Source organism: Acinonyx jubatus, chromosome B4 (assembly GCF_027475565.1).
Source record: "Acinonyx jubatus isolate Ajub_Pintada_27869175 chromosome B4, VMU_Ajub_asm_v1.0, whole genome shotgun sequence".
Taxonomy (NCBI): domain Eukaryota; kingdom Metazoa; phylum Chordata; class Mammalia; order Carnivora; family Felidae; genus Acinonyx; species Acinonyx jubatus.
The window spans coordinates 77600292-77669337 of record NC_069387.1 but is presented as its reverse complement, the minus strand read 5'-3'; the positions used below and the strand labels follow the sequence as shown (position 1 = coordinate 77669337).

The window sequence follows — 69046 nt, the reverse complement described above, 5'->3', positions numbered from 1 at the left end:
TACCATACACACAGGGGCGCTCATGCCATAAGTATATAGCCTGATGGGTTTTCACAAACTGGGCGCCCTGATCGCAAAAAAGCAGGGCAGCCCCAAAGTCCCCAGTGGGGGCTTTTAAAATGCCTGTTGCTCAACTCTCAAGCCAAGAGAGGGAGGCAGAGAGGAGCGTGGAGAGGACAGAGTCTGGGCCTTCAGATCGCCGCCTCTCCCGCTTGCAGGCTCTGGGCCTCCCAATTTTGCCAGAGGAGCTTTACTGCCTTTTGGACCCAGGCCCCGTCCCTGATGCCTCTGCCACCATTTTGTCACTGTCCCTCTTCCGTCAGCACCCGGCCTGCTGGGCCCCTGCGGGGCCCCCTGCCAGAGCCTACTCCTTTTCCTTGTCCACCTCAGGTACCAGAGGGTGTCTATGCTCAAATCAGCCCCCTGGCCAGTTTTGCTTCTCTTCCTCATGCCTGGGCGGTGGGGGGGGGGGGGGGGGCGGTCTGTGAGAGGGCATGGCTTCTGGGATGACATCCCCCAGCCCTCTGCCCTGGCCTGACTGATCAGAGCTGCAGAACAGGAATAAGGCATGGATCACACGAAGCCCACCCCGAAGTCTCGGAAGTGCAAACACAAGGGGTGTGTGTGCGCGGAGCCCTGCGCCCCCAGAACCAGCTGTCTCAGGGCACAGCTGGCATGACTGTTTGGGACGATTATAAACACCCAGCGGTCTGCGCACATCTGTGTGACAGGCCACGCGCAGGGCACTGTTTTCGACCGTGTATATTTCCCGAAGGCTGCCTGAAACTCTGTGTCTGTGATGGGGCTCTGGGTGACTGGCAGTGCCGGGGCCCTGGCTGTGATGGGCTGGGAGCAGACGACTGAGTGGTCGCGTGTGCGCGGCTGCATGTCCTGGGGCCATGAGACAGAGCGCTGGTTGTGTGTGTGCTTGAAAGCCCGCAAGTATGGACAGATGCCCGCGGGCTAGGGGACAGTGTGATGGAGCTGTGGCTCTGGGTGTGTTTGCTCACTGCAGTCGGGAAGTCACTGGTTGCTGGGGGACCCAGGATTGGTAGAGGGTCAGTCAGGGGCACCTGATCATCTTCAGGTCAGTCTGAAGGAGAAGGGAGCAGGGCGTTGTGGTGGGGACTCTGGAAGGGTTGTCCCTTTCCCCTAGGGTCTTGCCAGCAGGCCCTTCCTTGTAGCCACCCCCCCACCCCCCACCGGCTCTGGGGATCAGGCGCTGTGCCGACTGCCTGCAGAAATGGGCTAGGTGGAGCCCAGGCTGGGGCCCAGATGCTGAGGTGGCAGGCCTAGGAGGAGGAGGTGGGGCCAGCGACATGCCAGAGCGGCAGCCGGGAGCTAGGGCGCCCTGCCCTGTGCTGAGCTGGCAGCTGGCGCTGGGAGCGGGCGGGGCCCCACCCGTGCAGGCCAGGGCAGGCCAGGCAGGGTCTGTCTCAGGCCAGGGAGGGGAGACAGCTAATGGGGCAAGCCTGGGCCTTGTTTGGTCAAGATGCAAGCTTGAGGGGCAGTGGTCCCTGCTGGGGGAATTAATTCCTTGTGTGAGGGGGGCGGTGTGCCTACACCCTCACTCCTATTGTATGTGTGTTTGATTTACGTTATGTATTTGTGTGTCTGTCTCGCTGGGTGCGTGTATCCGTGGGCCGTGGGCGGTGGTGTGTGCGCGTGTGTGCGCGTGTGTGGCTGGCACCCAGGCATGTGTGCGTGAGGGTCTTGCTCGGATGTGTCTGTGGACAGGCCGTGTGCCCGCACGACTGCTTATGTCATGCTTGTGGAAGACATCTGTGTAAGGCAGGGCAAGCTTTCTCCAAGGCCTGTGTGTGCGCGCGCATGATTCACGAAGGTTCTAGGTGCAGATTGCCGAGGGGCGGTGGTTGGCAGTGGCCTGTCCCCAGTGAGTGGGCACAGAGAGTGCAGGGGGCTGGGCTTCCTGGGTTGTTTGTTCAGGACCTGGAACCTGCTTGTTTCTGCAACAAATCCACATGTTCTTCCTGTTCCCCCATCACCCCCTTTTTGGGAGTTCTGACGGCGTGTGTGTGTGTGTGTGTGTGTGTAATGACCTACAAACCATTTACCATTCTGTGTAACCACTCCACTGGTTATATGTGTTTGTAGCAATCCTAAAAACCACGTGTGCCGTGTGCAGCGTGTGAAATATACGTGTGTAAGTGTGACACATACCCCTGTGTGTCCATGTGCAACAGCCCCCACAAAACATCAGGTATGTGCATGTGTGTGTGTGTGGCTCCCGTGCAGTATAAGGATCTAGCTGACCGTGTCCCTCAGCCTTCTCTCTGCTGGGAACCTGGCACATACATTCTGTTGCTCCTCCAAAGCCCACATGCCCTGACACTCAGCTTCTTTCTGTTCCACTCCCTGGTCCCCACCCCACTCCCTCTCACAGCCCTCAGGGATCCTTCCCTGGGATAGGAAATTCTGGGCCCTTCTGTGAAGTCAGTGGTTTCCCCCGAGTGTGCCATGGTACAATGGGGCCAAGTGGAGGCTGCCGCCAGCTCAGGGGTTTAGGGAGCAGCCACAGCCAGCGGCAAGAGAGTATGTTTTGCCACCAGACAGACCTGGGGTCAAATTCAGACTCTCACAAACTATACGTGTGTGGCTCTCTATGCCTCAGTTTCTCCGAGGCTTATCTTTAGAGTTGCTGTGAGAAGCAACGGATGAGAGGAGCGTGAAACTTCTAGCATAGGGCTTGGCATGCAGTAGTCTCTGGACATGGGTCCTTTTCTTGTCAAGGGATGGCTTTTTTTTTTTTTAATGTTTATTTATTTTTGAGAGAGAGAGAGAGAGAGTGCAAGTAGGGCAGGGGCAGAAAGAGAGAGGGAGACACAGAATCCGAAGCAGGCTCCAGGCTCTGAGCTGGCAGCACAGAGCACGACGCGGGGCTCAAACTCACAAACCATGAGGTCATGACCTGAGCTGAAGTCTGATGCTTAACCGACTGAGCCACCCAGGCGCCTTTCAAGGAATGGCTTTAAAAGCACTGTGAGATCTTGCAGGTAAGGCCCAGGGGATGGAAGGATGCTTTGAACCTCATGTGCAGGGTAGTATCTGGTCTCTGACCTCCAGGGGCCCTGTAGCATGGAGGTGGGCAGAGCCAGAGCCGGAGAACTCTCCCAACGTAGCCTCTGACAGACTGGTCTGGGCTCTCTGAACCCAGGCCTCAAAGAGTCGTGGAGGTGGTGTCCAGGATGTGTTTGGAGGGCCTTGAGGGGGGGGGGGTGCGGTGCAGAGATGATCTTGAAAGGGTGGTCAGGGAATGACACTCCAAATGGAGACTCAAAAGAGTACCATAAACATCAGCGGGACCCACAAAGATCTGAGAGAGGGAGACACAGACACTTCCAGAAGGATAGGCACGGCTTCCCGTTTCAGAAGGACAGAAGTCCCCACCACCCCAAGGGTAGACACTCGGATCCCCCAGAAAACCAGACACCAGACTGTGCGCCCTACAAAGGACCCAGTTTAGATGTCCCGCGCGCTCTCCCTGCTGAGTCAGGCGGTCCTAGCTTAGCAGCGGGCAGGTGTTGGCTGGAAGCTACTGGGCATTCGTCCAACTCCAGGGGTGGGGGATGGGGGGTTAGGGTGAGTCACCGAGAGGTGCTCCGCCGCCCGCGGGAGCCGCCCTGGGCCCTGGGGCCGCCGTGGGAGCGCTGGGACCCAGCCAATCACCGGCTGCCACCCGGCCTGGAGCTCTGGCCCCGCCCCCGCGGGGGTGGGGGGGTGCGCTGGCTTCCCAGCTCCCAGGGTCCTTTGCAGCCCAAGGGACCTCTGATGAGACACCTGGCCCGATCCTATGGTCAGGGCTTCCGGAGGGGGGCTGTAGGAGACAGCACTGGGCTCTCAGGGAAAAGAGCTCCCAGCCGGAGTCAGCTCCTGTCCCAGAGGCCCCCTTCCTGTTTTCGCAGGGGTAGGTTAGGGAACCGGCCAGGGGTGGGATTGCCCCCTTCTTGCTCTGAGTCCTTCCCAGATTGTCTCTGCAGGGCACTCAGCCTCTCTGGGGAGGGGACAGACTGCCCTCGTTTCCCAGGCTAAGGGGCTGTGCACTGGCATTTCCTCCAACAGTCTCCACGGCACAAGTCCTTGGCCCGCAGTCAGGCACACGGCTGTATTCAGAAAACACAGGCATTATTTTCTAGAGGGTCATTGTTCCTGAGGTTCTGGTGGCCCCAGCTACTGAGCCTGGCTTGGCTGGGGCCTGGGCCTTGACACAGACCCACGTGCAGACATGCATAGACTCCCTGAGCAGGTATGACTGTGCAGATACATGGACACATACAGACAGACGTGCAGATGTCATGTCTCGTATATCTGAGAAAACACACACACACACACACACACACACACACACACGCACACTTTGAGCACAAGAGGCAGGCATCCCAGCTCTGTCCCTTACTAGGGACTTTGGGTCAGTTATCAAATCTCTCTGTTTCCCTACCTGTGAAATAGACATTGCTAGAATACCTTCCTTAAGGGTCGTTGAGAGAATTAAAGGCAATAAGAGGTGGAAAGTGCCCCGTGCATTGTAATAGTTCCATAAATGGCAGCTATGATGATCACTGAGGCCCACACGAATATACCCACACAAACACGCTTAAGGACACATACCAAGGCATGCAGACACATCAAACCTCAGACATCGATACATACATAAGGACCAGGTGTGTTTGCACATAGATACACAGACACAAACAGCACCCCCAAGGAAAACAGCAACCCCCACGACAACCATAAAAGCAAGTTTTACTGCTCTGGGTGTGATGGGAACAGTCAGCCCAGCTGGGTGGGGGGCGGAGGCCTCCGCGTCGGGCGGTGCCTGCCGAGCTCCTGCTCCCACTCAGCCCCAGGGAGAGGACGCTTTCATTCTTCCAACACGCCCCTCTCTGTCCCCCTAGAGCAGTCACCCCATGCTCTCTCCACTGTCATCTGAAATCAAACCCCACCTTCTCCTAACAGCCTGAGTCCCAGGGTGGGGCCCCCAAGGATTTGGGCTCCGGGTGGTTAGTGGTCGGGCATGATGGCCTGGCTTCCTGGGGAGGGTTTGGGGGTTGTCAGGGGTAGCCCTGTCCCCACCACGTCTCTGGGCTGGTGGGTTCTGGAGGGTAGTGGTTGTGGGGATTTGGCTGCTGGGTCCTGGAAGCAGCCAGAAGTGGACCACCTGCAGCGGGGGACACCCCTCTGGACTCAGGTCCCCTTGGGCTCTGGACAGGATTCGGATAGCTTCTCTCTACTTTTTTATTTTCTTTCTATTATGGTAAGAACTCTTACCATGAGATCTACCCTCCTAACCTTTACATGTTCAGTACAGTATTGCTAACCAAAGGCAGAGCCGTGTGCGACAACTCTCTAGAACTTACTCGGGGGCCCAACTGAGCCACCCTCTATTTGGCCTTGTGCCCCCTGTCCCCAGCTCTTGCCTGTCTTCAACCCTCCCCAGGGCCGAGGACATTGGAAAATGGGTCTTTAGTCTCAGGGAAAGCTAGAGGGAATCCCTGACCCCAGCTTTGGGAGTGAGAGTCCTTCCCTGTGGAGTCATGGCCACCCCAGCCTGGTTTTCCACTTAGTGCTTTGCCGTTTCACTGGAGTCCCCTCTCCTCATGGATGCATTAGGATTCTGGATAATTTTAGTACCCCAGGCTGTCGGAGCTGGAAGGAACTCCCAAGGTTACTGAGTCAAAACCGGAGATGCAGGGCCTCATGTCTGAGGTCACACAGTGATTCTGTAAGGGCAGCAGTGGGATCATCCAGAGGAACCCCACTTCTAAGTGCTTCTGTCTCCTCTGCCCCTCCTGTCCATTTTCACAATGAGCAGGTCTGAGCTCCTTCCCCGGCCCCCTGGTCCTAGGAGCTGTGGTTGGAGACTAGAGCAATGGGGGACTCAGACCCTGTTCTCTGGAGCTCCAGCCTGATGGCGGAGGAGGGTGTCAGATCCAGGGAACAGAGGCACATGCCATAGCTGGGACTTGAACATAAACACACACCAGACTGGAAGGGTCTCACAGCCTCTGGGAGGTTTATCAAGCAGTTGCCTGGAGGAGGGTTTTGGGGGGCACGGACAAGTCCAGGGGATGGCCTCCAGACAGTGGGGCTGGGGGTCTTGAGGGAAGATGGATGAGGCTTGTTCTATCCACTTAAGGAGTAAATCTCTGCTGCTTCTACCCTGGGGACTAGAATCCGGGGATTGACTGGGTGACTCTTTGCTTCAAATGTTTGGCGCAACTAAAATGGCCAGAGAGAGGCTTGTATGTCTTACCCAGGCCTGGACCTGGGCGTAATGCCCTGTAGTGTAGGACACTGGAAACGTTCAGGGATTGGTCTCACTGGCGGAGCTGGGAGCAAGGAGATGATGGTTCCACCAATTCCTTGCCAACTGCCACTCGCCTGCTCCAGAAAAAGCCAATCTGAACTTCCCGGAGGCATGCTGGCCCTTGGTTGTGGTCCTGTCCTGCTGAGGGGTCTTCAGAGGACCGAGAAAGCCTTTCAAACACCCAGGCGTTCAACAGACCCCTTCCTTCCCTGCTGTCAGATTTCCTGCCCCTTTCTGCCCCCAGGGCCTGGATGAGCCAGAAGGGTGGGGCTCCCAGTTGGCAAGACTCAATTTTGCTGGCTGGGAGTTTTTCAGGGTGCTAATTAAAAGGAGCCACCCAGAGAGAATGACTTCACTTGTTCACACACACACCCTTCTGCCCTGCCCTCTCCTCTGCCCCCATTCACACGCCCAGCCAAGGCAGGGGCGGCAGGCAGAGGGAGCCCAGCGGCGAAAGCAAGGGTTGTGAGTATGTGTAGATGTCAACAAGCAAACTGCAGGCTCAGAGCATTTTTGACATTTTTTTTGAGAGTCAAATGTTGCAGGCACTGCATTTCTCCGTGGCTCCCCTCCCATCGGAACTGAACTGGCAGAACTGACCTGGGCAGGAAGATAGGTGTCTCCCAGAGGCCCCCAAAGAGCCCCATTGCTGTGGGGGAAATCCTCCCCTGGCTTAACCTCAATGCAGCCAGCTGCTGCCCCTCCCTAGTGGTTTCATCCCCCATGGGCTGAGGCCTGGGCTGGAGAGACCTCGGCCTTGGCTGTGTGAGGCTCTCCCCACGTCCTCAATCTTCTCTGTATTCCCTAAATTCTTCCAACAGTAAAACCACGACCCCTTCTGTGGCCGGGGCCGCAGGATGGGAGCGTGGGTGCCCAGGTGGCCACTGGTGCAGATCCAGGGGTATCTGGGGCCACGGGTGATGCCGACAGCTCAGAGCTCCCAGTGTTTCTGCTTTGGTGCTTGCTACAACCCCGCTGAGCCCTTGGTCTTGGCTCGTCGGGGGCGAGATGTGAGTTTCCAGATTCTATAAAGATCTAGTGGGGGACGACCCTCAGTCTCCATGGGGCCGGGGAGCATTGGGGCGCCCGGGAGGCTTAGGGGCTGGGCGGCTGCGCCCACGTGGGGCCTGGAGGGGAGGAGCGGCCGCTCGCTCTCCTTCCTCCCCCTCCATTCTGGGAATGCCCTGCAGGGGTCGCCCTAAGCCAGGCTTCCTGTCGGCGGCCGGCGATCAGGCCCTGTTGAGAGGCGGGGTCGCGTCTCAGCCCCCTGCAGCCAGCACCGGCTCTCTTCTCCCGCTGGGGTCCTCCAGCAGTGTAGGAAGGGCCAGAGGCACCGTGGGGCCCAGGGACTCTGAAGCGACGGGAGTGACAAATGTCTGGGGTGGCCAGACAGAGAGCTTGCAAAGGACATGCAAATGAGCCTGGCTAGCGCGCCCAGGCCTGAGCCAGCGGGTGTTTGGGCCCAGGCCCCTCTTCCCTATCGGAGGGGTGTGGAGAGAAGTTGGCGGCCTGCTGTCCGCCGGCCCCCGTGGGTGTTAGGATCCCATCCTGGCTGCTTGCGCCTCCGAGAAACTGTGCCAGGCACGCGCTGGGTGCTTTAGATGCTGTGCTTACTTGTCACGAAGAACCCACTGGCAGGGAACGTCACCCTCATTTACAGCCGTGGGCTTGGCATGAGGTTTCCCAGTCTCTCCCTTTTTCCTCACAAATCAGCAGATACCGAATGGGCTGGAAAAGAATGTGACGCGGCCCCACCCCCCACCCTCTGGAGAGCTGGGTCCTCCTGGGAGGTCCCTGAGAAAGGGGGCTTCGGTTTGCCCTTTGCCACCAACAGACTCCTGGGGGTCAAGCCTGGGAGAGGACTCTAAAGAGGTCATCTGAGCATTCCCCTGCCTCTGTGGGGCAGCCTCTCCCGGCCTGATTCGGGTCTCCCAGCCCCCTCTCCCAATGCTCCTTGACTCTGACCTTTCCTCATTGTCAGCTGTCTGCCCCCAGGCACCCTTGCCGCAGCACTGGCCCCTTACCCTGGCCGGGCCAGGCTTACCAAGGAACTTTGAAAAGGGGTTTTTATTTATTTTATTTTTTAATTTTATGTTTTGAATTTGCAGCCAGTGGGAGGGGGCTAAATGGGAAAAGGGATTTTGATACAGTTTCTCTGCTTCCTACTTGCAAAGCGCCTTCGTGAGGCCCGGGGCTCTTTCAGGGAGTAGAGTCCCAGAGAGGGAGGGCTGAGCGGAACTGATGCTCTGGCTCCCTGGGTTTCTGACACGGGTTCTCCCTGGCACTTGGCTGGGCCTGGACAAGCTGGAAGGGGGCTGGGGTGGGGCCAGGGGAGGTGTGCCCTCCCCCCTCCCCCCACAGTGCTTTGCCTCAGCCCCACCTCAGCAAGGATCCTGTGCCAGGCTTCCTTGGCACCGCTCCCCCCATGTTCTCTTCCCTTCACCGCGCCTTCCGGTCCCTCTCCCTCCGGCCCCTGTGGATCCCCTCTCTCCTGAATCTTTCCCTGGGCAACCCCTCCTCCAGGCCTGCCTCTCTGGGCACTTTGGATGGTTACTCTGGAGTCCCACTGAGTTCTCCTCCCCACAAGCCCAGGGGCTCCGGTGCTCCTCCCTGTTGCTGGTACAAGGCAGCTCGAGGAATGAAGCTCTGGCACATTCCAGAATTTGAAGGTGTTCAGTGGCTCAGCGCCTGGGCTCCCTGGGGTCTGAGACCCCTGGCTCGGGAGGGGTCAAGAGGCAGATGGCCCAGGCCTCCTTAGGGGTAGTGATGGCACAGGGAGACAGGTACTTTGGGGGCTCAGCCACCAGGCCTCAATTCTTACCTTCTCTGTTCCCCCCTGTCCTCCACCCTGCATGCAGCCATGCGCCCACCCTCCCCAGCCAGGTGTCACAGAGGCCAGAGTCCTCCTTCTCATCCCTGCTTCCCTCCACTCAACAACCTTTCCCCCTTGCTTCCTCAGCTCCCACCACGCTCCCATCCTCTGCAAGTTTTTGCCAACAGCCCAGCCCCCCATTCCCCCTAGTTGTTCTGTCTGGTCTGAGCATGTTTCTGTCTGTCTTTGGATCCACCCCCCCCCGCCCCCCCCGCCCCATCCCCTTGGAGGAGGAGGAAGAACGGAGGTGCCCATTCTGGCTGAGAACAGACAGGAAGATGAGAACAGGGCCTAAGAAAGGGTCCAGACTTTACAGATACACCTGGGTTCTAATCCGGACTCTGTCACCACTGATTGTGTGGTCTGGGACAGGTTATTTAACCTGACTGAGCTTTAGTTTCCCCGTCTATAAAGTGGGGTTAATTAGAGGTCCTATATGCAAAGCACCTGGTATTAGTAGTTGTGCATTAAGTGATGATTACTGTTAATGCATATAACACTGTGAACTATCGAGACAACTTCCTGGAAGAGAGGTCTTCTCTGGAACCCCGAAATGAAGGGAAGGACCCCTCTTGATGTCTGGCCTCTGCATCCAAGTGACCCTTCTTTCTGCGATGTCCTCCCCACCCACTCCTGTATTGTGGTTTTGCCTTCTCAGGAGATGCAGGGTTGGGTGGGGTGCCTGCCTCCTGGGAGGGGGTTGGTTGTGGGCCCTGAAGTTTTCCCCCCACCCCAGGCCCCAGTTCCCCTCTGGCAGGGAGTTGCCAGCCCCCCTGCCCCCCATAAGGATGGCTGGGGCAGGGAGGCAAAGTGCTCTCAAAGCTGGAGAAGGGCTTAAGCTTTCTGTCCATGGCTGGGAGCTGCCCCAGGTGCCCTCAGAGGGGCTGCAGTTTGGTTCACAGGGAGAGGGTGTGGGTCCAGCAGAGCAGCGAGTGGGAAGTGGGGGGGCGAGGTGTGGGTCCTGTGCTGCCAGGAGCATTCCACGACAGGGGTGGGGGTGCAGGGTGGAGATGGCTGGCACTGGTTTTCTTCCCAAGTTTCGATCAGTGGGGCGGGGTTTAAGGCTGGGCTCTGTTGAGCCAGCAGCTTTTCTCTAGGAAACGAGAAGAGAGAAAAACAATGAAGGCTGTTCCCCGATCAGGTCAGGGGCACTGTCCCCTCAGCATGGCGAATTTGTGTCTCTGGTGGCCCCCTCCCCAAGAGCCGTGTGCTTGGGGTGGGGCTGGGGAGCATGGACATTCACACACAGCCTTCGCACACACACATACCCTTACGCACTCACAATATACAACCTGGTACACCCCCTTACATGCTGATGTGCACGAGTATCTTCTATGGTGTTCACAGAGCTACTTGTGCACGCTCCCACCCTTATACATGCACGGCTAGCTTCCACAGTCGCGTGTGAACCATATATGCTTCCAGGGCCCCTACACTTTGACTTGTGCACACACATATTTAGTCCTACGTGGTCATCTGATCTCTGCCCATTCACACTCGTTGTCCTGCATTCAGTTAAAAGCTCCCCACGATGCACTCCCCACATGTCCCCCCCCCCCCACATGTCCCCGTTCTCTCTCTCTTTTGCCCCAGGTTGTCCTCAGAGAACGTGAGAGCAGGAGGAGTCCCGGGAAAGGCAGCCTTTAGTAGGCCAGGGCCTGGCTGGCAAGTGGGGGCTGAGAAGATAATAATCAAAGCTAATAGTTGGTAGACACCACCCTGTGCTTGGTGCTGTTCTGGGCACTACGTGTATCATCTTGTTTGACGTACACAGCAACCCTATGAAATAGGAATTATTATTCCCTTATTATAGTTGTGAACATGGAGGCACAGAGAGGTTAGGTCACTTGCCTGAGGCCACAGAGCTAGTCAGTGGTGGAGACAGAACCTGAACCCAGGCAGTCTGACTGATGCTCTTAACCATCAGCCTATAGGTCCTCTCTTCCTGATCCTGACCCTCAGGTCACTCTTGGGCTCTGCCCAAGGTACCCCGAGGACCCCAGGAGCTAGCTTCCGGGGAGTCCGCGTACTGTGTGGGTCTCCCCAGAGCCAGCTGGGACTTCACCACGTCCAGAAAAACACCCAGGAGTCCCTGGTGGTTTACGTTCCCATTTGGGGGCCTGTTTGGGGGCTCTCACCTTATAACCCCATCAGGCACCACAGAAGTGGTGGCAGGGAAGGCACTTCAGGGAGGTCCTGATCAGCCCCTACTCCTGTTTCACGAATTGCTGCGGGGCTGGCTTCTGCCTGGCTCCCAGACCCTGTTCTAGCTGTGAGAGCCCCGACTGCCTGCAGGGGGAGTGAAGAGCAGGAGAAGCCAGGCCTGCTTCTGCTCCTGCCTGGAAGGGAATACCAGGAATGGGTCTGAGCCCTGGAAAATCCTGGAAAGATGTCTGGGACCAGGACTGGATTAGCCTGCCCTGTCCAGTGACTTGCTGGCTGGCCCCCGCGGGAGACAGTGTATGCATGCATGTTCGTGTATGTGCGTACATGCATTCAGACGGGGCTCCCAGAGGTTCACGTGTCCTCTGGGAAAGAAATCACACAGTGGATCCGGTGGAAAGCCCCGAGGATCCCTGCAAAGGAGTACCCAACCATTTACAATACTCTGATCTACATTTATTGATACAGACAGGGTGAAACTGGCCACAAATTCATATGTGTAATCTGATCCCACCTCTGGGAAATACATATTTATATGAATACGTGGAGCTTTCGCTAGAGTAGCATACAGCACTATGCTAGAAACACGCATATACACATATGCATTCAGATTTATGCATATATATAATTATAACACACAAACTCCATAAGGGCATGGATTTTGATCTGTTTCTATGGCTACTTTATCGCTAGATAGTACTAGAACAGTACCTGGCACAGAGAAAGTGTCCAATAAATATGGGTTGAAGGAATGATGAAAGATATTTACATGTGGAAAAAGTCTGGAAGGTTAGGCACCAAAATGTTGACAGCGACTACCTCTAGGTTGTAGGTTTTGGAAGAGTTTTATTTTTCCTAACTTTATTTCATTATCTGTCGTTCTAAAATTTTCAGTGATGAACTTGTATCATTTGTATAAAGAAAAGGAAGTGCCACAAGCCTTACAATCCGGAAAGCAACAAGTGTCTGGGCAGGGCAGGAGGGGGTCACAGAGCCAGTCTCCCTTCCTGGAGGACAGCATTCTTAGCTGGATGGGATTATTTGTTGTATCTGAAACACCTAGCATGGTGCTCGGTGGTGAAAAGTGGCTGGGTAAATGTGATGGGTGGAGGATAGCCTTCATGAGCTTGCTGGGGTGGTGGGAGTGGGTAGGTGACTGGGGGCTTGGGGTCCTCCTCCGTGGGTCTCTATCCTAGACTCACGGCTCTCTATAATTCGGGATAAAATGAGTCCTGGCTTAGTGGGTTCTAGTCCTATCCTTGCTGTGTGCCCTGGGTAGGCTGCTTTCCCTCCCTGAGCCTCAGTTTCTTGTGCTGTAAAACAAGGGTATTGAACAAGATGACCTCTTAGATCTCTCTGCTCTGACATTTTACAACTGGCAGGTGTTATATGGGGTATTTTTGTTGTTGGGTCACTCTCTGGTTGTGCGTTATTGTGGTCTTTTATTTTTTTAATGTTTATTTATTTTGAGAGAGAGAGAGAACACAAGCAAGGGAGGGGCAGAGAGAGAATCCCAAGCAGACTCTGTGCTGACAGCGCAGAACTGAATGTGGGCCTGGAACTCACGAACCGTGAGATCATGACCTGAGCCGAAATCAAGAGTTGGACGCTTAACTGCCTGAGCCACCCAGGTGCCCCTGTGGTCTTCTTAACTGGAAGTCTACATTCCTCAAGGTCAGGCATACGGTCTGACCCAGTCTGGGTGGCTCACAGCAGGCCCACTGTCAGGCCCCTTGGGCCGTGTCTGTGCTCACCTGCTGCTGTCTGCTCTTTCTCCAGCCGGGCCAGCCTTATTCTCCGTGGACCCAACCAAGGGTTCCCGCCCTCATCACTGTCATGACTTAGTGGTTCCATGGATGAGGGGGCTATGATTCTTCGCTTTGGGGGGTGGGTGCGCTGCAGGGCAGAACATGCATCAGTGGGTTTAGGGATTAGATTAGATATTAGAATTTCCTAACCCTCGGGATAGATTGGGAGAGCCCCTTACCCTCCGCTTTCCCCCTTCTCAAACCTGTTTTCATTACCTTCTTCTTCTGGAAAAGCTTCCCAGAGGATACCTCTATTTTCCCATCCCCCATCCTGACAGCTAACACTGCTCTTGGTTCTGATCTTATTTCTTAGGTTTGTGTGTATTTGGGTGTGGGACCACTTCTATCAGAGAGTTTCTTAAACGTTTTTGGACAATGATCCCTAGGAAGAAATTCATTTTATTTATTTTTATTTTATTCTTATTAAAATTTTTTAGATGTTTATTTATTTTTGACAGAAAGAAAGACAGCTCTGTCATGAGTGGGGGAGGGGCAGAGAGAGAGGGAGACACAGAATTTGAAACAGGCTTCCAGTTGTCAGCACAGAGCCGGATGTGGGGCTTGAACTCACAGACCGTGAGATCATGACCTGAGCCAGAGTCAGATGCTCAACCGAATGAGCCACCCAGGCGCCCCTATTCTTATTTTTTAAAATGTCTATTTATTTATTTTTGAGAGAGAGAGAAAGAGAGAGAGAGATAGAGACAGCAAGCAGGGAAGGGGAATCCCAAGCAGGCTCCGCCCTGTTAGCACAGAGCCCAATGTGGGGCTCGAACTCACAAAGGGTGACATCATGACCTGAGCGGAAACTAAGAGTCGGATGCTTCACCGACTGGGCCACCCAGGCGCCCTGGAAAAAATTCATTTTATATCACAGTTCTGTACACACTTACACACACACACACACACGCGCGCGCGCGCGCGCGCGCACACACACACACACACACACACACAGAACAAAATTTCGTGGTGCCTCACTGTGATGCACGCTGATAGGCTGGTTGAGACCCATTCAATTGATTTCACAACCTCCTGCTGGGTTGTGACTTGCAGTTTTGAAAATACTGTTCTCTCAGACTGAAGTTCCTTGGGGGGCGGGGGCAGAAGATTCAACCCCCATACCCAATCCCTCCCGTGGTCCGGGTACAGCTCTGCAGATGGCCAGGGGAGGGATGCTAGCGACGGGGATGAGCGGGGCGGGGGGGTGGGGGGGAGCTCATCCGGGTAATCCCCCCTTCCCCCACTTCCCAGTCCAGGACTTCCGGTAAGGCCTTACCTTACTTTTCCCCAGCGCTGTAGGAATCCTGGGAACTTTCCCCTAGAAATTGCCCCATGGGCCTTTCACCCTCTGGGGTGTTAGGAGGCTGACCTTAGCAACACGTCTCACAAATATTTACCACATCAGGGGCACTTGGCTGCTAGCGACAGGGCACCCAACTGGCTGAACCTGATTGGTTCAGAGTGGCGGCGCCTGCGTGCTGAGCCCTGGACGGGCAAGTCTGGACTCCCAGGTTGTCTGGTGTAAACACCTCCGTCTTCCCTCGGTCCGGCCCTGCCCCGTTTCCCTCTCCCAGGCACCACTGGTTTGCTCCCCGATGCCTGGGAGGGTCTCTCTCACCTCCGCTAGTGGCGTGCTGAGCCAGCTTGTGCAAACGCAGGGGAACTAATTGTGCCCATTTTGTCCCGGCTCTGCAGTCACTGGCCCCAGCGCCATACCGCGGGCCTCCTGAGAAGACCTGGGTTCGCGTCCTGCCTTGGCGTCTTGCTGTCTTTGAGATCTCAGGCACTTGCTTTTGTGCCTGTAGCGTAAGCAACCATAATGCTTGCTTCTTGGATTCTGGAAACAAGATGAAGGATCTGCCAAGGCCTGGCCCGGGCACAGCGATGGTGCCCAGAGGGTCCTCAACAGGCGTTTGAGGAGTGCCTCATGAAACGTGATCAGGTTTTATGTGTAAAAGGTTATTATTCCAAAGTGGGAGTTGGGGCATTGTCCCTTACTGCCTCTCTCAACCCTGAACTTGGGGACATACATTTAAATTCGGAACCTCAGGCTAAGCTTTGCAAATCCCTGCTCTCCCAGGCCTCTGTCTTGGGATTGCACTCCCTGTGGATTTTGGGGCCTCATTACCTGGACTTGGAGGGGCTGCGGGGGCTGTAGCTTGGCCCACCCTTGATGCAATAAGCCCATTTTCGGGGTGCCTGGGTGGCTCAGTCGTTTGAGCGTCTGACTTCGGCTCAGGACATGATCTCCCGGTTCGTCGGTTCCACCCCGCGTCAGGCTCTATGCTGGCAGCTCAGAGCCTGGAGCCTGTTTCGGATTCTGTGTCTCCCTCTCTCTCTGCCCCTTTCCCCCCTCTCAAAAACAAATAAACAAACAAAAAACTAAGCCCATTCTCTGGATGGTGCCACCTTCCTCCATTGCCAGTGAAGTGCGGAGGGCTCGGGCCACCTGTCCCAACCCAGCAGGCAGGAGGGTACTGAGGCAGAGAATGCCGGAGTGTGCTCTGCTTGGCCTGGGGCGGAGCAAGGGACTGCCTCTTTAATCTCCTCCCTCTCCTTTCCTGCCCCACAGGCCGCCAGAGATGTTAATTACAGAAACTGGCCACATCTGAAAAAGTGCTGCCCCCTCCTTGTCCTCACTGGCTTTGGGCAGCTTCGAGCCTTCCAACTTTTTCTTTTTTTTTTAAGTTTTTATTTATTTTGAGAGAGAGCAAGAGAGAGCGTGTGCATGAATTGGGGAGGGGCAGGGAGAGAGGGGGAGAGAGAGAATCCCAAGCAGGCTCCTTGCTGTCAGTGCAGAGCCTGATTCGGGGATCTATCCCAGAAACCTGTGAGATCATGACCTGAGCTGAAATCAAGAGCCAGACACTTAACTGATTGAGCCACCCAGGCGCCCTGAGCCTTCCAGCTCTGATGCAGGAAGCAGCTCCAGGTTGAACTGCGTTTCCTATGTAGGCCATTGGCACATGGATGAACGCGTGACATTTTAATAGCTCTATTTTATTTAAATATGAATTGGACAAGTTGGAACTACCACACAAAAGCCATGATTTGAAGGACATTACTGGCTAGGGTCAGAATAAGAAACAAAGTGAATTGATTTAGATTTGATTTAAAGAAAACTATTGGGGCGCCCGGTTGGCTCAGTCAGTTAAGCATCTGACTCTTGATTTCAGCTCAGGTCACGACTGAGCCCCTTGTCGGGCTCTTGGCTGACAGTGTGGGGCCTGCTTGTTATTCTCTGCTCTCTCTCTGCCCCTCCCCATTGACGCTTTATCTCTTTCAAAACAAATAAATAAAGTTAAAAAAAAAGAACACTATTAAGTACATGATGGTGAGGATTGCATGTGCGAAGGACTGATGTTCTGGATGTTCTGGGTAAGAATTTGGCATGTATTTCTCAGCCGTGAAGGCCAAACTGAGGGAGCCTTCTGTGACTAACAGAGAAGTCATGGGCTGTGCGTGGTGGGGGGTGGGGAGGCTGGCTGAAGACAAGTGAGGGACACTTTTCTGTCCAGTCCCCCTCAAACAACAGGACAGTAACCAACCCCTTCACTGCCCTGCAAAAGCCAGGAAAACCAGAACAAGCGTGGGCAGCACAGCCTCGCCTTGACCCCAGGAGAGGATTATCTTCTTCCTGAACATGTCAAGAACACGAACACCTGCTGCTGCTTCTAGAAGATCCCCGGGCCCCCACGGTATCCTGTACATAGTACAGCAGCGCCTCCAACACCTCTGTTGCATTTACTGGTTTTCACATAGATTCCCCACCAGACTGCAAATTCCTCTAAGGCAGGGACTTCTCGGTATTCTTTGTTTCATTGTGTCTAGCACCCGGTAGTGCTTAATGAATGTTGATAATTGATGTGGAGGAATGACCTTTACTTTTGCATCTACTGTGTGATGTCAGGCAAATAGTCCTACCTCTCTGGGCTTCAGCTGGATACGGTGTCCTTCAACACGGATATTTCCAGGTCTCTGAGAGCATCATAGCGTGGTGGCCAAGCACAGAGACTCGAGAGCCCAACTACCCCTGTTCACGTTCTGGCTCTGTAGCATACTAGCTGCGTGGCCTTGAGCAAATTGTCTGTTCTCTTCAGTGCCTCAGTTCCCCTTTCTGTAAGATGGTGATACTAAGAGTCCCTACTTCATAGAGTTGTTAGGATTAAATGCTTCATATACGTAAAATTCTTAGAATGGGGCTTGGCACGCAGGCCCCATTTGGTGTTTTATTGTTGTTTAAAACAGTTCACTGACAATGTTACCTTGATAGTTTTTTTGGGTCAGACAAAGGCTTTCTGGGATTCAGTGAGATTTTTTTTTTTAAAGTGGCCCCAGCACAGGGCTTGACCTCATGATCCTGAGATCCAAGACCTGAGCTGAGATCAGGAGTCAGACACTTAACCGACTAAACCACGTAGGTGCCCCAATGAGACATCTGATACATTTTCTGATCTTCTTGTAGAGAGACAGGAAAATGGGGTCAGGGTAAAATGGGTGTAGGGAACGGGGAGATACAGGCCTCCAGTTATGGAATGAATGTCACAAGAATGAAAGACACAGCACAGGGAATGGAGTCTATGTTATTGGGATAGAGTTACATGGTGACAGATACCTACACTTGTGGTGAGAACAGCACAATGTGTAGAGTTGTGGAATCACTGTGTTGTACACCCGAAACTGATGTTGTATGTCAATTCTACTTCAATTAAAAGAATTGGATGCTGGATTTAAGAAAAAATGGGGTCTGGAGAAAAGTATGACTGGGTAGATTCCCAAATAGCTGAGCATAAGACCCAAAAGCACAAACCCTGGGAGGATGTAAAGGGAGGGCGTCCAGTGGCATGCTACCTGAGTCTGCCCTTGCTTTCCTCCAAGACCAGGACCCTGGGTCAAGGTTCTTCCAAAAGAGGAATTCCCCACTGTTACGCCAACACACCAACTTACAACCCGGTGCGGCCCCTCTCAGACCACCTCCCATTCTGTATTCATATGTGTATCCTCTGTGGGACTATATATTCCTTCAGAATGGGGATGGGGCCTTATCCATTTTTTATCTCCTGTATCATGTAGCTCAGTGCTGACCCAAAGTAGGAGTTCAATAAACTCACACACACACACACACACACACACACACACACACACACACACGACCATGTTTCTCAAATGCATTCATGCCCCCCACCTTCAGTGGTTGGTTGGGGATTGACCAATGCTTCAGAGAATTAAGAGTCACAAGGACTTCCAGAGGTTGAAAGATGGAAGGAAATCAGTGAAACGAAACTGAACGGGGATCCATTCATTCATAAGGTATTTATTAAGTGCCTCCTGTATGCCAGGCACCATTCTTTTTTTTTTTTAAGTTTATTTTTGTTTATTTTGGGAGAGAGACAGAGAATGGGTGTGGAGGGGGGGCAGAGAGAAAGGTAGAGTAAGAATCCCAAGCGGGCTCTGGGCTGTCAGTGCAGAGCCTGATGTGGAGCTTGAACTCACAAACCACGAGATCATGACCTGAGCTGAAATCAAGAGTCAGATGCTTAACTGCCTGAGCCACCCAGGCGCCCCTGCCAGGTGCCATTCTAAGTGCAGAAGATACATAAATGAACAAAGGGGCCAAATGCCTGCCCTCATGAGGCTCACAGTCTGCTGTGGGAAGGCAGGTGAGCAAAATGAATAAGTAAAGTACATGGAATGTTAGGAAGTGCCAGGAGCTAAGTGGAAAGAAAGAAAGCAGAGAAATGGATAAAAAGTGTCAGAGGAGGGATAGACCCAGGGTTGCAATTTTGGTTTTAAGGCAGCAGAGAAGGTGACTTTTAGGCATGGGTATCGGCGGAGGAGCATTCCAGGAAGAAGGAACAGCAAATGCAAAGGCTCTGAGGCATGAGTGTTCCTGGCACGCTCAAGAATAAATCAGGGGATCAGCTAGGTTAGGCCTGTCTCATGTCGTATACTTTTCTTTCCTTATTGTAATTGCAATGAAATACTTGTCTAATTACCTGTTCACTGTGTGTGTCTCCACGAGACTCTAGGCTTTCTTGGTGTGGGGGCTGGGCTTTGCCCTTTGCTGAATTCTTAACCTTCAGAACAGGCTCCCGCATGCAGTCGGTGCTCAATCACATTTTGATTAAATAAATGTGGGTAACGAATGGCATTTGGGTCAAGAAATTGCACAGGCAGGACAGGCTTGAGCCAAAGAGGTTGGGGAATTCTAGCGGTGGCCAGGGGCGAGCTTAGGGCCCCCGGGAGTTACAAGAAGCGGTGCCAGCCTGGCACTTTCCTGAAGGTGGGCCCAAGTGGTCAGGGGCGACAGAGCAGGAGGTGTGGCTGAGGAGGGTTAACCGGGAGCAGGGAGCCTGAGGACAGCCGTAACCGTGACCATAACTGTGACCCATCAGAGCCTTCACACTCCCGGGTTTGGTGTGAAGTCCGTGATTTGAGCTGTTTGTCCTTTGGCTGCTGCATGAATTGAGACCTCTCTGTGCACCTTTGTGTACAGGAGCAGATCGCTCAGGCCGTGAGGGCCTCGCATTGAAATCTCCAAACTGCATCAGCATTCTCTCCATCACTGAATGATTGTTTATTTATTTATTTATTTCAAAAAAATTTTTTAATGTTTGTTTATTTTTGAGAGAGAGAGAGAGACAGAGTATGAGTGGGGAGGGGCAGAGAGAGAGTGAGATACAGAATCCGGAGCAGGCTCCAGGCTCCGAGCTGTCAGCACAGAGGCCCACGAGGGGCTCAAACCCACCAACTGCAAGATCATGACCTGAGCTGAAGTCGGACGCTCAACCGACTGAGCCACCCAGGCGCCCCTACTTATTTATTTATTTATTTATTTTTGATTTCTTGATTTTGATTTTATTTTTTTAAAATTGTTTTTAATGTTTATTTAATTTTGAGAGAGAGAGAGAGACTGAGTGTGAGTGGGGGAGAGGCAGAGAGAGAGACATAGAATCCAAAGCAGGCCCCAGGCTCTGAGCTGTCAGCACAGAGCCCGACGTGGGGCTCGAACTCACAGACCATGAGCTCATGACCTGAGCTGAAGTCGGGTGCTTAACTGACTGAGCCACCCAGGCGCCCCTTATTATTATTTTTAATGGAAGGAAACAGCAGCATTTGAGAACTGGGGCGATTCAAGAAGGTCCTTGGGTGTGACAGTCACGGATAAGGACTCATGTCTTAAAACAAATACTTATTGGTGCCTAGCGTATGCCAGACCCTGAGCTGGATAGAGTGGTGGACAAGTTATGACCAAGGGCTTAGTGGGTTGCTCCGTGGGATGGTGGCCTGAGCTGAGTGGTGGTCCTGGCTCCAGCCTGATCAGCTGTGTGGGTGGCCTTGAGCAAAAGTCACTCAGATCACGGAGTGATGGGTCAAAGCAGGCTTAGAGGTCATCTGGTGCCATCTCTTAGGTTACCCAAGGGTGCACAAGTCTCTGCACCCCGCCCTACACCCTATGGGGCCTCAGTCTTTAAGTGTAAAATGGGGGCATTGGTCAGATGCCCTTGAAGTTCACTCTGGCTTTACTATTCTATAACATTACAAATATGAGGAAGTTCTAGGGAGGTGGATTTGGTGCCATCCCACCGTGATCTCTGTCCTCCACCCTTAATACCAGGGGGAGGGGTGGTAGAGTCCAGTTCACAGAGATGTTTCTCAGACACATTCACGGAGCCTGGAAGGCAGGCATCTGGCTTTCCTTGTTGCTGCAAGGTGGTCCCCAGGGGGGAGGGTTTGGAGGTGAGTCCTCAGTGGGATTCAGCCCATTTCCCCGATTCTCTTTCTAGACCCCAGAGTGGCTCCACGCTGCCTCCCTCTCCATGGCACACTCGGATTTCCTGCTGGGATCTTTTCGCTCTTCTTCTCTTCCTCACTGGCCCCTTAGCGCTTTGATCTCCTTTGTTCTCCCCACCGAAGGCCCCACTACTTCTTCCCCTTGAGGTCATCTGTGGTTCAGCTTCGTTCAGGGGTGTGCCAAGTGGGGCGAGAAGAAGGAGGAAGGGGCTTCTAATCCTCTGGAGGGAGGGGAGACTTGCTCACTGTTGTCTGGCCTGCGGGTAGGGCAGCCACAGGATGGTTCACATTGCTAGGACTGACTTCCTCATAGCATGTCCCTTGAGTGTCCATTATGCCGAGTCCCTGCTTATTCTTGCTTTGAGTTACATTATCAAAGGCACAGTATCCTAGTATCAGGGGCCATCCGGCTCTAGGAGCAGGCGGGTGGCGGGGAGGAAGAAATTGCCCTCCCACCATATAAAGAAGGAACTTTAGAAATTTCTAAAAATCCGAGCTGTCCAATGCTGCTCACCAGCAGTGGAGGAGCTTCAGGGAGCTTCAGTGGTGGTGGCTGGATGCCCCCTACCAGGCGTCCTGGACCTGGTGGGAGGCTCACGGAATACCAGAGGGCAGATACAGAATCTATCCTGGGGGGAGCCCCAGACTCCCGTGTCTGCTCCCAGTACCCCAAGGGAGTATTTTTCTTTTTCTTCTTATTTTTTTATTTTTTATTAAAAAAAATTTTTTTTAACGTTTATTTATTTTTGAGACAGAGAGAGGCAGAGCATGAACGGGGGAGGGGCTGAGAGAGGGAGACACAGAATTGGAAGCAGGCTCCAGGCTCCGAGCCGTCAGCCCAGAGCCGTCAGCCCAGAGCCCGACGCGGGGCTCGAACTCACGGACCGTGAGATCATGACCTGAGCCGAAGTCGGACGCTTAACTGAATGAGCCACCCAGGCGCCCCTCTTCTTATTTTTTTAATATGAAATTTATTGTCAAATTGGTTTCCATACAACACCCAGTGCTCATCCCAACAGGTGCCCTCCTCAATGCCCATCACCCACTTTCCCCGGGAGTATTTTTCTAAATGCATATTTTACTTCAGAGCCCAGGTGCCTCTGATCTCTAAGCTGATACACTCAGTGTGTGACCCAAGTGGATGGGCCTGGGCTGCGTGCCTGTGGAAGGAGCAGGGACACAGGCTGGGCTTGGAAATGCGCCACCTGCCCAGATCCTGGATGGAGATGCCTGGTTGGAGTGGGGTGGCGCCTCATGGATGATTGCTGGGTTGGGTAAGAGGAGGGACTTGGACACCCTGTTTTTCGGTTTCATTTCCAAATCCTGGAGCGTCTTTCAGCCAACGATGACAATAACACCTCTATTAACCTCGTAGTTTTTCCTACTGCCACCAAGCGCCTTCCTTCTCCAATTATTGTAGGTAGATTCTCCCTCGAGAAGCTTCACTCTCTTCTGTCCAGTGTCTCCTGGGCACTCAGATGCTCCATCTGAACCCCGACTCTCCTTTCCCACCACCCCCCCCCCCCATCTCCTTCTCTGGGAAGCCTTCCTTGAATGACCCACAGTGACTGCTCAGGGCCATCGCTCCCACCCCCAGTCCCGGGGTCCAGGTCTCGGGCTGCTTCCTTGTCTTTGGAACGGGCCCAGCTCTCCTGCTGGTCTGGGAGCTCCGAGGGCAGGGTCTGGGCCTCCTTCTCCCTTGGGCTCCGCACGTGTTGGGCCCCTGTTCTCCAGCCGTGTCGGAATAGGTCAGCTGGAGACAGTGACAGATACAGTCAGGCCAAGAACATCTTGCTCCCCAAGGCCCAGCCCAGGCATGGGAGGGGATAAAAGTCTCGTGCTGGGGCCTCAGGGCAGGAACTCACACACTTCGATTATTGTCCGTCTGTCTGCCTGCAGCTGTGTGACCTTCTGTCTCTACCATGTCTCACCCCTCCTGCCGGGCCCAGAGGGGCTTCAGTGTTCGCTCGGCCTGCTCTCCTCGCTCTGGGGGCTGTGGCAGAGGCAGCTTCAGTAGCAGGAGCTTCGGTTCTTTTGGGGGGCGCAGGGGGGGCTTTCGTGGGAGGGCCTGGGCATCAGGGGGAAGGCTAGGGGTGTGGCTTGGGGACGGCCGCTGTGGGCCTGGGTTTTCCCTGTGCCCTCCGGGGGGCATCCGGGAAGTGACCATCGACCACAGTCTGCTGACCCCCTTGAAGATTGAGATTGACTCCCAGTTCCAGGCGGTGCGGACTCAGGAGACCCAAGAGATCAGGACCCTCAACAACCAGTTTGCTTCCTTCATTGACAAGGTGAGGGTCAACTCGGCTAAGCCCCTCTCTCTGGGCCTCCCTTGGAGGAACTGTCCTCGGTGGGTTTCGGAATGGAGAAGTTTCCTTGGCTACCACTTTTCTAATCACTTCTGCAGTGAGGAAGTCCTTCCAGTGGTTTAACTGCAGTCCTGATTAGGCTGAGGCCCTGCTGTTCTATGGTTGGGGCACAGGGACAGAGAACAGTTGTTCAGCAGTGGGAAGCCCCTCCCCTGTTAGCCATCCTGATCATTTTGATGTGCTCAGAGCCTCATGCGAGGGCGTGAGGCTGCCCCTGCCCAGGCTGGATTTGGGAGGTAGGGGAAAGGTGGTCTAAGTGGTGGTGGGGGGTTCCTGGGGCTTGACTTTCCAGAGCCTGTGGCCAGGGAGTCCTACCGGAGCCTCAGGGACCCTCTGTTTGTGCTGCAGGTGCGGTTCCTGGAGCAGCAGAACAAGGTCCTGGAGACTAAGTGGCACCTGCTACAGCAGCAGGGGGTAAGCGACAGTCCCCAGGGCCTGGAGTCTTTCTTCGAGGCCTATGTGGCCCAGCTCAAGAGGTGGCTGGAGCAGCTCCAGAGAGAACGAGGGGCCCTGGATGCCGAGCTGAAGTTTTGCCAGGACCAGGAGGAGGAGTATAAGGCCAAGTAGGCAAACCCCAGTGCCCCCGGGGGCCCGGGTGGGGTCCAGGAGGATTTGGATCGGGGCTGTTGGTTGGAGGGTCTCCCACATGCTGAGCTCCCAGAGACACATGGGTGGCCTCCCTTCTGCATCCCAAGCCCTCTGATTCTCAGGGTGCCCTGCTGTCACAGGTAAGGAGGCCCCACAGTGCCTGATGCCCAGGTCTAGAGAGCCTCAGTTCCAATAGATCCAGCTACAAGGGCCATGTGTCCGGTCAGGGCTGGGAGGGGCCTGTTTAAACAATGCCGCAGTGGGTTTTTCCTCGATAAATCCTGTTGAGCAAGCTGTGGGCTAAAATGACTCAGATGTTCTCTGGTCTCGGTAGTGGAAGGGAATCCATTTAGGGGGACCATCCCCAGGCTTGTGGCATGATTCACAGCTGGGCTGTGTTTCTGGGCTCCCCACCTAGGTCACCTGGTGGTGTGGAGAGAGCCCTGGACTAACCAGAGGCTTGGGTTTGGCGACTGTGAGCAAAGGGTAGCTGTGTGGCCTTTTACCTTTGCCGGCCTCAGTTCCTTACCTGTAGGTTGGGAACATGTCACCTGCTCTTCTCATCTCCCAGAGCCATTGGGAGGATGGCTTGTGAGGCGGGGTGGGTCCTGCAAAGAGCCCAGGATTGGGACCGGGAGAGCTGGTCTTAGATCTGCTCTCGCCACCTAATTATCTACGACTTGGGCAAAGTCACGTGATCTCCCTGACACAATCCAAAATGTCCCCTTCACATGATGATTGTGAGTAGTGAGGAGAGGTGTGGGAATGTGCCTTATAGACGTGAAGGAAAGTGGCCTCATGTGGTTGGGTGGACACGGGCTGAAAGAGTGGAGAGGGTCATAGCCAGATTGTGACAATGACCTCCTGATAGGGAAGGTAGGGGAGCTGGCTGGTTATGTGTCCTGCTTGGAAGCATCTAAAGGCAAGAGGGGCCTTTTCTGGGAGGTTGTGCTTGGAGGAGGGGCATGGGTTCTGATCTCACCACCTCAGGCATCGTCCTTCTGTACGTATTTGACAGGTATGAGCAGGAGGCCTACAGGCACGCCACACTTGAGAATGACTTTGTGGTCCTAAAAAAGGTGAGGGGGGGGTGTGTCCAGCTGCTTCCTGCGGATCCTGAGCATCCACCACGCACCTTTAAAGCCCAATTCAGGGCTGGGGGGGCAGGGGGTGGGAATCCTAATGCAGCACATGTTCTCATGCAGCCTGTAGGGGGCCCCAGGGAAATGAGACATCTATGCAGACAGAGGGACCCCAGGACAAGATCGGATGGAAGGACTGCATGATGAGCTCTGGGTGTCACTGTGGGAGAGGGTGGGGAGGGAGTGGAAGAAGCAGAACTGGTTGAGAGTAATCCGGGAAGGCTTCCTGAAGGCAGTGTGGGTCAGTGTCAGGCAAAAGGGAGAACAGGGTGGGGCGGGGTTGGAGGAGGAAGGAGTGGGTCTTCGGGGAGAGCTGTGGATGAGTATTGGGCAGTGCGCGACCAGAATTCCTGAGCCAGAGTGGGACCCACAAGCAGGAAGTGGGAGTACATGGCTTCTGTCTTCCTGTCCCCAGGATGCGGATGGGGTTTTCCTGAGCAAGATGGAGCTAGAAGGCACACTGGAGTCTCTGCAAGGGTACTTCTGCTTCTTGAGGCATCTGTATGAAGAAGTGAGGATCCACCAATGCGGGGTGGTGGTCTGCTGAGGGCAGGTGGGAGTGAGGGGAGGGGATGGGGCCGGCAGGCTCCCTGGCCACAGTGGGAGTGGCCAGGAGGCGAAGCCTGGTTAGGGTGACTTGGATCCAGTCATGCAGACATTTGACAAGCAAATACTGAGAATGTACTGTGTGGATTGCTAGGTCCTGGAGATGCACTAGTCAATAACCAGACACAAATCACAACTCCTGCTTTCTGTTGGGAGACAGGCAATAAACAACAGACCTACTAAAGAAGTAAATTGTAGAGTATGTTAGAACGTGATCCGTGCTATGGCCAACAGGAAAAATCAGAGCAGGGAAAGGGGGCTTAAGAAGGTGGGGAGGGGGTAAGGCAGGTGGCAATTTCAGATAGGGTGGTCAGAGTGGCCTTAATTAATTTTTTTTTTTTTTACGTTTACTTTTTTTGATAGGCCAAGAGAGACAGAGCACAGGTGGGGGAGGGGCAGGGAGAGAGGGAGACACAGAATCCGAAACAGGCTCCAGGCTCTGAGCTGTCAGCACAGAGCCCGATGCGGGGCTCAAACTCACAAACCACGAGATCGTGACCTGAGCCGAAGTTGGACGCTTACCCGACTGAGCCACCCAGGCACTCTGAGGGCCTTATTTGGAAGACAAAGTTTGAGAGAAGATTAGAAGGCTGGTGGGGAAGTTAACCAGGCAGGTGGAACCGGGGAATTGCAGGTGGAGCGCAGGGCCCCCAGTGGAGCACTGGTATCTTTGTGGAAATGAAGAGGCTGTGGGGGTTGGAGCAGAAGGAGCGAGAGGGAGGCAGGTGTGATAAGAAGTCAGGGCAGTGATGGGGACCAGGCGATTTCGAGCTTGCAGGACATTTACCTTTAATGTGCACGCTGCAAGAGTCATCAGACATCACCTCCTACAACCCTCCTTTTCAGGAGAGGAGACAACAGAGGGCATGCTCAGCACCACCCAGGGGAATGAGGGCTGCCCCCTGACGGAGTGTGGGCAGAAGTCAGGCATCCTGACAACCTGCCCGGGACTCCAAGGGGGAAAGGGAGCAGGGGCAGGTGGACACTGAGTCAGTCTTCCCTGCAGGAGCTGAACCAGCTCCAGACCCAGGCCAGCGACACGTCCGTGGTGCTGTCCATGGACAACAACCGCTGCTTGGACTTCAGTGACATCATCGCTGAGGTCCGCGCCCGGTACGAGGAGATTGCCCGGAACAGCAAAGCCGAGGCCGAGATGCTGTACCAGACCAAGGTGCCAGGGCCAGGGGGCAGCACCGGGCTGGAAAGGGCTGTGTCTCCATGCCCATGCCCCCGGGTGGTCGTCCCCCTCGGTCCCCTTGGGGCAGTTCTGATAACCTCCTTGGGGCTCCAGGGCTGGGTGGGCATGGCCACTTCCCCTCTCCAGGAGGGGGGCAGTGAGGGAAACCAGGGGACACCAGCCCAGACTGGCGTGGGCTCATCCCACCGTGTCCTGCCTTCAGCGTTTCACCTGCATTCCGAGTGAGGATGCGAGGAGGTGAAGAATTGGGGACACGATGTTTCTCATGGTCTTGGGGTCAAAGGTGAAGGTCCTCTCAACTAATGGTGTCACCTCTGTCCCCCTCAGTACCAGGAGCTTCAGGCGTCCGCCCAGCTTCACGGGGATAGCATGAAGGAAACCAAAGTCCAGATTTCTCAGTTGCAGCAGGCGAGTCAGAGGCTGCAAAGTCAGATTGAGAACCTCAAGAAGCAGGTAAGGCTCCCAGAGCTCCCCAGGCCCTCCCGGTACTCTCTTGGTGCCAGGGTCACTGCTAGGTTTGTGTCCAGGTTTGAGTACTGGCTGAAGCTTTGGATAATTTGGGTGGAGAGAACCTCAAGCCCCATTTCGGAGGAATTTGACCTCCTTCTGAATTCAAGCCTGTGTGTGTTTTGCACTGAACAACTCCAGGGGGCGCTGCTCGCGCTGCCTTTCATGGCCAGGTGTACATTTGGCTTTTGGCTCCTTGGGGGAGAGTGTTAATCCATCTGTTTTCTAGTCTCTTCGTTTGAGTCTTACTCCTCAAGCCCAGCGGAGACTCTAAGGCTAGGTGCTGACTTTCTGGGTCCCGCGTTGGGGAGTGTGAGAGCCAGGAACTCAGGGGGCAGGTGAGATGGGAAGTGGAATGGGGGTGCAGGGGGGGGCGAGCCCTCCGTAAGCAGATGCTTTAGATGCTATGTGTGGGTTGGAGGTGATGCTGTAGGTGCCTGGTGTGGGCTGGCAGGGGGAGAGGGAGAGGGCAGCAAGGAGAGAGACATGGTTTCCTGCTAGTCCCCGAGACCTCACTTCTAGACGTGAAGGATTACAGACTCTTCAGCTCTCAGTATCTTTGCACCCACTTTCCCCAAACCCGAAGAATCGGTTTTGGGATCGGCAGAGGGTTGAGAGCCGAGACGGCAGATCAGGCGGGCTCCTCACGCACTTCAGCTTGGCAAGCAGGGCGCGTGTGACCCGTCCACTCCCCGGTGGGGACCCCTTGGGAAAGCCCTTGGAGCTCAGGCCATTCGAAGCCCAGACGCAGTCTCCACCCATCCTCACCTGCTCTCCTGTGGGATGTGATTCGGGACCCGAGATGAAGGTGACCAGGTCCTATTGTTCAATTTGCTGCCAGTGTTTTGTCCATAGATTTGAATTCCTTGCTTGCGAATGCCTCGGCGATGTCTGTTAAAATGCAGATCCCCGGGCCTCTGTCAGACTGAGGGAATCAGTATCTAAGGGCAGAGCCCAGATACTTTCTAAGCTCAGTTCGTTCACCAGGGTGACTGAGGGTGCGGAGCCTCAGCCCAGCAGCCAGTACTTAGGAGTGCTACTCTGTCCCCACATCTGGGACCCACAGCTTCTGCCACACAGCAAGGTGCCTGTCCTGCGAGAATCCCTCTTGGGAATTCTTCCCACCCGGCCCCATTTTCCTGCACACACATGGTGGACTGGATATCCTTGTGCCAGACCTAGGGCAGAGCCCCGCGGTCTAGGACCAGACATCAGCTGTCCGGGGTTAGGGTCCCAGTTCTGCCCCTCACCGCTTTTCTGAACCTCAGTTTCTTCATTTGTAGGATAGAGATGATATTTCCCAACAACAAGGTGCTTGTGAATAGAATACAAAAGAAAAGAAAAGAAAAGAATAGAAAAACATAGAAAAACATAGAAAAACATAGAATAGAATAGAATAGAATAGAATAGAATAGAATAGAATGGAATGAGACTACACTGGGACTAGAATAATGAGAGCCTTTAGGGAATGCCTTCTTTCCTGACCCAAACAGGAAGGTAAACCCACTGGATGGCAGATTAGATAGAGAAGTTGTTCCCCTTCTGGGAGTTTTCTATCAGATCAGAGAGGTAAGCACAGAGAGTGTATTTCTCAACCCCCAAACCGAGGCACATGGTTTGATATATAGTAAAACCTTGGCTTGCAAGTAACTTGTTCTGCGAGCGTTCCGCAAGGCGAGCAAACATTTCTAATATATTTTAACCTGACAAACGAGCGATGTCTGGCAATACGAGTAGTATGTGACACTGAACGTCACATATTCACAACGGAGCCAATGGTTCTTGAAATTCGCTTTGATATAGGAGTGCTTTGGATTACAAGCATGGTTCCGGAATGAATTACACTCCCATACCAAGGTTTTACTGTACTTTGATAACAGGACAAAGTGTTTGAAATGGGGCTGTTCTCAAACCATCAAGAATGGTGGTCACCCTCAAGATGAGACTTGTAGATCCTGCTCCATACAGGACAGGAAGGGCATTAAGTGCCTGGGTAGAGCTAAAGTGCCTCGGGTAAGGAGCTAAGGGGCAGGGGTGGGAAGAAATAGGGGAAGATCATCAGAGGAGGTGAGACAGGAAGCAGATGAGTTTGCTGTGGCTGCCGTAACAAAGTACCACCAACTTGGAGGCTTGAAAACACCAGACCGTGTATTCTCTCAGTTCTGGAGACTAGAGGCATGCCATCGGGTGTTAGCAGGTGTGCTCCCTCTGAAGGAGCTGGGCGGGGGAATCCTTCCTCGCCCTTTCCTAGCCTTTGGCGGCCCTGGGACTCCTGGGCATTCCTTGTCTTACGGTTGCATCACTCCAGTCCCTGCTTCCGTTGTCACATGGCGTCATCTCTCTGTGCTTGTCTCTGTGTTCTCTTGTCTTTTTCTAGGGACACAACTCATTGGATTTAGGGCTCATCTTGCATGCAGGATGCTATCATCTTGTGGTCCTTAATGCATTACGTTTGCAAAGACCCTCTTTCCAAATAAGACCACAGTCTGAAGTTCTGGGTGGACATGACATTTTTGGGGATGCTAGTCGACCCACTCGGGGAGTTAAGGAAGCAGAAGAGGCAATGCGTTCCCTTCGGATGAGAGCAATGGGGAAGTGGGGGTGACCATGGATACTTTGGGCTCATGAGATTGTGGTCTACCCTGGGCTTTAAGCTCCATCCACAGCAGGTGACTTGGGAGGCTGTATTGGGCTTGTAGCCACTTTCTCCCTCATTTCTACACCCATCCCAGAATGCCGACCTGCAGGCCACCATCACTGATGCTGAGCAGCGTGGGGACCTGGCCCTGAAGGACGCCCAGGCCAAGCTGGAGGAGCTGGAGGCTGCTCTGAGAGCGGCCAAGCAGGACCTGGCCCGGATGCTGCGGGAGTACCAGGAGCTCATGGGCATGAAGCTGGCCCTTGATGTGGAGATCGCCACCTACCGCAGGCTGCTGGAGGCCGAGGAGTGCAGGTGGGGGGCCTGGGAACTCAGCTGAGGGGGCAAAGGGCGATGGACTGCCACTTCAGTGCTCTCCTTGCTGAGGGGGATTCTGAGATTTCCTGGCACTCCGAGCCACTAAGGGCAACCCATTCTGCTGGGGGGCGGGGAGGCAGAGATTTAAAATCGGGACTGTGGGTTTTATCTGCTGATTGGGTATGTGAGCTGCTCCAAGAAGCTAAAAAGCATAGGGAATGCATTCTTTGCAGCCCTTCTTAGCATTTCCTTCTCTTGTCCTTTCTCCATCAGGATGTCTGGGGAATGCACCAGCCAGGTCACTGTCTGTGAGTATCAGGGGACTTGGGGAGAGGGGTCCCGGTGGGGAGCTGAGGACCCTGCAGTGACTCTGGCGCATTTCTTGGCAGCTGTAGGGGGAGGCAGCACCATTGTGTCTGGAGGAGCTGGTGGTGACCTGGGGGGCGCTTGTGGACTCAGAGGCCGGAAAGGCAGCTTCAGGTCTGGCTGCTCCAGCATCGTGACCGGAGGCTCCAGCGTCACCCTGGGCTCTGGGCAGGGCCCGGTTTGGGGCCCCTGCTCTGTGTCCGGCTCCGGCTTCAGCTCTGGCTCCAGCTCTGGCGGCCACACCATCCTGAAGAAGACGGTGGAGTCAAGTCTGAAGACGTCCGTCACATACTGAGTGACTTGGCAGCCGCTTGCTCCTCTTGCCTTCCAGAACCTTCTCAGTCCAGTTCCCGCCTCCACCGCCCTTCCTGGCCAGCTCTGTGTCCCTTGCCCACAGCCTGAGCCAGCTCACAGGGGACTCTGCACAAGTCAATAAAATCATGCCTGTGCGCTGTTCCGAGTGTTTGCCCAGTCTCCCTTGCCCTGCCTACTGACCCACATCTCCTTTGCCTGCTGTCCACCCCAGGCCAAGTCCACAGCACCCTGTCCTCTAGCCAGCCAGCCTCGTCCTCTCCTCCCCGCAGCCCTCAGGAGGAGCTGGGAAACCCCTGATGGGCTTGGCCAGCCAAATATTGTACTTTGTGGGGAGGGGAGAGGCCTGAGGCCCACTGACCAGAGCCTGCGGGCTGGAATCACGGGCCAACCTGCCTACTCCTCTTCCCCTGTCTCTGGACCATTTCTCTAGCTCTTCTGTGACATGAAACAGCACCCACTTCTCCCTGAGGGGGCATCTTCCCTTCTCTCTCTCCCCTCTCCCACTCTTTCCCTTTCACGAATTCTACTGAGTGCAAACCATACTTGAGGCACTGTGCCAGGACTGGGCTATGCTGGCAAGCTGGATCAATCCCAGCCTGCCCTCCTAATGGGTTCAGTCTCTCTTTCTCTCTCTTTGAGTAAATTCTATGTCCAATGTGGGGCTCAAACTCATGACCCCAAGATCAAGAGTCACATGCTCCATAGACGGAGCCAGCCAGGTGCCCCCGGGGTTCAGCATCTTCCCCGTCCCCTTCAGTTTCTGGGTTCTCCAACATAACCCCTCCCACCCATGAGAGCCAGATCGTCCTTCCAGAGGCCTTGGTTACCAGGGCCAGAGGCCAGCCTCCTGTAGCTAATTCAGACAGCCTCCGTTGGGGGATGGGGGTTTCTGGTGAAGTTCCCTCTGTGTCCTGCCCCTTTGTACAGTCTCCTCCAGGGACACGCTGGCTCCAGCTCCATCCGAGGTAGCAAGCTGGGTCCTGTTGCCTCAGCCCCACCTCATCTCTGAGCTTTAACCTGGCCCTTCTCCTGGACAGCAGTGCCCCCAGGAGATTAACAATTCAGCAGTGATGCTAAGCACTAGCTTTAAACAGGTGATCCCAGGGCATTTAGAGGGGAGGCTGAAGGGCAGAGATGAAGGTGCCCTGTGGCAGTGTGCAGTCTCTCTGCCACTCCCTCTGGCAATTCAGCTCGGCCCCCAGGCTTGCACCTCACCCAGTAAAACAGAAGCAGGCCTGCTGCCCAGCCCACACTCTCCGCAGAAGTCAACCTGGGAAATATCGATCACTGTTTGGGAATATCCAACGGGCATCCCACACCTCATCCCAATCAGCTCATCGGGGGGCTCCTTCTAGCCCTCTGCTCTGCTCCCTGGGATGTCCTTCATTCCCTCCATCTCTGCTGATGTTTCAGTATCTCTTCTAGCTTGTTCCCTGGTAAATTGGCTGTACTCCTGACTGAACACAGCCCCTCATCCCTGTTCTTCCTTCTTCCCATGGCTGCACCGGATTTTTCTCCTCCTGGAAACCTTCTCTAATTCCCTTGGTCTGAATGCGCCAGACCCTTTCTGTCCCCGGCCCAGCCTGGCTGTACCCGTAGCTATCCTTGGCTCTGTCTCTGTCTGGTTCTTGCCTGGGACCCAGGTTTTCCCATTAGCCTGGGACCCATGGGCAAGTTCTTCTCTTGCACCCAGGATGGGAACCAGCTGCTCGGCTTGTGCAGGGGGGCTCTGGTGGGCACTTGGGACTGAAACTCAGCCCATCCCCTTACCTCTTGACTCTCATCCCACCACTGGGCCTGTCTGAACATGAGACTGGAAAAGTCTTCTTCCCTCTTCAGTGGGAAGCTCTGCAGGAGGCCAGGAGTGTGGGCATCAGGGCCAGATGCTAAGAGGGTGGGGAGGGTCACCTTCTCCACCCGGGCCCCTACCCCAGCAGCCCGTTGGCTCCTACACGGCTCCTCTTGTCTCCTCCCTCCCCATGTGGCTAACACCAAACTCCATGGTCTTGGCCACAGGAAGTCAGGCCGTTCCCCAACCCCCGTCCCAGTTTTAAGGGGAGGTCAGCCCTTTTCTCAGACCTGTGGATCTCTCCACCAAAAATGTCTGAGAAGGAAGCTTTTGAGCCTTCTTTAAGGGAGACAGGGGTTGGGGGTACACAGCTCAGGAGCCAGGATTCCTGGGCTTGCGTCCCAGCTCTGCCACTTACTAGTGGTGTGACTTTGACCAAGCTGTGGAACCTCTCCAGTTTCCTCATCCGTGGAAAGAGATTAATAACAGCGCTTGCCTCACAGGGCTGGCGGAGGGGCGTGCCATTTGGCGTCCCAGCAGGAAACGAAATTCACCCAAAAGTCGGCTAAATGGACTTTAATGAAAGGAGTACCTATGGAGGTGTGGGCGTGGCTAAGGACACAGAAAGGATGGAGGGGCCCAGAGGCTGGGAGCAGTGGGAAGCCACTGCCATCCCCAGAGATAGCGAGGCTAGTGGTTTGTCCAGGACTGAGCCTTTTTCCAAGACGTGGGGCTTTCAGTGCTAAATAAGGACAATCCTGGAAGAACCAGGGTGAGGAGGCCACCCGGTGTAGAGCCAAAAGACAGGAGGAAGGAGTGACAGATGAGACAGGAGCAGGGACTCTTGGGGGGATCACTTGGAAGAAGCCATAATCATGGAAGAGGCTGGGGAGAAATACCAGTCCTCCCTTCCTCTCTCCCAGATCTCCTACTGACCCCGCCTCCCGCCCCCCATCCCCTCTGCCTTGGCCAACCCACCTGGAAGCCGGAGAGCAAGGGAGCAACCTACAAGGGTCTAGAAGCGTAGATGACTGATCTGGGGCAGGAAGGAGGTGGACGGAGCCTACCCATCATGGACGTGAGATGTGTTACTGCACTGATGTGTCTGCCACGTAGAAAGTGCTCAGTAAATGCTGATTATAAGAACCATTGCTGTTAGTTTAGAAAGTCCTATCCTTGTATGAGGGCTCCCAAGGGCAGCAAGTGTTTTCTTTACCCCGTATCTTTCTTTTTTTTTTTTCTTTTTAAAGTTTGTTTATTTATTTTGAGGGGCACCTGGGTAGCTCCGTCGGTTAAGTGTCCGACTTCGTTTCAGGTCATGATCTCGCGGTCCGTGGGTTCCAGTCCCGCATTGGGCCCTGTGCTGACAGCTCAGAGCCTGGAGCCTGCTTCGGATTCTGTGTCTCCTTCCTTGTCTGCCCCTCCCCGGCTCACGCTGTCTCTCTCTCTCTCTCTCTCTCAGAAATAAACATTAAAAAATTTTTTTAAAAAAGTTTATTTATTTTGAGGGGGGAGGGGCTGAGGGAAGGAGAGAGAGAATCTGAAGCAGGTTCCCCACTATCAGCCCAGAGCCCAGCTCCACGAACCATGAGATCATGACCTGAGCCAAAATCAAGAGTCAGACACTTAATGGACTGAGCCACGCAGGTCCCTGGCACCCGTATGTTTCCTACCGCTCTGTCCCCAGCCTGGCCTATGTTGGGTGCTCAGCTGACACCATCAGCCATCTTACCTTGTCCCTCCTGCGGCAGCCTGCCATCCCCTCTGCTCTTGTGTCCTGCCACAGCGGGGGGGAGGGGGGACCCCAGGCAGGTGACAGTCTGCAGACACAGAAGCCCTTGGTTGGAGCGGCAGCAGAGGGGAGGAAGCGATTCCTAAGCCACAGAAAGAAGGTCTAAGCTTGGGTGTTCAGTATGAAAGCAGAGAGGACAGTCAAGGCCCCAAGAAGAAGGTCCCAACGGTGGCTGGGTTGGGACCCGTGAGCCCCCCATCCCCCCCACTGCCTAGGAGGGAGCATGTCTCCAAGCAGTAACTCAGAGAACAAGCCCTGGGCGGCCTGTGCCGCTGTCTGTCACCAGCTTTCAGCGCAAAGCCTGGCTTAGCGTGCCAGGTCGATGACATGAGGCTCATGAGGCTGTCGTTCCTGGGGAGCGGTGGAATGTTTGTTTGTAGCCGAAGCTACTCCCACCTCCCCGGCTGCCCTGACTCAGATGGCTGACATCACTCCCTTCCCCACCTTCCCCAGAAGCCCCACTCCCCGCATCCCCTCCCACCTCCCCCCTCCCACACCCCTGCAGGGAGAGATAAAGGAGGCTGAGAAAGTGATCACAGCCTCGGGGACTGCAGGCAAAGGTCAGTGGGAAGTAATGGCTCAGTCCTGGGATGGCTGGCCAAGGCTTTTTGAAAGGATTTCCCCTGCGGGCTCTGCTTATAGGCAGAGGCAAAGGAGGCCCAGAGAGGTTGAGAGAGCAGCCCCAGGACACACAGCTCAGTGGGGATTCCGTCCCAGCCTGGCTTGCCCCAGTGCCTTGTATCCGAGCTCCCAGCAGGGAGGAAGAGCCTCTCTTGGGCAGTAAGGGTCTAGTTCTCTGAGTGCCCTTCACCCCATCCCTCCTGGGTGTTAGGTTTGACCTAACTTGCAGCCTCTCACAGTGGTCCTGGGAAAGAGTCCCACAGCCTCCCCTGGGCCTGGAGTGGGCCCACTCTCCGCCTGACTTCCTTGTGTTGTGGAGCAGAACATGTCCTTTCCTTTGGGATCCTGGGGACACAAGTGGCCACAGCCCCAGCTCCCTGCCCAGCCACTGTGGGAGAAGCAGGGCAAGCACAGTGTCTGCTCCTTCCCTCAGGCGAGTTTCTCTCACCTCTCTGGGCCCATTTTCCAGTTTTCCAGCTAAAAGCCCAAGGGGGGAGGAGGGACATCTCTGAAGTCACCTCCTCAACGTTGTCTCGGTCCTAACGGCTGACACCTCCAAGTCTTCCTTTGGGGCTGTGCCTGGGACTGTGTGAAGTGATTGAAAAGCCTCCGGCCCTTGGGATTCAAGCATCAGGATCCTTGGGGGCTGGGAAGATGAGAATGTTGGGACGCCCCGTGGGCCTCTTGTGGTCTTTGTTGGACACGTACTTCTCAGATCTGTACTTATGTCCAGTCCGAATGGGGCCTCCAGCCCCCTCCAAAGTGGCTGGGCCCTTCTGGGGATGCTCAGCTGCAGGGCAGAGGGTTGGGGGTCTCAGGTGATGGTCAAAGCCCTCCATCTCTCTTCGGTCCCTAGAAGAATGTGCTTTTCCCCACTCATCTCCCTGGTCTCAGGGACCCCACCCAGCAGACCATCTGCCCGTGTATGACTGAAGAGCAGACTGCTCCCGCCCCCGCTCTGTCACCTGTGCCCCCCACCCTGGACCTGCCAGGAGGCAGTGAGGCCGTGGGTTGGGACGCCGGGACTGGAGCAGGCCTGGGCACCCTCTCCCCAGCCCATTGCTCAATGTTCCTTCCCTTACCGCCTGTGCAGCCATGGGCCCTGGGGCCTTGGCTTACGACAGGGGCCTGGGCCAAATCCCACAGAACAGAGCCCCATTGATGGCGGCCATCAGGGCTGAGTAGGAGGAGACCAAGCCAGCCACTGGGTGGTGGGGGTGGCCGTGGGAGACTGTATCATCCTGTTCCAAGTCAGGAGAGCCCCGGGGGGAGAAGGTGGCATCCTGCCCCACACAGTCTCGGCTCAGCCCCAGCTCTGGAGCACAGGTGATAACTGGGCAGCCCCTCCCTCCCACTGGGGGAGAGGGGACTCCCCTGGCCCCCGGGGCCCCTCCCTCTCTTCCTGGGGCAATGGGGCAGGAGTGTCTGTGGAGCCCAGGAGCCAGCCCAACCGGGAAAAGATAAAAAGCCCTTCAGTGTCACAGAAGCTCACTGCGTTCCCTCACAGCTCTCTCAGCCTGTGCTCCGGCCCCTCTGACAGCCATGAGGTCCTCTATGTCTCGGCAGACATACTCCACTAAAGGAGGCTTTAGCTCTAACTCTGCAGGTGGAGGAGGCGGGTCCCGGGCCCACACCAGCTTCAGCTCGGTGACGGTGTCCCGGAGCAGTGGCAGTGCTGGGGGAACCCGCTGTGGCCCCAGCAAGGGGGGCTTTGGCAGCCGAAGCCTCTATAACTTGGGGGGCAGCAAGAGCATCTCGGTCAGTGTGGCTGGAGGGGCCTCCTCAGGGAGGGCCCTGGGGGGCTTCGGCTTTGGCGGTGGGGCCTATGGGGGCCTGGGCGCCGGCAGGCAGACATTCGGGCCTGCCTGTCCTCCCGGAGGCATCCAGGAGGTCACTGTCAACCAGAGCCTGCTGACCCCTCTCAACGTGGAGATAGATCCGGAGATCCAGCGGGTTCGTACCCAGGAGCGGGAGCAGATCAAGACCCTCAACAACAAGTTCGCCTCCTTCATCGACAAGGTGAGCCTGGGTGGAAGGAGGCCGGGAGGGGCCCTTGGAGTAGAAGCAGGGTCCCTAAGAGAGGGTGGGCTGGGCAGAGGCTGATGTAGCCCATGTGCAGTGTGGTGGGGTTGATGGACTGACTTTTAGAGCTCTCCCGCCTGCGCCTGGGATGCCCAGACGTGGATGGCTGGAGACAGTCTTCTGGATCTTACTGTCATTGCTCAGGTGAATCTCAATTCTGCTCAGGAGGTCTGCAGCCAAGCCCACCTTGACTGTGGTGCAGCCTTTTCTCTGGCCATCATGAACACGGTCACACAGCAGCCTATCCCACAGTGAAGGAGCAGACTGTCCTCACTGCTCCTCTTAACAGGGTGGTCCTTATGGCCTCTTGTCATTTCGCCGCTGGGAAAACTGGCTCAAAGGTCACACATGTTATCCAAGGAGCCCCATCTGTTTCCTGTTCTCTCAGTTTTGGAGAAGGCCTAAGGACAAAGATGTGATTGGGCGCGACAGAGGGGGTTGTCCTGGGAGAAGTCACCTTTCTCTTCTATTCCTACTTGCTCTTCTGGCCAAGAAGCTCAAGTGGGGATGGACGGTGAAGAGGGTGGTCACCAGAGCTAGGGGTATAGAGTTTGGTCTGTTCCAGATCGGGGGCGTCCTGACTCTTTCCCTGGGCTCCAGGCTGACCGCGTGGCTCTTGTACTGCCCTCCGGCATTTTCAGGTCCATTTCACTGTATCGTCTACTTCTACTCCAACCCCCCAGGTAGAGGGACCATGATGGGGAAAATCATGGCGGATGACCACACCTTGGTTCAGTGATGCGTGGGTTCCCAGAGAACATTCATGTCCTTTTCGGATGTGAAACCTACAGTGTCCCATGAGGAATCAGAATAGGTGATATTGTGTCTATTTTAAAGAAGAGAAAACAGAAGTCTAGAGGGGTCAAGAGATTTTCCCAGGCTCACACGGATACTTGGAGGCAGAGGTGGGCCTGAAACTCAGGTTCATGGGCCCTATGGTCCTTGGCATTAAGAGGCCCTGTCACCGCTCACGGCAGGTGCACCTGATGCATGGTTCCCAGGCCATGGGATTTAGGGCCTGGGGTGCTGTGGAGGTGGGACCTGGAGAAACCAGATGGTGGAAGGTGAAGCAAGCTATTCCGCCCACCTCCTCACCTTCTCCCCTAGTGACTTTTGGTCCTCCTGTGGGACTGTCCCAGAGGTCAGACAAGCAAAAACCTCTCCCAGGCTCTCAGCATCACAGTCTAGGACGTTGCCTGTGTGGCTGTCCCTGCCGGCCGGGCAGAGAAGCCCCCCAGAGCCCACCCCTGAGCTCCCTTCTAAGTCTTTAGAGATAGGACTGGGCATCTAGAGTTAAAATTAAAAAAAAAAATGTCAAATTTACAGAAAAGTTACAAGCACAGTAAAACATATTTCTAACTATTTTTTCACCCAGATGCACCCATTTTTAAAATTTAATTTAATTCTATTTCCAATACAGTTAACCTACAGTGTTATATTAGCTTCAGGTGAACAGTATAGTGATTCAACAGCTCTATACATCACCCTGTGCTCATCATGACAAGTGCCCTCCTCAGACCCTGTCCCCTACTTCACCCACCTCCTCTCTGGTAACCATCGGCTTGTTCTCTCGAGTTAAGAGTCTGTTTCTTGGTTTCTCTCTCTCTCTCTCTCTCTCTCTCTCTCTCTCTATTTTCTTTTCTTTTTTGTTCTTTTTCTTAAATTCCACACATGAGTGAAATCATATGGTCTTGTCTTTCTCTGACAGACTTATTTTGCTTTAGATTCACCAATGTTTACATTTTGTCACATTTGCTTTCTCTGTATATGTGTGCGTGTCCACACGTCCATACATACATGTTTGTATATATGCATACATACATTCACATATACTATATACGCATTTGCATTAAAAAATTTTTTTTAATGTTTATTTTTGAGAGAGAAAGAGACAGAGTGCAAGTGGGGGAGGGGCAGAGAGAAAGGAAGACACAGAATCTGAAACAGGCTCCAGGCTCTGAGCTTGTAAGCACAGAGCCTGATGCGGGGCTTGAACTCACGGACCGCGAGATCACGACCTGAGCCGAAGTCGGACACTTAACTGCCTGAGCCACCCAGGTGCCCCCATCATCTGCATTTTTAATAGATGATTTTGATGCAGAATGAGGGTTCACAAACATTGATCTAGTCCAGTGTAATCAGCGTAAGTAGGAAAGGGAGATGCAGAGAGAAGTGACTTGACCATCACCAACCACCAAATGACTGAGCTGGGGCTTTGATGGTTTATTAACTCTTTAGAGTCTTGTCATTGGATTGGACTGTCTTTTTCCAGCAAAGAATGTTTTCTCAGGAACTCCTCCCCTTGGCAATGTGTAGTCTGCCCTGGCCCTGTGATGTCCTGGTCGGGGATGGGTGGTGGTGATGGGCCCAGTCCTGGGTCCCTCCTGGGGCCAGAGGAATGGTACCAGCCCACCACCTTTCTTGCTCTGGCTCAGGTGCGGTTTCTGGAGCAGCAGAATAAGGTTCTGGAGACCAAGTGGGCACTGCTGCAGGAGCAGGGCCAGAACACGGGTGTCACCAGGAACAACCTGGAGCCCCTCTTTGAGAGCTACTTGGGCAACCTGCGGAGGCAGCTGGACAGCCTCCAGAGCGATCGGGGGAGGCTGGACTCAGAGCTGAGAAATGTGCAGGATCTCCTTGAGGACTTCAAGAGCAAGTAAGGAGGACTGGACAGGCTGGGAGCTTGTGGGGGTGGGGAGGGGACAGCGTGGGAAATCACCCCATCCCAGGCTCCTGGGACCCACCCGGGGCAGTGCCCAGACAGAGCTACTCCCCTTGGGTGTCCAGGCTCTGGACCCATTGCGTCCTGGAGAATTGTCCCACTTGTGTGTTGTTCCTCATTGTAAAAACTCTAAGGTAGGGAGGACAGTGCAATGAACATTTATGTCCTCATTACTCAGCTTTAATAATTCTTAACTCGTAGCCCATCTTGTTTTATTTCTACATCTACTTGATTTTTCCCTTACCTTATTGTCTTGAAGCAAATCCCAGCCATCGTGTGATTCCATTCACAAATATTTGCTGGCTATATTCATAGAGCCTATCTGCATAACTTGACTTAATAAAACATAAACACAATGCCATAATCACACCTAAAACTTTAAAATTAAAAAAAAATTTAATGTTTGTTTTATTTTTGAGAGAGAGACAGGGACAGAGTGCCAGCAGGGGAGGGGCAGAGAGAGAGAGAGAGAGAGAGAGAGAGAGAGAATCCAAAGCAGGCTCCAGGCTCTGAGCTGTCAGCACAGAGCCCGACGTGGGGCTCGAAATCATGAACCGCGGGATCGTGACCTGAGCTGAAGTTGGACGCTTAGCCGACTGAGCCACCTAGACACCTCACACACCTAAAACTTTCAAAAGAGTAATTCTTCAATATCATCGACTGTCCGTTCATTATGAATTTCCAATTGTCCATACATGTCCTAAGTTTTAAAAATACAGTTTGTTTGAATCAAGACCCAAATAAAGTTCACATATTATGATCAGTTGATATGTATATTTGTCATTTTAGGGCCCAATCTTTCATAACTTTTCCAATAACTCGATACTGGCAATTTCTAACCCTTCAAGTCTCAGCAAAAGCAGTTGGAGAGAAGTTAGTTGTTTTAAAAGATGTCCCGTCTGTTGAAAGTGAAAGCAAAGATGAGCCACTGTGGACACATCTTTGCCTGTTCTTATAAAAGCCTCCTCAGGGCTCTGATCCAAAGAGATAGTTGCTCTTGGTCGCCATGTTACTGCACAAATTGTGTCCATTTCCTCAAAGGGGGGCGGGGCAGGAATATTTAAAGACTGTACCCCAAGTTTCTTCACTGGTGGGCTGTATTACAGAACTCCTTCTCAAAGGTGTTCTTAGATAACGTGGGACCCAACGGGGCTTAAAGCTGAGTGGGTTAAATGTCCCAAAAGGCAGAACCTGGCTGAGCCTGGCCTGAGTCTTCCTGTGTAACAGGTATGAGGATGAAATCAACAAGCGCACTGCAGCAGAGAACGAGTTTGTGGTGCTCAAGAAGGTGAGCAGGGTGGCAGGGAGTGGGGGAGGTGGTTTTTGGGCTTGCCAGGGTGCTGGGCTGACTCAGAGGGAGGTGAGAGTCCTGGGGGCTGAGGCATCTGCCCTGCTGTCTCTCTTGCTCCCAGGATGTGGATGCTGCGTACATGAGCCGGATGGATCTACACGGCAAAGTAGGCACCTTGACCGAGGAGCTCGACTTCCTAAACCACCTCTATGAACTGGTGAGATGGCAATGGACAGAGACAATTACATTTACATATGGCATTGGGGATTCCCCCGCAGGTCTGATCTGAATTCACCAGTGCAATTTAATTGAGGGAATATAGAACCTGGGCCTTTAATTAATACAGGCTTCCATGTATCAGGTGCTGAGGATGGGTCAGACACTGGGCTAAGCTTTATATGATCCTCTCAACAAAGCCACAATATAGATACCATTATTGTTTCCATTTTATAGTCAGGGACACTGAGGCTCAGAGTAGCTTCCTCATGGTTACATAGCTAGTTAGATGCAGTGCTGGAAATAAAGCCTGGTTCTTGGACTTCTGCAAAGTCTGACTCTTATTCCTGTGTTAGACCATTTTCCTTCTAGACCATTTGTAATGGAGCAAGGGTTGGAGGAGCAGAGATGGACAGAGAGGGGATGGAGATTCCAGGTTGGCTCGGGAGTTGAGGTATGGGTAGTGGGTAGATTGTAGAATCCAGGCCGGGTCCCAGGAAACAAGGGGCTTTGAAGACCAGGCTAAGAGGGCTGAAGTTAACCCGAGTTGATCCTAGCATCTCAGACTCAGACTTGGAAGGGACCTCGTGGCCCCCCTTCCCCTCCATGCTGGAGCCCTTCCTCAAACATCGCTGATAGGAGTCATGTAGTCTCGACTTGAATGCTTTTAGTGTCAGGGAACTCACTATTTTTTAGGGCAGGCATTTTCATTGTTGATCAAATTAGAAAGGTGACTTCAATCTTCTTCCCGTCACTTCTGTTCTTGATTGGGCCTGCTTCTGCCCTCCAGGCTGCACACATCCGTGTGGCATGTGTCTTTCATATGGCAGCACTTTAGAGGTCAGGATGCTTAGGTGACTGCCATCTGTGGCATCTGAGGAAGCTGAGGAAATAGGGTTCTGATCTCAGACTTTGGAAAACAGAGGGGGTAGGGAGGGCGGTTACAGACTTGCATTCCTGCAGCCTAATGTCGCACTAGTTTATGTGTCATCTTTAGAAGTCACTTCACGATATTTGATCCTTCATAAAAACCCTGGAGTTTTTCACATGAGTGCTTTCAAGTGAGGTATGTATCTGTTTGCTTCCAGCTTCCAAAGATAGGAAGTTGGCAGTTGAATTTTTGTAACCAAAGAGTTAATGAGTCCCATTTCTCCTGTGAAATGTCATTGTGGTTTCATCCCATTGTCTGGGCAACTAGACACTATTGGGCACTTTGAAACTTGATTTCCCCCATCCATATGTTGGAGATACCCAGTTGGGTAATTGGATATATTTATTGATGATGCCCCAGCTTTGGGTTCTCTGTGGACCTGGTCAACTTTCAGTTCAGTGGGGTGATAACATTTCAGTGTAAGTGACTGGTAAGCACATTAAAGCAGACGGGGCCAAGAACGGAGTCCTAGTGCAAGACCTAGGCCTTCAGTGGTGCCTTTCTCCCAGGCTGACCTCACTCCACCAATCAATAATTTATGGTTCAAGTGGCTCAGCTACTGTAAAATCTAGGTGACCACATCATTATCTGGCCCACATCTTTCTGTCTTGTGTTCAAGAAGTTGTTGGTCAAGCAATATCTGTGACGGTCCCTTAGCATTTTAGTAAGACAACCATAGTAGAAAGTGAAATCCATTTGGCTTGGCCTTTCCTTAGGGAAGTCTTGCTGGCTCCTTGCCTCTTACTTACATTTTGTATTTCTAGAGGTTCATAGGAAGTTGACATCAAGTTTAAGTTGAAAAAGTCTAAATATCATCCCCTCAAAGATGAGGACATTTGCCGTGTCTGGGGTTCTGGAACCTGTCCTACTCTCCATATTTCTCGTGGATCTCTGGGAGTGTTCATCCCCTTGGCAATGCCATGGCCTTCTAGGATATGCTCCTTTGGCCTGGACCCCTGAGATCCCCAACAAGGCCAAGGCCTCTCATACTCTCTGTGTCTGTCTTGGTTTTCCATTTCTTCTCCATCATGCTGCTCTTTCTAGGTTGATGATTGTTCTCTTTGATGGGAAAGAGCCAAATGACGTAGCAGTTGAGTTATTGGTGTTTTGGGTTAGTCCAATGCTGCCTCTCTGTTCTTTTCACCTAGAGCTTACCTACAGCCCTTGTCTACTGGCCTCAGCATTTCCCCTGGCTCATCCATGGCTGTGTTTTTCTCCTTCCAACATCTCCATCTGCCCTGTCAGAATGGAACTTGTTGGGGAGTGTTCTGTGCCATCACGATGATTTCCTAGGTGCCTCCCCACTTTTGTCCTTGCTGGACCACTGATGGTCATTCATTGCTTGCGGATTCCTCATTCTCCTCTCTTTGATTCTTTTCGCTTTTGGGCCAGGTCAACGGTGCCCACCCCCTCTTCTCTGAATGGACAACAGTTGGCTTTCTTACGGTCTAAGACCCATGTCTGCATGCTCAGTGTTTCTTTCCTTTGCGGTCCCTTATTCATTTAACACATATTACTGAGTAGCTTCCACATGGCACCAGAAGGACAAAGTCCCTGCTTTGGGGGCCCTGTATCTCCAGTTACCATGTGGTGAGGCTGTGCTGGGACAGAGACAAGGTATACGGAGCAGGCTGAGCCTGATTCTTCCTGGGAGAGCTGTGGGAGCTTCAGAAGAGGTGGGATTTGAGACGAATTTTGAGGGAAGGGCAGGAATTCTAAAGGAAGAGCAGGAAGGGCCTGCTAGCCAGGGTCCAGCCTGCACAGTGACACGGAGGCAGCATAGAGCACCTTGTGTTTGGGGAGCAGCATGGATGTTCACCCCTTCCTCTTCACCCATCCCACATTTTTTTTTAATTTTAGAGAGAGAGATAGAGTGAGTGGGGGAGAGGGGAAGAGGGGGAGAGAGAGAGACAGAGAGAATCTCAAGCAGGCTCCACACTCAGTGCAGAGCCTGATGTGGGGCTTGACCTCATGACCCTGGGGTCATGACCTGAGCCAAAATCAAGAGTCAGATGCTCAACCTACTAAACCACCCTGGCGCCTCTGGATGAGATATTTGTTTGGCGCTGGGGTTTGGGCAGTTTGTTGGCAGCCCAGGGCAGGAAGGACCATGGGAGAGACGGAGGCAGAGCTCAGCTGGGAGCCAATGCACATGGCGCAGCGATAGAGCTGAACCCAAAGCCAGAACACAGAAACTAAGCTGCTGTTCATGACATCTTTAAATGCCTGTTTATATGTCAAAGTTGATGGTCCTAGAAACCCAGGAAGGGTCCAAGAATATCACCATGGTCTATAAATGTCAGTATATTCTAGAGGAAACGATTTGGGATTTGTCGCTCAACTGACTGGTTCCAGTTGGGCTCCAGGACAGGACTGGATGACCTTGGATGTGTCACTTCTCTTCTCCAAGACTCTTTCCTCACCAACTTCCGTCAGGACCACCGTGAATGATGGTGCAGGTTGTTAACTGGCTGAGTGGAGAGTGGGGTTCGAATCAGGCCCACGGTCAGCTCCCTGGGCCCCACCAGCTGCTTCCACTCAGAGGGGAGACTTTTCCCAACTTGACAAAAGCACCCTGTGCGCCAGTCATGGCCTTGCCTGCCTCCCAGGGCTTTCTGATGACGAAAGGGACTGGTGGACGTGCTGGCCGAATGCCTGGCACCAGGGTTGAGGGCAGTAAGTATGCATTCTTTCCCCTTCTTTAATCTCTTGGAAACTTGTAAATGCACAAAAAGAAATGGTATTTACCAAAATGAGAGCGCCATTTCACAGCCGGGGAGAATGATGCGTTTCCTTCTAGGCTGGAGCCTGGGGCAGGGCACAGGCCTCCTGATGCCACCTGGGGACCCCATCCTTCACCCTTCAGCTGTCTCCTGGGGGCCTGGAGCAGGGGCACCACTGACAGCTCTCTCTTTTTCCGCAGGAGCTGAGCCAAGTGCAGACCCACGTGTCTGACACCAATGTCATCCTTTCCATGGACAACAATCGCAGACTTGACCTGGATAGCATCATTGCCGAGGTCAAGGCCCAGTATGAGCTGATTGCCCAGAGGAGCAGGGCTGAGGCTGAGGCTTGGTACCAGACCAAGGTGAGGAGAATGGCCGGTCAGGTGTATGGGCTGGGACTGGACACAGAACATCCCCCATCGTGAGAGGCCTGGGGCCAGACACACCCAGCCTCCACAGGGCCCCTAGTCACCCAGGAGGGCTGGGAACTGACAGCTCACAACAGCCACCTTTTTGGTCTCTAGTATGAAGAGCTGCAGGTGACAGCCGGGAAGCATGGGGACAACCTGCGGGACACTAAGAACGAGATTGCTGAGCTCACCCGCACTGTCCAGAGGCTGCAGGGTGAGGTGGATGCAGTTAAGAAGCAGGTGAGCCTTTGGCTGGGAGCCTGGGGGTCAGGCCTGGGTTGGCGGAGGTGGGGACCTTCTCACTGTCATGCTGAGGGGGTCAGAGCTGCTCTTCTCCTGATGGATGGGACACACTCAAACGCTGGATCAATGTACTCCTTTTACAGGACAGGAAACTGAGGCCTGGGGAAGGTCACATGGCATATTAGTGGTAGAGCAGTTGGGACAACGTCCTCCAAGGAGGTTGGTCCCATGTCCAGGGGGTCAGAGCAGGAGGCTGAGGGTTCAAGTGTTCAGGTCCTAGATGCTGATTCCATTTAGGGCGTGGCTAAAAAAGCAAGGACTTTTCCCCGAATCAGGGTGAAGCACCTGGTGAACGGTGAGGTTACATTATTTATTTTATCTCTTTTGAGGCACTGGGTTGAGTTGCAGCAGGAAAGGCTAAGGTTAGACTTCAGTAAGGACTTCCCCAGTGGTGTACAAGACCCTGCTTGTGTAATAGTATCTCTTGTCTCAGAGGAATATTTCTGCTTTCCTTCCAGCTCGGTTAGTCAGGGTGGGTGGGGTGGGTGGGGGATGGTGATGTCTGGTTTGAGGGCAGAGAGGTGGATGTGATGACCCTGGAGGGTGTCCCCAACCCCTCTCATCCCCTGGGCAGTGCCAGCAACTGCAGACTGCCATCGCAGAAGCAGAACAGCGTGGGGATCTGGCGCTGAAGGATGCTCAGAAGAAGCTTGGGGACCTGGACACGGCCCTGCACCAGGCCAAGGAGGACCTAGCCCGGCTGCTGCGTGACTACCAGGCCCTCATGAATGTCAAGCTGGCCCTGGATGTGGAGATCGCCACCTACCGCAAGTTGCTGGAGAGCGAGGAGAGCAGGTGGGGGCCCCTCCTGCTTCAGAGGGCTTCCCAGCCCTGCCCTGGGGGAGAGCTTGACCGCCTCTGCCATGCGTTTCCTCAGTTGGCACAGCCATTGGTAATCCTTAGGGTGTCTGGAATCCCTGTAAGAGTGAGCCTTCTCCTTCCAACACCAGGTGCCACCACCTTTGGAGCTTCGAGAAAAAATGAATCATCTCTGTCCTTGGGAAGGCACGAGATGTAAAGAAATTCCCCTCAGCCAGAAACTGGGTGTCTTTTGGCATGGGCTGTTTGCTGTCCGTGGTGTGCGTGCAGAGGGAAGTGCGGACGGCGCAGGACGGGGCCACTTGGCTCGCCCTGGCTCTGCTTTCTCTGCAGCAGCGGCTGGAAGGGCCACGACGTGTTTCTTGTGTCTCCTGGTCTTGTCTTGCGGGCCCTGGCTCGAGAGATGACCCACTGAGTTGACCCATTGCAAAGGCAGAGAGTGGGAAGGAGGGAGTCGGGGAGACAGAGGGTTTTCGCTTGGACTCCGGGGACCCCTGACCCTTCTGGTCTTTCTGTTTCTGCAGGATGTCTGGAGAGTGCCCCAGTGCAGTCAGCATTTGTAAGTATTTTGCTGCCTTCCCCTGCCCCAGGCCCAGCCCCGTCCTCTGCTCAGTCCACTCAATCTATCCTTGGCCGGGAGCCCATGTTCCTCCGGCCTGAGCCCCTAGAGACCAGTTGGGGGGTTCCCAAAGAGTGAGCTTCCCGCCCCACCTTCTCCATCAGTGTTCCATGGCTCCACGGCCTGCGTTTGTTGCTGTCCCTCACTGGTTTCTCCAAGTCCCCGGCCCTCCTCCAGCACGGCTGCCCTACCTCACCCAGACCCTTTGTCTTGCAGCGGTGACTGGCAACTCCACCACTGTGTGCGGAAGCGGTGCCGCCGGCTTCGGGGGTGGCATGTCCCTGGGCGGGAGTGGGGGTGCCAGCAAGGGCGGGTTCAGCACCAGTGTGGGCTACAGCACCAAGGGAGGGCCCGTCTCTGGGGGTACCTCCATCCTGCGGAAGACCACCACGGTCAAGACGTCCAGCCGGAGGTATTAGCTGCCCAGCCTCGCAAGCGGGGCTCCTGCCGTTTTCTCCTTGCTCTACTCACCGCACCTCTGCTGCCCTCCCTGCCTACCTCCATAGGAGCGGGAACAGCCCCCGGACCACAGGTTCAGGGTTACTTGCATGCCAGACTCTTTGCACGTGATCTGCATTTTGGGAAGGCTCAAATCTGCCCAGGTTTTCTCCTTGCTTCTGCAATGTGATGGGAGGGGGGCGGGGGTTAAGGCTACCATCTTGAGTGATGTATTTGAGTGCTTTGGGAGTGATCTTTTGACAACCGAGAGGAGGCTAGATTTCCCTCAGTTCCTCTGCTTGTCTGCTGTGCACTCGGGACAGGCTGGGGGAGGAAGGAGGGAAGTTGGGAATGGTCCCCGAAGGCCTTTCAACCTCCCCGGGCTCCCACCAACCCCCAATCCCTTTCCAAATTTACCCACCCCACCTCCCCTGTCTGTGCCTGTGATGTATCTCAATAAATGGTAACTGCAGCTAGATGTCTGTGGCTCCGGTCTCTCTTGCCCCGGGGAGCTGAAATTGTCAACCACATGCTCATTATGCCCCATGCTAATTACCGTGTTAAAAGCACATCCACTGATAACCATCACCACTGTAGGCCTGGCTCTTACTCTCTCTCTTGTGGAATTCACAGGGGGAGACTTGAGGGAATATCTAAGTTGTTCAAGGCAGAACCCAGCCACCAAGCATCTGCCTATTACCAGCCCATCCCCTGATGCTGTTGAGCCCTCTGTTAAGGGGCTCAACTTGGCCTTCAGAACTGGGCCGACTTGGCTTCAAATCCCAGTTCTGCCACTTACTGTGTGACCTTGGGCAAGTCACTTAACCGCTGAGCCCCAGTTTCCTCCTTCATAAAAGCAAGATGTGATGAGGACATGTGTAAATCACCTGGCTAATGAGGGTCTTAACAGGAACCAGTTCTCTTCACTTGCTTTCCCTCTGGCTCCTGGTTTCCCAAGTAATTCATCATCGTGGCGTCAGATAGCTTCTCTCTCAGCCCTCATATCTGGTCATTAAGAAAAATCCACATTTTTCCAACAACAGCAGAATACACATTTTTCTCAAGCACACACAGAGCAATTTTCTAGGGTAGATCATATGTCAGGCCACAAAATAAGTCTTGGCAAATTCGGGAAGATTGAAATCATACCAAGTGTCTTCTCTGGCCACAATGGTATGAAACTAGAAGTCAGTAATAGGAGGAGAACTGAGAAATTCACAAACACATGGAAATGAAACAGTAGTTTCCTCAACAACTAATGGATCATAAAAGAAATTCAAAGGAAAATAAAAAAGTATCTTGAGACAAATAATAATGGAAAAATAACGTACTAAAACTTAGGGGATACTGCAGAAGTAGTTCTCAGAGGAAATTTTATAGCTATAAACACACATGTCAAGGAAATAAGAGGGGCTCATGAGTGGCTCAGTTGGTTAAGCATCTGACTTCGGGCCAGGTCATGATCTTACGGTTCATGAGTTTGAGCCCCATGTTGGGCTCTGTGCTGACAGCTCAGAGCCTGGAGCCTGCTTCAGATTCTGTGTCTCCCTCTCTCTCTGCCCCTCCCCTGCTCACGCTCCGTCTCTCTCCCTCAACATTAAAATAAACCTTAAAGAAAAAAAAGAACATAGAAAGACCTTAACTAAACCACCTAACTTTACACCTTAAGTAACTAGAAAAAGAAGAACAAACTAAGCCCAAAGTCAGCAGAAGGAAGAAAACGATAAAGATTAGAGTAGAAACAAATGAAATAAAGAATAGGAAAACAATAGAAAAGACTAACCAAACTAAGAGTTCTATCTTTGACCCTTCAAACAAAATTGACAAACCTTTAGCTGGACTTCCCAAGGAAAAGAGAGAGAGGATCCAAATTAACAAAATTATAAGTGAAAAAGGAGGTAAAATAATGGATCCCATGGAAATGCAAAGGATCATAAGAAGCTCCTCTGAACACTCATATGACAAAAAACTGGACACCCTGGAAGAAATGGCTGCATTCCTAGAAACATACAACCTACCAAGATCTAATCAGAAAGAAATACAAAATCTGAACAGACCAATTACTAAGTAAGGAGATTGAATCAGTAATCAAAAATTTCCTAACAAAAAAAAGTCCAGGACCAGATGGCCTCACTGGTGAATTAAACATTTAAAGAAGAATGAATGCCAATCTTTCTCAAACTCTTACAAAAAATAGAAGAGGAGGGAACACTCCCAACTATTCTACCAGGCCAGCCTACCCTGATACCAAAGGCAGACAAGGGCACTACAAGAAAAGAAAAATACAGGCCAATATCCCTGATAAACATAGATGCCAACATTCTCAAGAAAATTCTAGCAAACTGAACCCAGCAGCACATTAAAAGGATGCTACACTATTGGGGCTCCTAGGTGGCTCAGTTGGTTAAGTGTTCGACTTTTGATTTTGGCTCAGGTCATGATCTCATGGTTCAGAAGATCAAGTCCTGGGTTGGGTTCTGCACTGACAGCATGGGGCCTGCTTGGGATTCTCTCTCTCTTCCTCTTCCCTGCTTGTGTACATGTGCCGTCTCTCAAAATAAATAAATAAGCTTAAAAAAAGAGCCTTACATTGTGATCAAGTGGGATTTATCTCTGGCATACAAGATTGGTTCAAAATACACAAATCAATAAATGTGATACATCACATTAATATAATGAGAGATAGGGATGCTCGGGTTGCTCAGTTAAGCGTCTGTCTTTGGCTCAGGTAGTGATCTCACAGTTTGTGAGTTCGAGCCCCACATTGGGCTCTGTGCTGACAGCTCAGAGCCGGGATCCTGCTTCAGGTTCTGCCTCTGTTCTCTCTGCCCCTCCCCTGCTCATGCTCTGTCTCTCTTTCTATCTCAAAAACAAATAAACCTTAAAAAACTAAAAAAATATATAATGTAAGATAAAAATCATATGATCATCTCAATGAATGTAGGAAAAGCTTTTGAAAAAACTCAACACCCATTCATAGTAAAAACTGTCAGCAAACAGGGCCACATATAACAAGCCCACAGGTAGCATCATACTCAATGGTGAATAATTATAAGTTTTTCTTCTTGGATCAGGATCAACACAAGGGTGCCCTTCTTACCATTCCTATTCAACAAAGTACTAGAAGTCCTAGCCTGAGGCATCAGGCAATAAAAAGAAATAGAAGCTGTCAGAATTGGAAAAGGAAGAAGTAAAATGGTCTCTCTTTGCAGATGACATGGTTTTATATATAGAAAATCTTAAAGACTCCACCAAATAACCATTAGATCTAATCAATGCATTCTGTAAAGTTGCAGGACACAAAATCAACATACAAAAGTCAGTAGTGTTTCTACACACTAATGATGAATTATCTGAAAGAGAAATTATGAAAATGATCTCACTTACAATAGCATCAAAACCAATAAAATACTTAGGAAGAAACTTAAGCAAGGCAGTGACAGATCTGTACACTGGAAGCTGTAAGACATTGATGAAAGAAGTTGGATAAGACATAAATACATGGAAAGATATCTGTGTTCATGGATTGGAAGAATTTAATATTGTTAGAATGTCCATACTACTCAAAGCCATCTATAGATTCAATACAATCCCTATCAAGATTCCAATAGTAATTTTTTTTTTTTTTTACGAAAGTAGAAAAAATAGTCATAAAATTTGTATGGAACTACAAAGGAGTGCAAATAGTCAAAGCAATCCTGAGAAAGAAGACCAAAGCTGGAGGCATCACACTTCCTGATATCAAAGTATACTATGAAGTTATAGTAATTAAGACAGTATGGCACCAGTGTAAAAACCGACTCAGAGACCAATAGAACAGAATCAAGAGCCCAGAAATAAACCCATTTATGCATACACAGTCAACTAATATTGATAAGGGAGCCAAGAATACTCAATGGAGAAAAGACATTATCTTCAATAAATAGTGCTGGGGGAATTGGGTATTCACATAAAAGAATAAAACTATCTCATAGCACCCACAAAAGTGAATTCTTTAATGGATTAAAAACTTAAAGGTAAGACCCGAAACCATAAAACCATAAAACTCCTAGAAGAAAAAACAGGGAAAAAGCCTCTTGACAAGGTCTTGGCAATGATGTTTTGTGGGTTTGACACCTAAAGCATAAACAACAAAATAAAAAATAAACAAGTGGGACTCTATCAAACTAAAAACTTCCACACAGCAAAAGAAACAATCAACAAAATGAGAAGGCCACCATGGATTGGGAAAAAATATTTGCAAATCACATATACGATCCAAATTATATAAATAACCTTTACAACTCAAAAGCAAAAAAATCCAGATAACCCAATTAAAAAATGGCCAGAGGACCTGAACAGACATTTTCCCAAAGAGGAAATTAAAATAGTCCACAGGTACATGAAAAGATGTTCAATGTCCCTTATCTTCAGGGAAATGCAAAGCAAAACAACAATGAGATATCACCTCCCACCTGTTTGAATGGCCCCCATCACAAAGGCAAGAGATACAAATGTGGGCGAGGATGTGGAGGATAGGGGAAACCTCGTGCACTGTTGATGAGAATGTAGATTGGTGCAGCCACTATGGAAAACAGTGCTAGTGTCCTCAAAAAATGAAAAATAGAACTCTCCAGATGATCTCGTAATTCCACTCCTGGGAATATATTTGAAGGAAACAAAATCACTATGTGGAAGAGATCTCTGCACTCCATGTTCATTGCAGCATTATTTTTTTTTAAGTAAATGTTTATTTATTTTTGAGAGAGAGAGAGAGAGAGAGAGCGCGCGCATGGGAAGGGCAGAGAGAGAGGGAGACGAGAATCCCAAGCAGGGGAGGCTATTAAGGCTCACGGAAGCTAACTCTCACACCAGCAGCCATATGGCTGGTTAGTGGCTTCTAGGGCTGCTGATATCAAGCCGTGTGTCCCTTTTCTGTGAGGCTATCTCTGTCCCACCCCTACTTCCCTCTCTCTCCAAATCTTCTCGTCCTTCCCCTATCGTGGCTCTCAGAGTCACCCCTTTCCCTCTTCATCTCCACAGCTCCCTACTCTGAGCTTGGACCTCACTCCTCAATCTATACCCAACTGGTCTATGCCCTCCGCCCCCCCCCCCCCCCCAAACCTTACTACCAAATCAGGAGAGTGGCCTCCTGTGTTGAGGCTATCATTGTATCCACCCCATCCCGGACAACCTTAGACCTCCTGATGATTCATGTGAACCCCTCTTGGTGGATGTCCCCTGTACTCTGAGCCTGGTCACCCCATCCTCCTTGGAAGAGCCCAGACATGCCCCATGAAAGCTTCCTCTAGGGTTACGGGAAGGTCTGCAGACGGGCTGTGAGCCAAACCCTAAACCACAGCTTAGGAACACAAAGACTTAGTGCTCGGCAAAACCAGTTCCACCTTACCAAACTGGGTGGTCTCCAGCTTGGGAAGACAGTCACACTTTCAGAGTGATGTTTCTCATTGCAGGGGGTGGATCGTAGGCCACCCCTGATGTCCAGCGCCTTCTAGGAATAACAGCTACTGTCCTCTAGTGCTTACTGTGGGCTGGAGCCACTGTCAACGCTCTAGCCGATTCACTCCTCCCAACAGCCTCTGATAGAAGTACTGTTATCATCCTGATCTTGCAGATGAGAAAGCTGAGGCACTGAATGGCTAAGTAACTTGTCTAAGGGCACTCAGCCAGTAAGTAGCAGAGCTGGACATGGAACCTAAACAATCTGATTCCAAACCCCAAGTTCTTAACAGCTGGGTTATGCTGCTTTTACGGAGAAAGATACAGAGGACGGGATGCCGAAGCTGGAAGGGGACCTTGGATGCGATCCAGTCCAAACTTTTGATTTAATATGTAAGAAAACTAGGGTTGAGAGCTGGGAGGACTTGCTAATGGCTGAATAGAACAAGCAAACAGTTTTACTGAAATTATATTTACAGCTTAAAAACTCGAGATATTTGGGTTATCATGCAATAAAACACAAGGATTCTATCACCTGTCTGGAAGGTCCACTAACAACAACGTGTTCCTTAGAAATACTTGTTGAAGGCTGGGAATGACCAGCACACAGGGGTTCCCACACAGAGTTCCTGGAGCCTGAAGACCCCAGGGACCGCTTGGGGTGGGAGTGGGGTGGGGTGGAGGCTAGCCCGTGAGAAACCCACACTTCCCTGCTCGTAACAGCAGTCGGTCAGAGTATGTCTCCTTTTGTCTGTTTTACAAGTGGGGCCATGCAAGTCTTGGATGGCAAGAATGGTTTTGCCATCCGTATGTGTCAGGTCGTCCCTGCTTGCACGTGCCCAGGGTGGGAAAACCTTCCCTCCCCCATTCTAGGAGTCCTCACCTCTCACTGTTCTTCCTGGCCCCTTCCTTGAATGCCGACTGCTTCCTTCCTACCGAGTCTCTGATCCCCAAGTTGACTCTGGCTGCCCGAAGGGTGACTCAGGCCCAGTGTGCGGCCGAGGTCCAGTGACAGTGACTGCAGGCACAAGGGCACGGATCGGCCAGGGAGGGCGGGGGTACTTTCTCACAGCGCCAGCCAGCTTTGGGGCTGCGTGAACGACCTCGGGATCTCTGTAATCCCAGGCTGAATGCGAGTGCACACCTGCCTCACTCAGAAAGCCCTAAACAAACACACCCTCCTGCCCCTGCTCCACACCCCTGTCAGCGAGCCATCCTCTTTGTAAGTGTTCTCTCTTTTTTTTTTTTTTAAAAATTAAAGTTTATTGCTTATTTTTGAGAGAGAGAGAGAGAGAGAGAGAGAGCAAGCAGGGGAGGGAGGGGCAGGGAGAGAGGGAGACACAGAATCTGAAGCAGGCTCCAGGCTCTGAGCGGTCAGCACAGAGCCCGACGCGGGGCTCGAACCCACTGACCCGGGGATCAGGACCCGAGCTGAAGTCGGTCGCGACCGACTTCAGCTCGGGTCCTGATCCCCTGGCCCAACAACCTCTTTGATGAGAGTGGGAACAGTGGCTGGAGGACAAAGGGTCACCGAGGACAATAGCGGAAGCTGGGGGGTGGGATGGCAGCCAGCTTTTAGACTTCGCTGTCTGGTAGAGTCACCTTGCTCCACCTCCTGAGTCCAGCCTATGTGGGCAGCAGCCGTCTCTCCCTTTTCTAGGGAAAGACCCTCATGTGTGCTTCTGTCACTCCACGAAAAATCTGCCCCTGCAGACGGGAGGCATGTCTACCTTCGGTTTCCCATGTTACAGTTTGAGGGGTTTGTGAACTTCTGGCAATTCTGACTTAATAAAGGCACAGACTATGGCTGTAGTCTAGAACTTTCTTCCTGTTTGGCTTGGGTTTATTGTAGGATGTGTAATTAAGTTAATTTGCTTCTAATGAAAAAAAAATTAAACAATTTTTGTAGGTGCATACCTTATTTTTTTAATGCTTCAGGTTTTTATTTAAATTCTAGTTAGTTAACATATAGGGTCATATTGGTTTCAGGAATAGAATTGAGTGATTCGTCACTTACATACAGCACCCAGTCACAAGTGCCCTCCTTAATGCCATCACCTACCTCGCCCACCCCCATCAACCTTCAGTTTATTCTCTGTATGTAAGAGTCTTTTATGGTTTGTCTCTCTCTCTTTTGTTTCTTTTCTCTATGTTCATCTGTTTTGTTTCTTAAATTCCACATTTGAGTGAAATCATATGGTATTTGTCTTTCTCTGACCGACTTATTTTGCTTCGCATAGTACCTCCCAGTTCCATCCATGTAGCTGCAAATGGCAAGATTTCATTCTTTTTGATTGCGGAGTAATATTCCATTACACACACACACACACACACACACACACACACACACACACCACGTCTTCTTTATCCATCAGAATGGCTAACATGAACAACACAGGAAACAGCAGATGTGAAGAAAGGGGAACCCTCTTACACTGTGGGTGGGAATGCAAACTGGTGCAGCCGCTCTGGAAAACAGCGTGGGGTTTTCTCAAAAAGTTAAAATAGAACCCACCCTACTACCCAGCAACTGCACTATTCACCCAAAGGTTACGAAAATACGGATTCGAAGGGGGCACGCACCCTGATGTTTATACCCTGATGTTTGTCTACAGTAGCCAAATTATGGAAGAAGCCCAAACGTAACCACATTAATTTGGATCTGGTTAATTGAACGGCACAGAATCGGTCCCTGGGGACAATGTCCTACCTAATTGGATGCTTGCAAGGACGAGGTAATGTAAACAGAACAACCAATCATGTAACGAGAGAAAGGGCAGAAAGAGCAGAGACGGCTCTACAGAGCATGCTCGTTAAGGACCCTGTTGATGCCCTGTTGGATTATAAACTATGGTTCTGTAGAAGTTGCTGTATGTTTTTTTTTTCTTTTTTTCCTGCAGGTGTTGTGTGGGGCAGAGTCACTGATGTCAAGTGGTATAGAGGTTAAGGTCATTAGACTTTGCAGTTAGACGGATAGGACTGGTTTCTCACTGCCATCACTTCCTAGCTGTGTGACCTCAGGCAAGTTGCATAACCTCTCTGAGCCTCAAATGCCTGCAGCCCTAAACTGAGCATAGCAACACCTCTTTTACAGGGTTGTGGTAAGGAATGGAACTATTATCAGAAAAGCACCCAGTGTCCCGCACATAATGGCAACTGTAAATGACAGTCCGTTCTACCTGGAAAGCACTAAGCCCTTTCCTTTGTTTTATTTTTTGTCTCAGGGTGGTGTGTGCGTTAGCATTAGCTCCATGAGCAGTACCTCAATTGAGAAGCACCCACAGGCACAAAATAAGTTGAATGTTATATATCATCTCACCCCAAATCCCTTCCATCCCCACTTGCGTTCTGTTCTAGGCTCTGGGCACGAGTGGACACAACTCCAGGTGCAACACCACATCATTTTCTCCTAGCATGGGAGTGTCACAGTCACAGACGACAAGGCACAATGGACATCTCAGGAGCCTCCTTGGGGCTTCACCTCTGCAGATATAAACCTTCCTCCCAGCCAGGAAAGTTCTCGTCAACCGTTCAGGGGCAAGAGGATGGAGCTGTGAGTGGGAGGTGTGGAGACCCAGGTGAGGCAGCTGGGGTCTGAGCTCAGGCTGCAATCCTGGTGGCCTTCCTGTCTCCTCTCAGGGCAGGACAGCCGAGCATCAGACCTCAGCTCCACAAACGGGGTGGCGCCAGATCTCCTCTGCTCCTATAGCTGCAGCCCCAGACACCTGGAGTAGCTCTGCCTTCCTACCCAGCCATGCCCATACCTGAGGTCAGGGTGGAGGGCAGTAGACCCTGGGATACCAGTGCCCTCAGAGCCCCCTTGACCTGAATGGTCGGGTCAGCCAGGTTTGTTCGGGTGACCAATTCTGGACTGGCTGCTGTAGAAATTAGACAAGTGGCTTCACGCCGGGCAGGGTGATAAGGTGAGAGGCCGGGGGCACCGAGCCTCTGGGACGGGACTGATGTGGGTTCCAGTCCTGGCTCCACCACGTGCTACTGCGTGACCCTGCGGAGACCCTTTAGGAAGACAGAATGGTGCCCTGTGTGCAAAGCACTCAGCACAGGGAGGGCATGAAGCTGGCGTTCGATAAATACTCATGGAAGGAGGGAGTGAAGTGTCAGCGGCATCCCTTGTAGGAAGTGGTCCTCGCTCTAGGGTGCTCACTTACTCCAGGGGGATGGACTACCCAGTGGGTTTTCTTCCGTGGACCTTCCATGGAGCCTGGGAGCCTCCTGTCTTCACAGCCACTGCTCCTCCACCCCCCTTCCACCTGAACCCTGACAGGTGGAGCTCCGCAGAGGCTGAGGTAGGTGGGACTGGGGGGGGGGGTGTTACAGATCAGAAGGAGAGAGGGGATGGGGGAGGGGAGGGGAAGAGGAGAGAGTCCCCCGCCAGTCCATTCTTCCATGCAGCCCCGTCCCTGGGAACTGGACCCACCGCCTCCCTCTTTGCACCCCACGGGCCCTGCCCTTTCTCTCTGCAGGGAGGGAGCTGTTCATTTCTGCCGTGGCCAGCTTTTGGTAGGTCAGGGTCAGCTTGGGCCTGTGGGAATTACCCAGGCCCCAATCACTGCTGTGCCTCAGATTTGCAACGGCAGTCTCATCAGGGCTTTAGAAGAGGAGGAGGGCCACAGATTTGTCTAATTTCTCATCTTAAGTGGCAATGGCAAGGTCTGGGCCAGGTAGGAATGAATGTCCACTGACCTACTATGTGCCAGGCCCCGTAGGTACGTAAGAGGCAGGTGTCGAGTTTCTAGATGAGAAGATGGTTTGAATGCATTCAGCTAAAGTGAGAGAAGTCATACAGAGAAAGACAGATACCGTATGTTTTCACTCTTATGTGGATCCTGAGAAACTTAACAGAAGGCCATGGGGGAGGGGAAGGAAAAAAAAAAAGAGAGGGAGGGAGCCAAACCATAAGAGACTCTTAAAAACTGAGAGTAAACGGAGGGTTGATGGGGGAAGGTGGGAGGGAGGGGAAAGTGGGTGATGGGCATTGAGGAGGGCACCTTTTGGGATGAGCACTGGGTGTGGTATGGAAACCAATTTGCCAATAAATTTCATATTAAAAAAATAAATAAAAATTAAAAAAAAACAACGAATGCATTCGGCTAGTTAGTGGCACCAGGTGGGATTTGAACACAGATCCATGTCACTCAGTGGGGAAGAGTTTAAGTTAGGGCTTAAAAACTAGGATTTTGCACTTATTTTCACTCATTTATTTCTGTTTATTTTTGAGAGAGAGAGAGAGAGAGAGAGAGAGACAGAATGCAAGCAGGGGAGGGACAGAGAAAGAGAGGGAGGCACAGAATCCGAAGCAGGCTCCAGGCTCTGAGCTGTCAGCACAGAGCCCCCGACATGGGGCTCAAACCCTTGAACCGTAAGATCATGACCTGAGCCGATGTCAGACGCTTAACTCAGGCACCCAGATGCCCCTGGGATTTTGTGTTAAAAACATTGCTCTGAGAAGGGGCTCACGGGCTTCACTGTTCTGCTAAAGGGGTCCTCAGCACCCAAAGAGTTACAAACTCCTGCCCCGAATGCGGGGGTCATTACAGGAAAACAGAACATGCCCTGTCCTGGTGGAGTGGAGGGAACAGCTGGGCAGCAAACGGAGCAGTGGGGCACACGCCGTAGGGATGGGACCCAGGCTGGAGAGCGCTGATCTAGAACCCCACAAACACAGACCCGAACAGAGGCCAGAGAAGGAACCTGAGTCTTGAGGGCCAGAGACAGAGTTCTGTCTCCTCAGTCCCCAGCTCCACGCCTGGCACATAGTAGGGTCTCGACAACCGTGTCAAGTTGAGGTGAGTCTTGATCTAGGTTTGGAAGGCTATAAGGCTGGAATACGGGTTTCTCCTTTTGTGTGTGCATGTGGGCCCCAAGTGTGCGTGGAGGAATAATAACAAGGAGAATAAACATGGGGGCAGCTTCTGATGGTTTACGATTATCATCTCGTTGCATCTTGAGAGGAGCTGCAGGGAAATGTTTGTATTATTTCCAACTTCCGGGGGAAGCCTCTGAGCCCAGGGCAGTGACTCGCTCCAGGTTTGCGGAGCAGGGGAGGGCGGGGCCTGCACTTGAACCCAGGCCCTCGGTTTCCAAAATCTGTGGAATGAGAGAATGGGCAATGGGCCATCTTGTGTGGAGCCGGGGGGGAGCCCCTGAGAGGCTGTTGAGATGGAAGGGGCAGTGGGTGGGGGCCCCTAAGGGCTGGGTCCAGGCAGGGGCCTGTGATTCAGGAGGCCCTGGGGCACCGGTTCAGGTTCTCCTGGAGGGGAGTGTGTTGGGATCCTGTAACCTGTGCCCTCCGAATGACATCTGTAGGTGTGTTTAGTGACATACTCAGCAGGTACGGGAAGGATGGGCCTGTGCCAAAGGCCAAGCCCAGAGATGTTTCAGATTTTTCCCTTTATGCCCCTGCAACCAAGCCCTGCTGCTTCAGCACATATAAGAGACCCAGGCTGGGGCTGCAGCATTCACGGGCCTGGCCCCTCGAGTTTCTCTGAGAAAGCCAAGCTCGCTCTCCTCTCCGCAACCATGATCTCCAGACAGCAGTGCGTCCGAGGCGGGTCCCAGGGCTTTAGCTGTGTCTCGGCTGTCGTCGGCGGGGGCAAGAGGCCTGCCTTCAGCTCAGTCTCCACGTCTGGGGGCATGGGCCGCTGCTCCTCTGGGGGCTTCGGCAGCAGGAGCCTCTACAATCTCGGGGGGAGAAAGAGCATCGCCATCAGCATGGCCGGGTCCCGGCAAGGCGCTGGCTTCGGGGCTGCTGGAGGTTTTGGCGTTGGCAACTTTGGTAGTGGATTTGGGGGTTCTTTTGGTGGACGGGGTGGTCCTGGCTTCCCCGTCTGCCCTGCTGGGGGGATTCAGGAGGTCACCATCAACCAGAGCCTGCTGACTCCACTCCATGTGGAGATCGACCCCGAGATCCAGAAGGTCCGGACTGAGGAGCGGGAGCAGATCAAGACCCTCAACAACAAGTTCGCCTCTTTCATCGACAAGGTGAGCCGCCCCTTTGGCCAGACACAGTGGTAGAAACCAGGGGTCCACGTGTCCTGGGCTTTCAGACCTGAGCCTGCCACAGCGTTGGGAACCACTGAACTTCTCTGGGCCTCTGTTTTCTAGCCGTTAAAGGGGGCTCATTCCTCCAAGTCTTCCTCTTTTGTCCATGGGGGTGGGAAGACAGGCTACTCAGAGCAATGCAGTGTTGGGAGTCTTCTTAGATGTGCTCTGTGACACTGGGCAAATTGCTCAACTTTGCTGAGTCCAGGCATCCCTGTTATACGGTTTCCCTGGGTGCATTGTTTCCCTGCTGTTTTCTCAGGTTTGGTTTTGGAAGTAACGTGGCTAATAATCTAATGATTAGCCAAAATTAATTATAGTTAATATAAGAATTTAACTATTGGCACTTTTGTTGTTGGAGCAGAAGAAAACCAGGCTGGTTTCCCAAAGGCAAAAGGGACCAATGGGACCCTGGAGAGTCATCTTCTTCATCCTCCTGACTCTGGGCAGACTTGCTCATTTCTGGGTCTGTTAGAGAGGAGGGGTTGGGTCTCTCCTTTTCTCTTTGTACTCTAACTTCCTTTTCCATGCAGGGTCTAGAGATTCAAGTCCTTTTTTTTTTCTTTTTAGATTTATTTATTTTTGAGAGAGAGAGAGAGAGAGAGAGATGGACTGTGAGTGGGGGAGAGGTAGGGAGAGACGGAGACACAGAATGCCGAGCTGTCAGTACAGAGCCCGATGCGGGGCTCGATCTCATGAACCGCGAGATCACCACCTGAGCCGAAGTTGGATGCTCAACCGACTGAGCCACCCAGGCGCCCCTAGAGATTCACGTCCTTGAAGCTCAGTTACAGCCAAGTATGATGGATGATAGCAAGCAGATAAGCCCAGATTTCTAAGTCATCTAAAGATTAATGATTTAGTGGATGAGTGTAGTACATTTAGTCAAGGGTGCCTTGATTGTCTGTGCATCGAAATCTCAGTCCTCTTAGAATGTACGGGGCAAGAATGAACAATCTTGGAGTAGACTGAGTGGGAACGTTTTCTCTTCTTACTAGTTGGATAAGCCGTCAGTAGCTTAAAGAGGCTTTATGGTGACTCTAGGACACGCAGATATAAAAGCAAGGCCCAGAGTTCGGTGCTTCCTTGTCTCATCTCCCCTCATCGGATCTTGTGGGTTCAGACTGTGATCAGTCACCCTTACCTGCTTTTCTTTCAGCTCTGAAGCACATACAGTGGGAATATTGTGCCAAACTGCTACCTTGGCTTATCTTGTTGGATCTCTTCGTAGAGAGAGGGAAGGTTCAGGGAAGTCCCCTTGGAGAGTGAGCCTGGCCAAGACTGGGAATGTGTCTAGGGCCTTGGTGCTAACTATTGATACTCAGTTGTGCACAGGTTTAAAGAGACACCTCAGGCCCACTTATTCCAAAAATCTTCGGTGAATTTATCATGCCTGTGCCTTGGGTCAGCATCACTTTGAATGCAAGAGTTCCCAGACTGTGGTTTTATCTCCTAGTTTTGTTTATTTTATTATTGCATAGAAGTTCAATGTTCTTCTCAGCAAGTTGCCTCAGGGCCTCTGGGTCCCTGTGGTCAGGAAGTGGTGCCTGCAACACATGCGTTCCATCGTTGCCATGGAGCAGGGCCGCCACGTTGATCCCAATGGATGGTGCCTGGAGTTGTGACACGGTGGCCCTACTTGTATGGCTTTTGGGTCACCTGGGTGGCTGTGGCCAATCCTCCTGCCAAAGCTTCATTCAGGCCCTCATGGGCTGGCCGGTGCCTTTTTAACACAGGTGCGGTTCTTAGAGCAACAGAATAAGGTCCTGGAGACCAAGTGGAACCTCCTCCAGCAGCAGACGACAACTACATCCAGCAAAAACCTTGAGCCCCTCTTTGAGGCCTACATCAGTGTCCTGAGGAAGCAGCTGGATACCTTGGCCAATGACAAAGGACGGCTGCAGTCTGAGCTGAAGTCCACGCAGGACAGCGTGGAGGACTTCAAGACCAAGTATGTGTGGAGCACGGAGGGGCACCGCCTGCCAATATCTGCCCAGCCACGCCCCAGGGTCCCTGGGTTCCAGTCCAGTCATTTAGAATCTCAGCCTCTGAAGAGATCCCAAAAGCGTCAGGAAGGTTTTCTAGTTTGTTCCCCTGCATCCACATGGTCCCATTAAAAAATGGTGTGAGGCCTTGTTGCCCCAAATAGAAAACGAGTGATGCATTTGGGGAATTGGGCTTGCTGCATACAAACAAGATCAGAAACTGCACAGATGAAAAGTAGTAGGGCATGGTCAGAAGAATACAGGTTGTGGAGACAGACCTTGTTTGGATACTGATTCCTCCACTTACTAGCTGTGTGATCTTGGGTAACTTGCTTAACTTCTCTGAGCCTTAGTTTTCTTCATCTTTAAAATAGGCTAATAATCCTACCTTTTAGCTTTTGAGAATTAAATGAAATTAAATAAGTTCGAGAAAAGAGGTAGCATAGCAATGGACATAACATGAACATTTAATGCAGTACCTCTTACTATACTTACTATGGTGTAGACCTGAGAAAATACTGATCTGCTCTCTCCATTCGCTCTCGCACCAAACAAAGAGAGCTGGAGCACTGGCAGCATTCCTGAGAATTTAATCCACCAAAGGGTCAGCCCTTCTATAAAGATAAAACCAACCAGACCATGCGGGGTTCTCCTCTTCACGCCTTATTTCTTGAAGACAGTCTTTATAAAGTTTGATTTTTCACTTCTCTGAATAAACCAGGGTCTAGACTGGTCTCTCATACATGGTAATTAACACATGTAAGTTGAATGAGCATTTGCATGAAAACAGCAAAATGCAGCCAATTACTTGGATATTTCCAAAGAGTTAGATGTTTGAAAGCCAGCAGCAGAGATCGGGGAAACACTAGCTCACTGTGCGGCTTTTGTCTTTTCCTTCCCACCCCTCCCCCCAGGTATGAGGATGAGATCAGTAAGCGGACGACTGCCGAGAATGACTTTGTGGTCCTCAAGAAGGTAAGAGATGAAGGGGGGGAGGGGCTATGAGGGTATCCCTTCCCTCGAGAGTGGTCTTTGGCTGGAATCATGGGTTTGGTTCATCTCGGCCTCATCTTTACCCCACTTGGTACTCGCCAGATCTATGTGGTCAAAGGAGTGGGTAACTGCACCAGACCCTAAGGAACTGAAGTTGGGGATAAAAGCCCATTTGGATAAGTAGTTTCCATTTCTGCAGCTGGCTTTAGGGGCAGAGTATGTCAGACGATGAGTCCTTTGTCACCTCACCTGTACTGAGAAGCTTTCCCTACATGCTGCCGAGAACATCTTTGTGTGTCACTTGACATTCGTTCCCTTGCCCCGCTTGTGATTTCTGTACCTTTGTCTCTTATCCCCCACCTCTGCAGGATGTGGACATCGCGTACATGACCAAGGTGGAGTTGGAGGCCAAGGTGGATGCTCTGAACGATGAGATCAACTTCTTGAGGGTCCTCTTTGCTGCGGTGAGGACTCCATCCCCGTCCATTCAAAGAAGGCAGTCCCTCATGTGTGAAGCTGCTGCAGGCATTCACAGTTCTTTGAAAGGACTCCAGCTCCCTTACTTGCTGAGGGCACTCTCAGCAAGGTCATGGGTAGAAAGAATTCAAGTGAGAGACTCAACTCGGAGGTTTTTGAAACCAGATGTGGTCTTAGGAGGAGTGATTAGATCCAAGATTGCATGGGATGGAATGTCTTGCTGTCCAGCATTTCCCTGGTGAAATGAATCCATTCATTGATCACCTGCTTGTGGTTCCCAGAGAGCAGCAAAGACCAGAAGCATTACTTTTTTTGTCTTGAAATGTCACCACCAATCACCTGATTTCTACATAAAAACTTACCGCTCTCCCTACACATTGGGATGCCAACCCTACTTCCATCTGAGTCTGTGGCATGGCCATTTCCATCACCACAGTGGATTTCTGGTGTCAGAGATTAGGGAAGACTCTCTGGGGAAACTGACACGAGACATTTTCCCTGCAGGAGCTGTGCCAGATGCAGACTCATGTTTCAGACACGTCCGTGGTCCTGTCCATGGACAACAACCGGAACCTGGACCTGGACAGCATCATCGCTGAGGTCCGTGCCCAGTATGAGGAGATCGCCCAGAAGAGCAAGGCGGAGGCTGAGGCGCTGTACCAGACCAAGGTGGGTATTGGGGACCTCTCAGGAGCTGGGGGTGGTTTCTGGGACTCTGCTTTTGATGTTTGTGAGCAGGTAATCACCACTCAAGCCTGAGAGATGTCAGAGATGAACTCATGTCCCGGGCATCACTAGTCCTGGTCTAATTTGAGATTACATGATATTTTGTATTATCCCTGCCACCTATTATTGCTGACTTCACTTGAGAGTAGACCCTACCCAAACAGCCCTGACCCTTCATTCCCTGTGTTTTCCTGGATATTAGGTCCAACAGCTCCAGATCTCAGTTGACCAACATGGTGACAGCCTGAAGAACACCAAGAGTGAGATCTCAGAGCTCAACAGGATGATCCAGAGGCTGCGGGCTGAGATTGAGAATGTCAAGAAGCAGGTAAGTGTCACCACCTTCTAGCCATGGAACAGGGCCAGGGCAGGTGTCTCCATAGCAGACAAACAGATCTGGTAGCAGGCCAGGAATCCTAAGCTTGTGTGCAGGGGATTTGTGACTCCTTATGTAAACCACACTCAGGTCTTCTTAGCAATGTTCTACTTAACCTGACATGACGCCCTGGTAAATAAGGTTTCTTGGCTCTTTTTCATTGGTTTTTGCTCATCTTTATCTAATCAGTCTGGTAGGGATGTTGGCGGGCCCTGGTGGTAGTAAAGGAAATGTATGAATAGGACAGGTAGGGAGAAGGACAGAATCCTGACATCTTAGCCCAAGTGAAGTTGGCACAGCAGAGGGGCAGATAGAGAAGGCTTGACATGAGGGCACTGATGATTGCCTGTTCAATGCCATTGTCTACAGTGCCAGACTCTGCAGGCATCCGTGGCTGATGCAGAGCAGCGTGGGGAGCTGGCTCTCAAAGATGCCTACAGCAAGCGCACAGAGCTGGAGGCCGCCCTGCAGAAGGCCAAGGAGGAGCTGGCCCGGATGCTGCGGGACTACCAGGAGCTCATGAGCGTGAAGCTGGCCCTGGACGTGGAGATCGCCACCTACCGCAAGCTGCTGGAGGGCGAGGAGTGCAGGTGGGATGGGCAAGGCAGAGAGGGAAGGTGAGGGAGGGAGATATTCTGGAGCCTTGAGTTTGCACCTCTGCCGGGTCACCTGCTTCAGTGTTGCATGGGTGCGTTATGAAGCAGGGCAGTGTGGACAACAGGTTCACATTCAGACCTTTAACTTGGCTACATAAGGATGGGATATGTATTTGAGACCCTCTCATTGCACGGAGCCTGGCTCCGGGCTTTGCTGTGACTCACTGCTCTTTCTCTCCCCCACAGAATGTCTGGAGAATGCCAGAGTGCCCTGAGCGTCTGTAAGTACCTTCCACCCCTTCCATGGCCTTTTGTCCACCCCGGTTCGGGGGAGACCCCTGGGTGCCAGTGTTGTTGGAATAACCATACCCTTTGTGTCTCTCCTGCAGCTGTGGTTGGTGGTGGCGCTAGTGCTGGGACCATCGGCGGAGGATTAGGAAGCTGCTCTGGGTTTGGCCTGGGCAGTGGCTTTGGCTCTGGCTCCGGAAGTGGCTTTGGGTTTGGTGGCGGTGTCTGTGGCAGTTCTGGCAGCAAGATCATCTCTACCAGCACCATGATCAAGAGGTCCCACCGATAGAGGAGACAAGGTCCCTGCAGCCCTTGAGCCCAGCTGGGCCCAGCCCTGGTATCTCTGTGCTTCTTTCACCCCTGCCTCCACCCTCCTTCTCTGGGGCTCATCTTCCCAGTGTCACCTCAGTGTGGACTCTGCCCTCCTGGAGTTTGGTATCTTCCTCTCGATTTGGTCCTGGTTACCACCTGGAATGAAAGGGGTGTCAGCTGATTCTTCACCTTCTACAGGCAGAGGAGAACACAACCAGGGTCACGTATGTCCCCTCCCAGCCCGTGGCCCCAGATATCTCTCTACATCAGGACCAAACTCCTCTGTTAGTTGGCAGCAACCTGGCCTGCAAGGTCAGGACAGGAACCACTCAGGGTCCCATCCACCTCTTCTCCTCCCCTCTATCCATTTTGGGTGAATCTCTAATAAAACGCTTTTGTCATTCACTTTGAGTCATTGTCCTTGTTCCCTGGGGAGAAGTCTCCAGAATTCAGGTGGGAGCAAAGGAGGCTGGGGCCTGAGGGATATGTCTGCACAGATCAAGGCCATCATCTAATCTGGGAGAGACGTGCTGTGTGTGGAGTCTGAAGGCTGCTCCAGAACAGGGGCACAGACTCCCAACAACCAACAAGTACACAAAGATGGAAGACAATCAGAGCAGGTCCATCTCAGTGTGGAGCCTGCAGTGAGCCTGAAGGGAAGGGGTAGAGGAGAGGCAGTCAGGGGTTCTCCAAGGAATATGGAACGAGAGGTTAGGGAGCTTATGGAGAGTTTATACTCAGTGTCTAGCAAGGCCTCCCTACTTTCATGAAACTCCCCGCATGGGACTCAATCTAACTGGACCAGCAAGGGTTTCTGGAACTTCTAAGAATCAACAAGATCCCGATTGCTGGATGGAGGGATGGAAGCATGTTGTTCTCGCAGAGCTTTCATGCCTGCCCACTTTCCCATCTCAGGTGATTATGTCTAGGGTTGTGTCCATACTGCTGTCCCTGAGTGGTGAGGACGTGGGGGACGGGAGGCAGGTCTGCTTAGAGCGGTAGAAGGCGAGGCTGCCTGATTGGGCCAGCCCTGGAGAAATGAAGATGAGGTGAGGGCAGTGAGAGGTGGGGGTCTGGTTATAGCATTTGTGGACACCCTGTTTCTATATTGGACCAATTTCAAGCTATGCCGAGGAGCATAATTTTCCTGCACCGTTCCCCGTGTGGTCTGACCTAAATCCCTCCGACTGCAGACGCAGGAGGCACTCGTTCCCTTGGCCACTCAGTTGGAGCTTCCCACCCTGGACTGCCAGGCAATTCATTCAGACTCCAGTCCCCCCAGCACAGTGCCCATGGGGCCCTTCTGCGTGTAGACAGAAGGGCACACGGGTTGCCCAGGGCCTGTCCCTGCCCAAGTGGCCTTCACACAGACCTGGAGGTGGGCTCAGGGCAGCAGGGGCAGGCAACAAAGCGTTAATCTCAGGGGCTTGTGCTCCCTGGGCTGGAAAGGCTGGTCCTTCTTCAGCCCCGCCCTAATCTCCCCTTTGTCTTGGGGCTCACCCCCATGTGTCAGACCAGGAAGTCTTTGACTTCTTCCCACCACTGAGCCCCTCCCCTGGGAACATGCTGAATTGGCTCTTTTGTAAGTTCCTGGAGCTGGGAGGAGGAGTCAAAAGTTAGCAGTAAGGGAGGGACTTCTCAAGTTCACCCACCAGGAAGGTTCGGGTTGTGATGGGCCACCCTGAGGAGCTGGGGGCAGGTTACCGAATTTCTCATACCCGCTGAGCAAGTCAAATGTGGGACTAGCCAGCCTGAGTGGCACCGCTAGGCCTCCAGGGCCTCTTTTGTTGGATATAATGGTTTACACAGGAAACTCAGGTCAAGTGCGTGTGTGTCTTTGAATAAATGTGTTTCTGCAGGAAAGTGGTTATGTGAGTATGTTTGTGTTTCATTTCTATAAAGAAGACTCCTGGTTCACCTACAAGAAGAAAAGCATTCCTGTTGGTCTCTGTTACCAGAACAATCCAGGGGAGTGGATCCTGGCCATGAGCCATAGGTCTGGAGCTGGCTGGCTATTGAAAGGGGATTATTATTTGTGGGGAAAGTCCAATTCTGAGATGATAGGCACCGCTCTTCTCTTAGATCTTTGAACTGGATCTGGCCAGCTCTTTGTGTTCAGGGAGCTATGGAGACACAGACTGTATTACTTACCCTTTGGAAGGCCCCTGCAGTCTCCACACCCTCCCCCCACCCCCAAATGCTTTAATGTGAGGAGTACTAAAACCACTTCTCACATTGTAATGGCCCAAATGTGGGTTGGCAGATGTTTAACTCATTTTATTTGGTTCATCTGCCTTGACCCCCACTCTTCAGGCTCTTGACCTCCAGCCTTGGCTGCAACCTCACTGGTGGTTTGGCTCAGGCTCCAGGCTCACAAGCAATGACCTTATTTGCATAGGTCCCTCCCCCTTTGCCAAGACCCTCTGCTCTGAGTCCAGCCCTCCCAGTTTCAGAAAATTCTTGCCAACACTTCTGAAGTCTTTCTGCCTTGTTGCTAGTAAAACTGAAGGATATAACAGAGAGGGATTTATTTAGTGTTGCCCCCTTGTGGGATTTTGGTTTTGCCTGCTATGGGGACTCAGGTTTTGGATTTTAGGACCAGAGGACCTCAGAATAAGGCAGGTCCACTGCCATGTCTTGAGTGATGGTCAAGGTTTAATGAGACAGTGATCTAGGGAAATAACTAAGGGAGCTGTGTCCTCCTTTGTTAGCCCTTGAGGCAAGGGAATAGTGGGTCCGGCCAGGGCAAAGAGAAGGAGCAAGCTGAAGGAAGAAGCCATTTTAGCACCTGTTCCACCCTTTTGCTGTTTGAAGGTAGAGACTTAACAGTCATCTTTCTATCCCATGGAAAGAAGGCTGGGAGTGTAGGACCGTGGCCATGAAGGGTCTTGGTGGGAGCCCCAGGACTCAGGCTTGTTGTTGCCCATGGTTTCTTGCATCTGTGGGGTTTTTACTTGAAGTGCTGTGGATTTGGTCCTCAAAAATTCAAAGGAGAAGCTAGACGAGCTAGGAAGAGGTTTTGGGGAG

General features: G+C 52.4%; 3 protein-coding genes across 3 annotated transcripts; all 3 read left to right on the top strand.

Annotated features, from left to right (window-relative positions):
- Positions 1 to 21932: 21932 nt before the first annotated feature.
- KRT78 (keratin 78) lies at positions 21933 to 31137 on the top strand. Its single transcript, XM_015084608.3, has 9 exons — positions 21933 to 23250; positions 23677 to 23891; positions 24935 to 24995; positions 25474 to 25569; positions 26671 to 26835; positions 27190 to 27315; positions 30102 to 30322; positions 30599 to 30633; positions 30715 to 31137. Exons 1-9 carry the CDS (start codon positions 22885 to 22887, stop codon positions 30984 to 30986), a joined length of 1557 nt encoding a protein of 518 aa, XP_014940094.2. The 5' UTR covers positions 21933 to 22884; the 3' UTR covers positions 30987 to 31137.
- A 5432-nt stretch (positions 31138 to 36569) lies between these two features.
- KRT79 (keratin 79) lies at positions 36570 to 48243 on the top strand. The gene is made up of 9 exons (XM_015084606.3): positions 36570 to 37227; positions 39726 to 39946; positions 41240 to 41300; positions 41425 to 41520; positions 45374 to 45538; positions 45701 to 45826; positions 46464 to 46684; positions 47233 to 47267; positions 47544 to 48243. The coding sequence occupies exons 1-9, from the start codon at positions 36751 to 36753 to the stop codon at positions 47744 to 47746; spliced, it is 1605 nt and encodes a 534-aa protein (XP_014940092.1). The 5' UTR covers positions 36570 to 36750; the 3' UTR covers positions 47747 to 48243.
- An 11258-nt stretch (positions 48244 to 59501) lies between these two features.
- KRT4 (keratin 4) lies at positions 59502 to 66406 on the top strand. Its single transcript, XM_015084599.3, has 9 exons — positions 59502 to 60206; positions 62003 to 62217; positions 63166 to 63226; positions 63613 to 63708; positions 64226 to 64390; positions 64650 to 64775; positions 65193 to 65413; positions 65666 to 65700; positions 65809 to 66406. The coding sequence occupies exons 1-9, from the start codon at positions 59568 to 59570 to the stop codon at positions 65994 to 65996; spliced, it is 1746 nt and encodes a 581-aa protein (XP_014940085.2). The 5' UTR covers positions 59502 to 59567; the 3' UTR covers positions 65997 to 66406.
- The last annotated feature ends 2640 nt before the right edge of the window (positions 66407 to 69046 follow it).

Bases quoted from the DNA above. Each gene is read 5' to 3' on its own strand.
- KRT79 (XM_015084606.3), top strand. From the start codon at position 36,751: ATGAGGTCCTCTATGTCTCGGCAGACATACTCCACTAAAGGAGGCTTT. The intron at 39,947-41,239 runs GTAAGGAGGACT...CCTGTGTAACAG, and splicing joins CTTGAGGACTTCAAGAGCAA to GTATGAGGATGAAATCAACA. The intron at 45,827-46,463 runs GTGAGCCTTTGG...TCCCCTGGGCAG, and splicing joins TGGATGCAGTTAAGAAGCAG to TGCCAGCAACTGCAGACTGC.
- KRT78 (XM_015084608.3), top strand. From the start codon at position 22,885: ATGTCTCACCCCTCCTGCCGGGCCCAGAGGGGCTTCAGTGTTCGCTCG. The intron at 24,996-25,473 runs GTGAGGGGGGGG...TCCTGTCCCCAG, and splicing joins ACTTTGTGGTCCTAAAAAAG to GATGCGGATGGGGTTTTCCT. The intron at 30,323-30,598 runs GTGGGGGGCCTG...TTTCTCCATCAG, and splicing joins CTGGAGGCCGAGGAGTGCAG to GATGTCTGGGGAATGCACCA.
- KRT4 (XM_015084599.3), top strand. From the start codon at position 59,568: ATGGGCCTGTGCCAAAGGCCAAGCCCAGAGATGTTTCAGATTTTTCCC. The intron at 64,776-65,192 runs GTAAGTGTCACC...CATTGTCTACAG, and splicing joins TTGAGAATGTCAAGAAGCAG to TGCCAGACTCTGCAGGCATC. The intron at 65,701-65,808 runs GTAAGTACCTTC...TCTCTCCTGCAG, and splicing joins CCAGAGTGCCCTGAGCGTCT to CTGTGGTTGGTGGTGGCGCT.